Source organism: Vicia villosa, linkage group LG5 (assembly GCF_029867415.1).
Source record: "Vicia villosa cultivar HV-30 ecotype Madison, WI linkage group LG5, Vvil1.0, whole genome shotgun sequence".
Lineage (NCBI taxonomy): Eukaryota > Viridiplantae > Streptophyta > Magnoliopsida > Fabales > Fabaceae > Vicia > Vicia villosa.
In genome coordinates this window covers 143,086,331-143,146,409 of record NC_081184.1, presented here as the reverse complement: position 1 = coordinate 143,146,409, position 60,079 = coordinate 143,086,331, and the positions used below count along the sequence as shown (strand labels likewise).

Below are 60,079 nucleotides of genomic sequence, written 5' to 3'. Positions count from 1 at the left end.
TCCAGCTAGACGTGAGAACATATGAGTAACATGTCGGTTCGACTGTAACATAATAATACAATTACAAACATCAAATATTCAACGGATGCCTTATACATTAAGAACATGACAATGACAACTTTCATCTGAAATTAAATTAAAAAATGGTCTTGCCGCACCAATACAGTCAATATTTTGGGACAATCAAAATCTATAATAATCCTCCAAATATCCCATAATAATACATATAATATTCACAAAATGACAATGAAACTCTTACCTTTTTTTGCTGTGTTCTTTCTTCCTAAAGAAGCAGCACACTACCGACTTTCTTTGGTCGACATTGGAAAACATTTTTTTTTCCAAAAAGTAATAGTTGGGGAAGCTTTCTAGTTACTTCTGCCATTTTTTTTCCTTCAAGTTCTCCATATCTCATCTAACTATGATGATATCATTCCATATATACAGCTAATAAACAATTTGAGCAAGTGGTTTCACTCACGCACACACATCTAAACATTTTTTATAACAACCTGGTCTCGGTTGGTTATCAATAAAAAATGTCTAGTACTAAAACACCAACAGCATAAAACCTGAAACTGAAAGCCGCAATAAATGTTACAGTTTCAACACACCATTTGCCTATAAAAACATGGGAACATGGCTTTCCGGTTCATGCACCAAGAAGAACATTGAGAAACACTCTTCACCACCAAAAGTGATGTCTGTGCTTCCAAGAAGTGTCACTGATGACGTTAACTTTGATGGTGAAAGTTTTCACAATTTCTCTGAGTGTTGGATGGTTGAGCAAAACAAATATCTGGATGAACTTGTAGCTGCGAATTCAGCTCAACCTCAGCTCACAGATGATACAATGCATACCCTGATTGATAAGGTTGTTGAGCATCATGAGTATTTCTACAGAGAAAAAGCTAGGTGGGCGAAGGAAGATGTTTTGTCCATGTTTTCACCATCATGGTTAAGCTCTTTAGAAAGAGCTTTTCTTTGGATTGGTGGTTGGAGACCAAGCATGGCATTTCATTTACTGTATTCAAAATGCAGTATGCAATTTCAAGCTAGGTTGAATGACCTTATTCTAGGACAAAAAACATGTGACCTGGGAGATCTTTCCGCGTCTCAGCTCGCCAAGTTTGATGACTTGCAGAGGAGGACTATTAGAGAGGAGAGGGAAATCACTGATATGATGGCCGAGCATCAGGAAACGATTGCCGATGCTTCCATGGTCGAGTTGTCTCATGTGGTTTCTGAGATGATTGGAAGTGGAGAAAATGAGAAGGAGGAGTTGGAAGAGAGAATTGAATCAGTTCTTGAAGCTAAGCTGGAAGGTTTGGAGAAGATTCTTCATAGAGCTGATGATTTAAGGCTAAGAGCCTTGCAAGGGATTGTTAATATTCTAACTCCAAAGCAAGCTATTTACTTCTTGATTGCTGCTGCAGAGCTGCACCTGAGGCTACATGAGTGGGGTAAGAAGAAGGATGATGCCAAAAAGAGCAAACAAGGTATTAAGGAGGGTGAAAGCCATAATTCATGACAGTGGCCATTAATTGGATTGGATCAATCAAAGGGAGTTGGGTGAGGGAACCTTATCTTGCACTACCTTGGATTTTAGGTTTATTAAGACTAAGATGATGAAAAATAAGAACAAATATGTTCACTAAGGCAGTTATCTATAACTATATGTTAAGGGGAAACAATATTTTGGTTTGACGTTTTTCTTCAATGATATTTATAGACAAATAATATTTGATTTTTCATTTATATTTTAAGTTAAAACAAATAGTTCCTCTGATCCTACTTATAATAAAAAAATTATTTTTTTGATACATTGAATAATTAATGTATGTGAACAATATAGACTAGATACATTGATCATTCAATTAATCTAAAATAGTCACATTAAACACAACAGAAACGCAGACATGCATGTACAAGCAAATGTCTTCTATTGCAAGAATGACTGGTCAATTAATCAGTTGCGACAACAAAAGTGATGTCATCTTCGAGCATTTTAAATTAAATGAGTATATGTAAACAGAGAAACCGCAAACAGAATCAAAATCTGAAAACAGAATTGGCATTATATGCAGGCTCAGACCATTCTTGCTATAAACAACACATTTATTAAATCCTAAAACTGAATTTTATATCAGCCAAAGAATACAGAGTTGGCATAACATAACATGCATACTCTGTTTGGCCCAACTTATTTTGATATTTTCTTATTGATGAGCAAACCTTATTAGTGTATAATTTTGTAGTTCAAAAGTTAGTCTACAACTTTATTATTTTAATGAGGTTTGCTAGTTAGAGGTTGTTGAAAAAACTTGATTGTGATGCATCATAATGTGTGTCTGTGATTTTTTGAACAGGGAGATTTTTGTTTTAAAAAACTAAATATACTTGCAATGTCTTACTTTAATAGAGTGAAAGTTCATACAAAAGTATAACTATGTTAGAGGACTTCATCTTTCTCCATTAATGCCATGTTTCCCTGCAAACTGACTCTTGATCTCTGCAAAAATTATTCATATGGTGGTTTTTAAATGAGAATTACATCTTTAATAGGTATGAATGACATGTTTTTTATTCTTTGAATGATACCAACAAAACCTGCCAATTGAATTGAGGAGAGTATTTTAACATAGAACAATGAGAAGACCGAGTATTATACAGTATAAGGATATTCTTTAACACCACCCGATAAAGTACAGAGAAATTAGCACAACTGAAAGTAACACTAAAAGATTGGACATTTCGTTATCTTGCACTTTTAAAATTGCAAACATTGACAACAATAACTTGATAGCTGAGGGACTTAAAGTATCATATATTATTGCCAATCATCATGGACATAGAAGCTACAGTATTAGGAAGGCAATGATCCCTGATTCTCTCCTGTTTAAAACAAGAAATACAAATGGAACTACAAAAACTAAGTACTAGACATCTTCTGAAAATAAGAACAAGAATCTATAACAGTTGCGTTTAGAGTTTTAACCTTTCATAATAATCACCAAATTCCATTTCATAAAGCAAATTATTATCCATGACAGTTCGTCTTTGAATAAATGAAGAATAAAACAAAATTACAGCCAACTAGTATTCAACAACTATATGAAATACATAATTCCAATATCAATTACTTGGTCGGAAACTGGAATTTTTAAAAAATGTACCCAGTCAAAAAATGAAATTTTAGAACCAAATACCAATTAAACTAAAATTTATTTTCAGCTGAGATGAATACTGCCACAGTGAAATGTTACAACAATAAGACAATGTTCTCATGTAAATTTCAATATTGGCAAATTGGTAGTCCTACTAAAGTTAACAAGCAAGAATGGGCATAAACATCAATTTTCAATATTTCAAATGAAACAATATGCTTGAGCACGAGATCAGGTTCACATGCCATCTACCAACAACTGCACCCATTATAATCAAATGGTAAATCTAATTTCATGACTAGCAAAAGACAAGACCACAACACTTTGCACGGCGTGCATTTTGAAAGCTTAGGCTTAATTCATATTACTGCAGGAGAAAATCAGCTCTGACATATGCCGTTGAGATTTGAAAAAATAGGCAGCTATGATTTTTGGAGTTAGAACTTAGAAACGACACCAATGATAAGGCTATAGCTGCAGACAACTCAAGAAGTCAAGGCAATCCTTACACTCCAAATCACATAGGAGTCTGTAAAAATCAATCAATTATAAGAACTTCCAGTAAGATATATCTACTTATTTGAAACCTTTTGAAATCAGAATGAATGTTAATTTGTAATAGATATGTTCCGCCCCACTATATTTTCCAAAAGTTAATGGAAGTAGTTAGACTATGGTTAGATAGATATGTGTTGTCACACAAAAACAAAACCCTTGAAGCTCTACTCGTCATTTACATAAATAGACATTCTAGAAGCTCTATTCATCATTGACATATATAAATATCAAACCAATTTATAGATGGCAAACCAATTACTCCAAAGGTGTGTGTAGTGTACCGGAGTTTAAACGAAAAGACATCTATAACAGTTTGCCATCAATAAATAATGTTTCCCCATGAAAGACGAAACTATGAAAGAAAAGGCTGGAACACAGCATAGGTATATTATACTCAATCAACCTGTTTAAATGTGTGTATATCCAATCTTCTGAGGTAGCAATAGGTTTATTAAAACACTTGATTAACATTTTCTACACAACAACTCTTAAAGTTTAAAATTAATATCTTAAATAAATTTCATCGAAAGACAAATAATAATGTGGTATAGGGTATTAAGATGATAACATAACACTGACATATAAGCAAGTGAAAAACAATGCTGCAGCCTAAAATGCAACAGTATAAAAACATAATGCAATACTTCACAACCTGGAAATCTAGTTGGTAATTAATTATTTCTTAATCATGAAGGGATGGTGATGCTTCCACAGGTTTCCAGTCATGAGTGACTCAACTGGACTAAGTTTCACTTATTTTTAAAGTTCCTTAATATCATGATGGATTGCCAACTGTAATTCTCATCCAACACTTCCTACATAGTTCTTAAAGGTCAATTATGTAAAACTGAGAAAGATAAGATATATTTATGATGATAAAGTGATGGAAGTGTAGAACTCACGGTAACAAAACAACTGAAGCTTTCGCTGATCGCCACGTGATTCCTTTGATATAGCAGCAACTCTATATACAACCGAGAATCATAGAAACATGGTGTAGAATGATTTGGCAATGGGGAGAGAGAGGCTGAAGCAACTGCATTACATGAAAAATACAAGATGCGACAATAAACTAGGTTTGATGAAAAAGCAATAAGGTGTTAATTTAAATTCTCTGGTTCTGGTTCCAGAAATACCAGGTCAAAATACAGGGATAGATCAAAATACAGGGATATGCGGCATTTTAAATTCTTTCAACACATTATTTCCTCTCTTAAGTTACACCATCCAAGCACACGGAAGAGTAACACTAATCATGACAAAATGAAAAACAATGTTCAAACAGAGAATTCTTTTCCTAGGGTGCAAAATATAAGATCATCGACCCATCTTTCGCTTGGGCTTCTTCACAAAACTCAGCCGGATCTGTTTCAAGCGTCTTCTCTTCCTAGCCATTTTCTCAGGTAAAGTTTCCCTCTTCTTCTCACTCTTAACAGCCTTCTTCTTCTTCATAAATCTCGGATCAACAGCATACTCTTTTGGAGTCACATCCAATCCTCTACCCCGAGCTTCATTGAATAGAGCATTAGCCTTATCAACACGATCATGTGCACCCAATTTCTTCATCAACAAGTCATAAGTCTTAACCCCAGGTTCACACCCATCAGCCTTCATCATAGCAAAGATCTTCAAAGCATGATCGATCCTCTCAATGCCACACAAAATGGTAAGAAAATCAAAATAAGCTTTCTTATTAAGAAAAGCACCAAACCCAGCAGATTTCATTCCATCAATCATTCCATCACCTTCTTCCAACCTTGCAGCCTGATAAAGACTCTTAATCAAAACAAGAAAAGTAGTCTCATTGGGATTACATCTCCACCCTCGCATCAAAAAGAACAACCCCAAAGCAGCATCAGTCTTCCTAATCTTACACAAATTCGTTATCAACACATTGAATGTCTCCACATTCCGTGGAACCCCATGATGATCCATTTCAACAAGCACTTTCTCAGACTCAGAATCAAGCTTAAATGGATCCTTTTGGCGACAGATTTTGCAGACACAATCAAGCATGGCATTGTAAGCTCCTACACCAAGCTCAAATCCTCCACGATACATCTCTCCGGCAAGTCTCCGAGCTTCTTCAATCTTCCCATCAATGCAATAACCCATGACCAGTAAATCGCACATCGCTTCATCCGGGAAGAATTCCTTAGCCAAATCCTTCGTCATCTTCTCCGCGTAACTCGCATAACCCTTCAAGCAAAGCTTCTCCACAACCACCTTCAAAGAACTCCGATCCCTCCTCAAACCGTAATCCTTCTCCATTCGCTCGAAAAACTGAACTACCTGACTCGGGCGACCAGCGCGAACAAGTCGGTCAATTGCCGCTAGTAAGGTTTTGGACCCAGCCCCGCCGCTGGCAAGGACTTTGTTTGTGGCCTTGAAGTCTTTCCGGCGACCAAAGTAGTCGATGAAGTAAGATAGAGTTTCGTCGGTGTGTGTGAACTTGGGATTCGAAGCAAGCCATTGGTGGAACCCCAATACAGTTCTGCCAGCTTCAAGGGAGAGATTTAGAGTTTGGAGAACCAAACTAGGCGTTGGAGTGATATGGGAAAAACTGAGTTGGAGTCGCTGGGCGACAGAATTGGGATCCGATTCTGGTTCTTTGAGAAGCTCCGATGAGATTGCGCGGGCAATTGGAACTGATTCTTCAGGGAGTGTTTGGGTTGGGGAAACAGATTCTGAGTCTGATTGCGATAAGAAGAATTTGGTCTGCAAGAGTGAAGGTGGAGTGTAAATGGTTGAGTGTTGGAAATGTGATGAAAAATTGGAAGGGATTTGGTGGGAGGAGTGAGGAGGTGGTTGAACTGGAGATGAAGAAATGAATGATGTGGAGCGAAAACGGACGGAACGGAGTAAGAGTCTTCGAAGTTGCAGAGACGCCATTTTTAGGGTTTTAGGAGGAGGATGAAGAACGATGAAGAAGCTTAGAAGGAGGGTAACGTGGCATCTGCTACGAAGGATGAATTTGGGTTGGGCTCGGCCCATTTTAAATATTGGGTTAAGAGACTAGAAACTGCGAGAATTTTACGAGTTTCATGCTGCCACCCCCAAAATTTAACGTTGCACCTCTGTATTTTCATATTCCCATAATACACTCACTAAAAAAAGGAACGAACGGATTTTCATATTTTCATAATACTCTTATTAAAAAAAGAGAACGGAAAATTTGATAATGCAATTGAAAAAATTGATTTGAATAGAAAAATCAAGTAGTATATTCTAAAGTGTTCGGTATGTTTTGGATTTTTTGAAAACAATAGTAGTTCATTTTGAATATGGAAATTAAAATTAATTTTATGGGATGTTTTAAAAAAACTCCATAAAAATTCATAATTTTTAAAAATTTTGGTAGTGTATTTTGAAAATTTTGGTAAAAACACATAGTTTTTTGAAAATTTTGGTAGTGTATTTTAAAAAATCAAGTAAAAATTCTTAGTTTTTTGAAAAATCGGGTATTATATTTTGAAAAATTCGCTAAAAACTCAAAGATTTTTAAAAAAATCAGATAGTGTACTTTGAAAATTTCGGTAAAAACTCATAATTTTTTGAAAAATCTAATAAAAACTCATAGTTTTTCTCAAAATTCTACCAGTGTATTTTGAAAATTTATGATAAAAACTCATAGACATTTTAAAAAATATGGTAAAAGCTCGTACTTTTTTGAAAAATTCGATAAACATTCATAGGATTTTGAAAAATTTGATAGTATATTTAAAAAATCTGGTAATTCAAAATCCGATAAAAATTCATAGATCCCCAAAAATCTTATATAAACTAGTGAAATTCTTCAAAAATCTAGTAAAACCTCAAAAAATATTTAAAATTTTGAAAAACTCATAATTTTTCAAAAACCTAAAAAATTACAAATGATGTTATAATAAAAACACTGGAATTATAGGGGTGGCATAAAGAAAACTCAAATTTTATACACCCTCTCAATTAGGAAATATTCGTTCCACTCCATAGAATGTGTTCCACATTTCTAGAAACACATATGTCTTTCAAGTATTTGAAGATATATCACCAAACGCACCTTAAAACACGCCAACAAAGACAAGTATCTGAAGATATATCCTTAAACGCACCTTAAAACACGCTAGCAAAGACGTGAGATACCTCCTATTTTACCTAAAAATTTATGTAGAAATACATTTCGGATCTCCTTCGGAGGTGCACTTCCATAAGTATTAAGGATTACTACCATTGTGAAGATCCACTTTCGTAAAGTATTATTACTATACTTAAAAATTGGTGAGCCACCTTGGAAAAAGTTGTGTTTAAAAATTGGTGAGGTCCAAAATGATCTCTTGAATTTTTTTTAGCGATCTTGGTATTTTTTGTCTATTATGATTTATGGGACAACTTTCAAACATAATGGTGTATTAATTTTTTTCAATTAGATGTATTAGTTATTTTGTAGCACGTATCTTGTTTGTTTAAGTCATTGTATGTTGCACTATTGCAAATCAAAAGAAACACAATTTGGATTTCGGAAAGTTGCATAATTTTCAAAGGTAACATGATTTTTACGGAACTGTATTTTTTAATTTTGGAATCTTCGAACATTTTTTTTAGGGAATTAAGATTTTTTTTGGAAAATAAGATTGACTCACCTACGACATGCTAAAATAGTATATAGAAAGTACGTGCGGAAATGCATTTTCGAATTCTATAAATATTTTTTGTTACTTTTTGTTGTGGTGTTGAAGCAGTGTTTTAAAAATTGAACCGAATCGATCGGTCAAACCGATTGAACCGAGAACAAGAAGGTTCACTAGTATGGCTTAATTATTGAAGGGTAAGTTATTGAATCAGGGAGAAACATCCAAAATCAATAAAAACAAAAAAATCCATGGTTAGTATTTATTTGTATTTATATTTTGTTGTGTGTGATTAATATGTTTATAATTTGCATTTAAAGAGTAAACTTGTAAAAATTATGATATTTTGAAATTTTGTAGGTGAAATTATTTTTTTATAGACCGGGTCATCTGTTTTTAATAGTTAAATGATTATAGAGTTTTGTTATAGAGATCAATTTATTCAACTGAGTTATCCTATTTAGCCATGTGGTTTGACCAATGAACTAGTAATTCAGTACGATCAGCAGTTTGATGAATGATTCAATTTTTAAAACACGGTGTGGAAGCATCCTATTTGGTGGAATGAGTAACCCCCTTAATTATACTTGGTACTCTCACATTAGCAACATATTTACCGTTAACCCAGTTATAAAATATATTTTTTATTATTGATATTTGTTTAGAGTTTTTGAAACATTTAGATTTCTATGTTAAACGAAGGCAACAACAATCTAGAGGGGGAGGGGTGAAAAGATCCCTAATAAAATATTCTGATTAAAAGTATTTACTTTGGTAAGTGAAAGCGATTCCAGATTGACACTCGTCTATTCCAAACCGTTATTGCAAGAATTGAATATGCGTATTAAAACGTAACTTGAGGATATTAAAGAACCACAATGATGAGAAAATTGATTGACTAGTTTTTCTAAAATGTGTTTGAATGCTTTTACACTTTGATAATCGATTTTCAATGAAATTAAGAAAAAAATAGACTTTAATAATTTATCAAACACAAGGTGCTGTAAACACTAAGATGATTTTTCTTTTGTGTTGTTGATGTAAAAAAAAACTAATTGCAAGTTTATAGATTTGCAATTATCAAAATAAAAATAGTTTGAATTATTTTAAAACAAAAGAATTTATCTATGTGTGAAAATTGCACACTAACTAAATTCGCAAATTGTAAAGGGATAGAGAGAGACAATGATTTATTTTGACAATTTTCCAATCGACCTTGTTATGGGTATGTCTGCCCCCAATTCCAAAAGGAATTGAGATATCTAATAATTTTTTGCAAGAAATTGTTTACAAGAGAGAAATAGAAATTCAAACCATCCAATCCTAAATTTGATGTTGATTCTATCTTCTTCTCTTACCTTGATATTAAGTTAGACCAAGTCCCAAGATATTCAATTTGATCCTCTAATTACTCTTACTTCTTTGACAAAAACCTCTTTCTTCAGAGTTTTCACTCGGTTGAACTCCAATTGCAAAATTTTGTGCCAAACCCCCCCAAATCAACCTTGATCTTTGAGGGAAAACCTAATTTGATTTACAAATCTTAAATTGGACCTTATCACTCTAACTCTAGATGACACCCAACAAAAGTGATTATGTGTAATTGTTGAGTGTATTGATAGAGAATGAAGATGATGAAAATATCTTTGTAAGTTCTATGGTTTCATATATTTGAAAAGATGCACGAATGAGTGTATATATATATATATATATATATATATATATATATATATATATATATATATATATATATATACACACACACACACACACACACACACATAGAAAATCAGTGCTTAGAGGACTTTTACAAGTCTTTGAATAAACAAATAGTATGTGTCGACCTATAATCCTTATGTGTTAACCTATATGAGCAATTTTGCTTTTATGTGTCGACCTAAAATGGACAGAGAGTTATGCTTTTCAAAACATGTAGTAGAGGTCGACCTAACGAGTGTATGTGTTGTCCTTTGTTTCGTATGTGTCGGCCTATAAAGACATTTTTGTTTCTATGTGTCAATCTGAATGTGTTACGCGTTGACCTTAAATGGGCATGAAGTTATGTTTTTCAAAACATGCAGTATAGGTCGACTTGAAGAATGCATGTGTCAACCTGTGTTTCACATGTGTCGACCTATACATAGTATGAGTTGATTTGAGAGTTGTATGTGTCAACCTATACTTAACAGAAACTCTGGATATGTAAAATACTCAGCATGAGTTGACTTGTAAACATCATGTGTCGACCTATGCACTAGTTTTTTCACATGAAAACTTGATTTTAACAAGTAAAAGCTTTTCTAAAATGATTTTAACTTTCCTAATGATAAAATGCACTTCAAGACATAGTGGATACGATCCAATATACACAAGGAAAATATTTCTCCCTCACATACTTAGTTTTATCAAGGAAAATGCACTCACATACATATTTCAACAAGGAAAATGCACTCACATACTCCCCCTTTTTAACGATGGCAAAACTTGCGAAGTACTTGATGTTATGATAAAAGCGCTCCCTGAATATGTGCACCTTTAACTTTGTTCATGCATGGATTTCTCCCTCATTGACAACATCAAAAAGAGACAAAGCCGTAAACGTGAGAAGCATAATGTAACACTTGCAAAAGATCACATATAATACTATAACACTCAGAGGCGTTGCAAAGAAACATGGTAAAACAATAACGTGCACTCACATACTAGAATGACGTTAAAGTTAAAAGGCCTAAACATAAATAGGCAGCAACGCATACAAAATTATAAGTAGTTCTTTACAAATAAATTATAATATTGCCAATACATATTTGCAATAAAAAACACAAGAACATGAAAAATAATAAATAAAGTGCATGCAAAATGATTTCAAATCTTTGGTCCACAAGAAAGTTGACTAATTTTTAACGACTCCTATTTGGGTGGTTTCCTCCCCTAGGTCATGGCCTTATACTACGATACCAACCCTCATTGTCGTTACTATAGTGATGATCCAGAAAGTCACACATCACCCAGTAAAATCGCATATAATGACGATGATTGTCATTTTTAAACGCAATCATGTTGTTGATGTCGGTGGTAGTGGAACCATGATTGAATGCCATGTCACTATGAATACATGTAAATTGCTTTATGGCATGTGATGCAAAATTGTTGAAGTTGGTGTCCTGGGAAGCCATGAGTTCTTGAACTTGTTGGAAGCGTTCCACTTTAGGCGCTTCAAAGGTGCCATGCCTACGAGACTCCTCATGTAGATACTCCTATTGTTAAACACGCATGTTCTCTAGCATGGTGATTTCAATGCCATCTTCAAGAATGTCCCATAATTTATCATCAATGCTTATGATGTGAGTGTACATTTTACTTTTTAACATTCAAACTCAATATAATCTCGAGTGAAGTTTGAAGGTTTAGCAGTATAGTTTTTCTTCTCATAAGCACTACAATCATAGTTCACAACATTGTTACTAACATTAACACCAAAGCTATCACCAACAGTATAGTTGTTCCCCACTGAAGTTTGTTTGCATTTGCACGTGATCAGAAGAAGACAAAATAATCTGAGTCTGATATTGACCTATCAGAGTCTTCTTGATTATTGCATCTAACTACTTCAGAGTAGGCATGGCAACAGAATCCGTACCCACGAGTACCCACCTTAACCCGCCGTGAAGTTGACTGGTAAAACTTGCTTTGAGTGGTTTGGGTTTTCTCCGATTATAAAATATAGGGATAGGTCGGGTAATGGAGACACTAGTACCCATCCCGTTTATTTCATTATGTACATTATTATTTATTTTTTATAATTTAGAATATTTAATATGTGGTCAATATTTTGATATTTTAATTTTTATTTATTATTTAAAATATTTAAAATGTAAGTATGAACTTTTTTGAAACTGTTTTATTTTATTATTTACACTGTAATATGATTTTGGAAAAAATAAGTATTTTTATTAAAAAAATTGATTTCACTAAATGGATGACGACAGGGTGGGGATACCTGAACTGTTTGGGTCAGTTTGAGTTTTAATTCTCCATCCCTGTTTGGGTTTGGGGCGGAGAATATGGATTATTTGGGAATTCGGGCTTGGGTTAGGGCATGTAATAACCGACCCCGACCCGCCCATGTTGCCATGCTTACTTCAGAGTCTGAGAACTTCAAAGCAAATTGATCTCTTACAGAGTCTGAGTCTTGATAGTCTGAATCTTAGGTTCTTCTCCTCCAGAGTCTTTATCTTCAAGAGGTGACTTTCTTCAGAGTCTGGTATTCAAAAGTCGACCTTCTTCAGAGTTTGGTTCTCAAGTTCTGATCCTTTAAATTTCAGATCTTTTATATTCTCTTTAAATGTTCATTTTCAATACCGATACTAAGTTTATATCATAAATTTTAGTATACAGTCTTGCACGTCTGAACATATATTAGTATTCCCGCTTATTCTTTTAATACTTTGTTATCATCAAAATCTTAGAGATGTGGTACAAACTAATTTTTTCCCAACATGGACTTAGAGTTGCAATTTCAAATTTTGACCTTAGTACTTTTACTAACGAAGACATAGTCCATCCTAAAGCAACATATTTTGACTAATGCACTTTTTAGTAAAACATTTAAGGACATAGATGTAAAGTTTGACATGACCACAAGACAAAAAGCAGTTTTTGGTTGTTTGCAAGCCACACATGCTCACGACTTTCTCCTTAATATACATATTGATGGACTAGGCCAACATATATCACTGGTGTAGTATTATACTATCTTAAGATAACGCCTTATGATTCTTTTATTTCATATTGTTAAGGTTTGTCCTGTTTGTCGTAATGCGTGTTTCGATACATTTAAGGAACACACAATTCATTGTAGGGAGCTTCCAAGATTCGAATACTAAGACGACATTGTCAAGGATGTCCTATATGATATATTTCTCGGCGGATGGATTATCTGTGAAGAAATATACACCTGTGAATTTCTAAACTGACCCACATAAAGGTAGATTGACACTTAGGCCAACAAATATTCTAGTGTATGGGTGAATATGAGGTAAACATGCGTGTGTCGATTTAACCGGAGTTTTTCCACTAATGTGACTGAGGATTAGAAGGTTTACTATGAGACATGTAGCTCTCAAAGCTGCTTAATGTAAAGTGGTCAAACATGAAAAATCATGTTCTGACAACCAAGATTCTTTCATACTAATTTCCTTTAACATTTTTGTTTTTCTATCGCCAAAAGTAGTTGATATTTTACAAGAGAGTTCAGATTTCAAAGACTTATGGATAACAATGTTGTATCTACATAAATATAATTTTTAAAAAAAATTAATTTTATCTAAAAAAGAATAACAGCCCAACTTATTACCTATTCTATATCAATATGTGTAAACTTTATTATATTAAAATATTAATAATTTATTATTATTGTAAAACGATTTCTTATTTAGTATGAATTGTTGTTTTTTTATTTTCATTTATATCATCTATTTAATACAATAAATATTATTCATAAAATAATATATTTTATTTTGCATGTTTTAGTAAAATTACTATTAACTTACCGAAGTTGATTAGTGATTGACACTAAATTTAATAGAAAAAATTAAAATTTAATCCCACAAATAAAAAAACAAAAAAAAACTGAAACCATTTATGTTAGAATAACCCCAAATTAGATTAATTGGTCTACTAAACCAGATAGCTAGCGTGGTGAAAACCTCTTAAAAAAATTATTATCTTCCTCTTTAATTTATACTCCGTATATCTTTCTTAATAATATGGATGAATTCATTAACTAAATCAATTATTTGGATAAAAAGTACAATTTTATCTCTTATCCTGTTTGTTTTTTATGATAAAAAATTTAGTAATAAAAAAAAGTATAATTTTATCTCTATCCTGTTTGTCTTTTAATGATTATAAATTATAAAATTAAATTTTTAAATTGGTTAATATAAATTTAATACTCACTCATAGTAAGAAGAAAGCGACTTTTCAATAATCCATGACACAAGCAATAACGTTTTTTAATAATCTATTTTTTGTTGACTGTAAAGAAAAAGTTACCTATCTTACTCATAATGGTAGATACTACTATAAATAAAAAAGGTTTTTATTACCAATAAAAGAGAAAGAAACGATTGAGAAGATAGGAATATGTAATTAACAGTAATGTAAATCCTAAATCCTAAACGAAACAGTCAAGTCTGAGTAAGTAAGTATTCAGCATTTCTTCTTCTTCTTCTTCTTCTTCTTCTCCGTTGATCGAATTCACTGTAAGACCCAAACTCTTGTTAATTCAATCAATGTCATTATTTAATTCTTACTAACTTATCATCAATTCAATCTGCGTTTTCTTTTTTGCTCAACTCAATTTCATGATTAAATTTTTTAGGAATTTGATGTGTTTTCCTTTTGTAACGATGAAATTGATTTAAGTTCAACAATGTGTTCTATATGATGATGATGGTGATAGGATTTTGCTCTCAATTTTGTTTTGATTTTTTTATCAATTTTAATTTAATTTCAAATAACCTGTTGAGTGTGATTCCGTCGAATTTAGTTTATAGTAGGTAAATTCCGGCCTTTGGATTGGATATTACTATGAAAAAACACTATAATTTATCTTCAATTTTGTTGTTGTTATGGTCATTTAATAAAGGATTGTGTAATGTGTAGTTATCATTCATGATTCAGGTTTATCAAAGAACTAAATCTGCATTGCAGTGTTGCGAGTTCTGTGTTTCGTTGGAGAATGTATGATAGAGGTTTATGATTCCTTTTATATTTGAAGTAGAAGCATGTTTTGTGCACGGGGCTGTACTTTGGTTGAAAGCGTGCCGATTTTTGGTTTGGTAATTCTTAGTGCAGAAGATAGTATTGAGAATAGATCTTATTGAAACAGAATCTGTCAATAATCTGGAAGCTCAAATTGTTTGGTTGAGTCTGAATATAGAATTGATCAGATGGGCAAGGAAAATGAGCCGGATATGAAAAAAGAAGTTGGGGATGATGGTTCCTCGCGTGTGGAGACTGGGGATTTGGAGTCTCGTTCTCGAATTAGTATGGAGAGGGAGATGGGATTGCCATGTTGTCGCGTGTGCCAGTGTGCTGAGTCTGATAAGCGAGGTGACGCTGCGCTAGAGTTTTTGGGCATCACTCCGGTTATAGAAAGCAAGAGGGAAGTAAAGTCTGATGACCAGGGAATTCCAAAAGATACGCCTGGTAACCGAAATGTCAAAAGCAAATCTGGGACGATGGAATTTGTAGGCCCTGATGGGGAGGTTTTCATATGTAAGAATGATAGCGATTTGGAAAATGGTTTATCTCATGAAGATACGTTACTAGAACTTGGTTGTTCTTGTAAAAATGACATTGCTTTGGTACACTATGCTTGTGCACTCAAGTGGTTTATCAATCATGGATCTACCATTTGTGAAATATGTGGACATATAGCAAATAATATCAAAATATCTGACTTCAACAAGGTTGTTGGTTCTTTGAAAGAGTATGAAGCGTTGAGGGAAAGAACTGTCAACGGAGATCCTGGTCCTGCACAAGATCGTCCAAATACTACTGTGGATCCTGATGCCGTGGCTGCTATCCGTAGGCAACGGTTAAGTGAAATTGCACTATGGTTTTGTCCTCATAATAGCAGTAACTTTAACGATAATAGCAATGCGGGCTCAGTTTCACAGCTTGTTTCTCAACAGCCTTTGAATATTTTTATTGAAGAAGCTGGCCCCGAACAGAACACTGCAACTAAATGGGCCGTAGAAGGTACTGGGATCCTCCTTGCTACAGGGCTTCTTACCATCACCCTTGCATGGCTTATAGCTCCTCGTGTTGGGAAGGTACATAAAATCAAATATTAATTGGGATATTTAACCAAACTTGCTAATATGTTTATATGAAAGATTTTGCTTAGATATTTTTTCTCTGCCTAAATGTGCCCTTATATGCATGCCTAGACCTATAGCAGCTTAAATTTTTGGAACATTATAATGATAATAATACAGGCATTGAGCTAGGCGTGATGTTTTAAATGACTATCCTTCATTTTCCAACCTAATTCGGCAAACTCCTAGGCAAGGGTATCAATTAACTAACATTTTCCTCCATCTAACCACACCCTTAAGATTTAATTGAGAGCCATATTTATGTATACAACGAAAGGATTGATCATATTGAAATTGAATGGTCCGATTTTGGTTATGGTGTAGGTTCTGGAACACATTCATTTTTATGCTTGCTACAATAAGTCATTCGTTCATGTACCATCCGAATGATATCAACTAAACCAGATATTGGTTTCTGCTTTGTAACTTGCAAGAATGTGCTAGAGTGCCATGTCAACGTAACGATCACTAACTTACTCTAACTCTTGAATATTTATTTCCCTTTTGGATTTAGTGACATAGTGGATTAAATTTTGGGAGAACATTTGGGCTGGGAATATTTATCTTTATAGGCCTTTGATTTCCTCTCCATTTTTTATCCCTCTACTTTGCATAACCTGCCATTAGCTGCTTCTGTTCTATTCTATTCAGGGGTGTGCTTTTCTAAGGATATCTGAATGACAGTGAAAATTGTGAACTACATTCCTCTTTCTTCCTACTAGATTTTGTCTTTCAGTCAATTATGATAGGAGAGTTAGACTCTGGACTTCTATGTAGAGTTACTTTTTCAAGAGATACACATTTCTAGTCTTCAAAATTTCCTTTTCGACAAACCTATTTGGAAGCCCAAATCTTCTATGAAGATAAGTCTTTTGATTGGACGACAGTTCATATTAAAATTAATACAAACACTTGCAATTTTGTTGGCCCGGCATCCTTTTTCTTGTGATATGTGCAAATCTTGTTAAGAAAAATATGCCACTTGTTTCTGTAATGCAAGGCATGTTACTTTCCTTTGGAACTGTCTTTTTTAAGTTTTGCAGGGCAGCTAATGTGGGGCTCAACCCCTGAAGGCTAAAACAGTTTTCTAATAGTTAACAACTAACAATAAAAGGTTTGGGGTAATATTGAAAAGGCTAAAAATCTGAAGCGTGTCTTATTTGACTATCATTTAGTTTGTGTTGTCGAAGCATAGCGCTTGTATGTTTAAGGGTGCTTCTGACCCCAAGCTTGTTTGGTGGCTCACTGAGTCATGACTACTTCAAGAGTTACTGTTTTGGATGGGAAAAGTGATGACACACTTTTATCATTTCATAATTATTTCTTACTCTTCTTTGTATATAAGTATATGTGTGTGTTTCTTTAAGGTATTTTCTTATTGTTTGTATCAGGGAATTGTGGTTATATGTATTATTGGCTGCTTATTCCCTATTGATTGTGGTTAGAAGCACGTGCCTAATACTAATACTTCCGCCTATATTTGTTGTCCAGAAAACTGCAAGAAGTGGTCTTCATATCCTACTTGGAGGTGTTTGTGCTTTAACGGTGGTGATTTTTTTCCGCTTCGTAAGTATTTCATGTACCTTCCTTTTGAGCTCCCTTGTTATACTTTTTTTTGAAAGACATTTGGTTCAAATTGATTTTGTTTTGCTTGATTAAAACTTGACCACGCTTTTAAAAATAATTGAATATAAAAGAAGACCGTGATTAAACCAGCATAGAACTTTTAATGTTTGGCTGGATTAAAACTTTACCATGCTTTTAAAAATAGTTGAACATAATAGAAGACTGTGCTTATCTGTAACGGTTCATTGCTCAGTTTCAACCAGCACGATGAATCATTTTCAAAATTATGACAGCAGAAACTATGGAAACAAATACAGAAAATGCTTGATGTTAACAGCATATACATAATTGATCTGCGAATTTTTTCTTTCAATTCTGCTGCCAATCAAAATCTAATTGTTTTTCTCATGTAATTGGTAATTGCAGTTTGTGCTTACCAGAATCAAGTATGGACCTGCACGTTATTGGGCAATATTGTTTGTTTTCTGGTTTCTTGTCTTTGGAATATGGGCTTCTCGGACACACAGTGCCAATACAACATGAACATGATCCCTTGGTACAAAGCTTTACCATATTTGTTTAGTCCTACCTCCCTATTTTCCCTCGGCCCCTGCCATCTGTTATTTAACTCTTGTTTTATTTCCTCGGCATCTTAAAATTTTTGTGATTATTCACTATGAAACTACTAAAGAGTCTATTTGTTAGATTTTCATATTTGTGAAATGTAAAATAATAATTATACGTTCTTTAGCTAGATTTCAAGTCGTACATAAATGTATACTCTGTAAGTACGATTATGAAAAATATCCAGACTCAATTAGTGGCACACCATTGGTAAAACGAGTAGCTATGGGAGATTGTTCCTGAGCTCGACCATCTCTTGCCCTTATATCACAATGTTCATCCTGTTGATCGGCACTATCAGAATCATCATTATCATTGTCATCATCACCAAATGATATGGTGGAACGATACTCTTTCACTGGTGTTGGGTGATGTGTTGTTAATGATGTTTTAAATTTTGTTCCACACAACTATGAATATGATTAAAAATGTGCAACTAGGTGTGGAATTTGAAATATTTTTGCGGGTAGCTTGAGGATTGAGATTGTTGTGGCATGTCTCTGTGACATTGTATGTTGTTGAGATTGTGGTGTGTATTCTCAGAAAATGTCCAGTTGAGTCATGAATCCTTAAGAAACACTCGCAACTATGAAGAAATTGTGACTTTAGTTTATATAAGTGTGACAGATGTTACTTTATAAGTTGGTTTTATAAGGGTGACGTAGACTCATCTACAATTTCAAAATGATATTATATTCTGATTTAAGATCTTTTTAGTCATTTGCTATCATGTTTTAAGAGCCCCTTATCAATTATGGCTATGCACCAAATTCAATAGTGTCGGAAGTGTAGTTAAGAATTTCACATCAAATATTATATAGTTTAAACATTTTTTTTAAGTGAGAGCAATTTTGTAAGGTTGAGTTAAACTCTGTTAGAAATTGTTTCTAAATGGATTAGGGCTAAAATCATGAATGTGAGTAATTTTTAAATAGTATTTCAAGCATTCTCTATTTTTGTCTCAAAGTCTATATGCAAGAATACTCAGGATATTTTAGCCTATTTGAAATTTGCACAAGACAGATGAAAATTCGAATTTAGGAAAGAAAGAAATCTGAAATTTAAATAAGGAATATGAGATTTCAAATTGATATGTTTTTTTGAATTCAAAACAATCTACTTATAGACTAAATGGTGTTGTTTCACAAGGTTGCAACCCTTGATAAAACACATCATTTACCAAGTGTTACAACTTGTCGTGGCGCGAAAAATACCCAAGTGTAGGAACACTCGAAATACAATAGAGTCGCCATCGAACTTTATTTATTTTAAAAGGAAAGAAAAATATCGATAAAACCTTTAAAGAACGACGATATGGTCGTCGCAACCAAGAGTGAGTTCGAGAGTCAGTTATGCAAGGGGAATGTATTAACAATCTTCACACTGTTGTACTCAACGAGACCCATTTAGTTATTTTTTAAAAACAATGTTAGTGTGATGTTTTTTTGCATTCTTCTACTTATTGAGAATTATTTACAAAAAGAAAGAAAATGGAATTTTTAGGTTTTTTATTAGGGTGCTTGACGAGACTTTGGATATCGCTCCTACGTATTTCCAAGTGCGATGGAAAACTCAAGGCTACGTAGTTCTGGGCAGCAAATATTTATGGATTGGTCGATTTTCGCGAAATATACTCAGATCACATTTGAGTGGAAAACCATTGTTTCCTACCCAGCCATGGGAATAAGGAACGTTGTATGTCCATCGCATTTGAAATGGATAAAACATAATCCGGATTCTCATAGATTATGCCTCAATCACATTTAAACAGACAACGATGCTTTCTACTCGCACATGAGAGGAATAAAGCGTTAGTTCAAGTTTTACATCGAAATTGATAAAGCATCATTTGTTTATGAAATGGTTTTCGGTCGCGCTAGGGCGAACAAGCTGTTTGATTGGTTGGATTTATTTTAAGGTGGGAGAAGAGCATTCTAACCACACATTAAGTACAACTAGCAATCAAATTACTCTGGAAACTTAAAGGATTAGTACTTCTAAATCATTCTTTTTTCATCTCTATTTTTTATGAAATTTGTGAGATGAATAAAGTCATAAGTCTTTAGCGGGAAGCAAGCATGCTAACCACAAGTTAAGTACGACTAGCAATAAAAAATATTCGAGAAACAGAGAGGGTAAATATGTCCTAACCATTCCCTTTCATCCCTTAAAGACCGAACTAAATTCGATTATTTAGCGTGTTTTGAACGGATGACAAATACTTGAACCACAAGTTAGGTACGACTAGCAATCCAAATACTCAAGAAACGGAGGGAATACGTGGTGAGTTGTTTTTCCCTTCGGTTATAATTAAAACCGAGGGAATGTGTGGTTTTTATTTTTATAAACAATAAAATATGGCACGCCTTGGCATTATACTTCATTTTTTTGGCTGACGTGAAAGCTTTGTCATGAAATGTATTATTTGTAGTAGTGGGTCGACTATGTATCAAAGTGGATTGTGGTGATAACCTCTCCTACCAACGACACATGAGTTGTAATTAAAATGTTTAATAAATTTTTTTTTCAAGGTTTGGTGTCCCCAGGTTGGTAATAAGAAATGAAGGGTGATACTTTATTGCTAAGAAGTTTGAGAACCTATTGAAAAAGTACAGAGTGAAACACAGGGTTGCGACACCCTATCTAAAAAAAATGTTGGTGAAACTCAAAACATACCTTTTATCCACAATATTTTTGAAGATTTGAATATGAAAATAAAATATAAAATCAGCTAAACAAGAAGATATAATACTTTAGATATGTTATTAGCTCCACATCCAAAATCGCATCCAATATCTTTTCTAAATCTGAATAAGAAAATAAAAGACAAAAATACATGAGCTAAGAATCATCAAATCAAATTTAGATTTAGAAAATGTAAAAAGGAAATCAAGTGATTAAGGTAAAAGTAAGACATTCTGGGTTTAAAGAAAAGTAAGGTGATACTATCAATCTAAGCTAAGGCTACAAATAAAAATATTAGGGTTTTAAAAACCTAAAAAGGAGTAAACGTAAAAATTGGAATCTGTGTATGAAACTTATTATTACCTGATTGAGAAAAAAAATCTTGTGATAACATATGAAGATGCAAAGGACAAATCATACAGAATATATGCATAATTGATGTTGGTGATGGAAGAAGATTTTAACAATTGTTAGAAGATAATCTGATTAAGTGAAACAACGATTTTAAGATTTAAAGAAGCGATTTCAAATCAGATGACTGATTGTGAATATTAAGAAGATGAGTATTACTATGGTAGTTGATTGAGAAAGGAAAAACACAGGGAAGTGGAGAAAGAACTATCAAGGAAACAACTATAAGAAATATTGGAATTGCAAAGCTTTGATAGAAAATGTGTAGATTGATTAGACAAAGGTTGATTTGCAAATTTTTAATAAAAATATCGATTGGGGAAAGTGGGGGAAGAAATGTATTTATTGATTAAATTTGATAACCAGAGAGTTAATAGAAACCATATGACATATTTGGTTGGAAAAAAAAAGTAAATTTTAGACCATGAAAACCCTTAATTTATGCATGTGGAGCAAAATAAAACAGGGACGTAAGCGGTATTTCCCGAGCATCTATTTTTCTTAGACCACTAATAATGAGGGTGTTGAATAATTTTTTCAATAGTTGAATGTTTTTAATAGTGTGTTGAATATGATATGAATTAATTGGTGTTGAATATATTCAACATGTTGAATGAGAAGGGAGAGAAGACCACACATCATATACTTTGCAAAATCTTATTGGTTGTTTTGATTATTTAGTTTTTTATTTCATCATAATTATTTGGGACAATTATTTTATAATAAATTAATTATTTATTTACTTTATTTTCACTAGGGGTGGCAAACGGGCATGCCCGCCCCGTTTAGGCCCGCCCCGCAAAAGCCCGCGAAAAAAGGGGCGGGGCGGGGCGGACTTTTTTAAGAGTGCGGGTTTAAAACCTTGCCCCGCCCCGCAAAAAAGTGAGGGCGGGGAGGGGAAAGCCCGCGGGCATTCGGCTTTTTAGGCCTAAAAATAGTAAAATTATATGAAAAAACAAATGCCCGCAAAAGCCCACAAAAAAACGGGGCGGGGCGGGGCGGACACATTAAATAGAGCGGGCCTAAAACCTTGCCCCGCCCCGCGAAAAAGTGCTGTTAAAACGGGCTTTCCCCGCGGGCCGGGTCCGTTTTGCCACCCCTAATTTTCACCAAAATTCATTATTTTTTTCTATAAATAGAGACTTGGTTCATTTGATTTGGACACAAAAAAAATTGACTTTTTTCTTTATTTTACCGTATTGTATTCTTAATTTTTTGTAATTTTATTTGTTATAATAATGACTATCCCTATATCTTGTCTTTATTACTTTAGGTAAAAAAATTCATTAAATATATAAAATTAAAAAAATAAAATTCAAATAAGTTATTAAATTAAAAAAAATTAACATAAATTATTTAATTCTTAATTATTTTAATTTAATTTTAATCGATAGTTCTTATTAATATATAATCACAAAAACAAAAATATAAAAAAAGTAAAAATATAAAATAAAAGTGGTGAAACATAGTGTTAAATTTTATTAAACAAAACTGTAAAAATTAAATGAGTGTTGAATTATTAGATGGAAGAGATATGATGTGAAAGGTAAAAAATGAAAAAGAAAGATGATAATTCCATATATGGTCTTAAAATGGACTGCTTACCATTGTCGCCAATCGGCCAAATATGCTTTTGACACATGCAACATGTGAAAACACAAACACAAAGTCCCTTTTCTTTTCCAACAGTTTTGTCTTCACCTTACTCAGAATTGCACAATTCTTTCTATTGAGCCGTCCCTATCTATTTATTTCAGTTATTTTTTCGAACCACGTGTACCACACATATTCTAGCCACTCCTTCTTTCTACTGGAATCAGCAAAGTTAGGTCATCAAGGTTTACCTCATTTTCACCAACAAAGTTAAATGCAAGTCATGCAAATTCCATTTTACTAGTAATTTCTAGTTGAATACTTATAAGACAACAAATTTTATGATCCTAACCAACCACCACCTCCCAAGTTCTTACCATGAAAACCCTCTCTCTTCCGCCGTTGCTTACTCCTACTCCTAGGTACATCTTTTTTTCAATTCTCTACTTTCTCTACTTTCTATTTCTAATTCATTAACAAAACAATTTCTTCATGATGATAACAGTGCCCTACTTGGTAGCAGAGCTTTTGCAAACACTTTAACTTTAACCACAAAGTGTTTTCCCAAGCAACTTCATTTCCACTCTCGCTGTGTTGTTTTCTCTACCCACTCGTAAACACTCTATATCTTTCTCTTCTCTTTTTGATTTGCTTAACATTAATGATACTGTTTCTATTTGGTTTATATGGCATTTTTGTTTGTATTGTGAAGGACTTCTGCAACTCTATCTGTGGAATCAGAAGTAGAGAAGAAGCAAGTATTTGATGGAGACAAGGCCTCTTTGCTTGTTAGTGAGCTCAGAAAGAATTTTGATACAGGTAAGTCTAAGAGTTATGAATGGCGAATTTCCCAATTGGAATCCATAGCTAAGATGTTGGTAGAGAAAGAGGAGGAAATTATTGATGCTCTTGTTAAGGACCTTTCTAAACCTAGAATGGAAGCATATATAACCGAGGTATATTCAATCAATTTTGATATATGTTTCAACTTGTATGGTAAATTGGTAATCATCTTAGCCTTACCATCATTTTAAATGCAGATTTTCCAGGCGAAAACTTCGTGTAATGAAACACTTCAAGAACTGAAACACTGGATGAAGCCTGAAAAGGTAATACCAAAGAATGAGAATGATTGTGACTCAACTTGACTCTATTTGTAATACATTATCTTTTTTCTCCTTATTTTAGGTGAGTACTTCAATCACAACATTTCCATCATCCGCAGAGATTGTTTCAGAACCATTAGGAGTTGTATTGATCATATCAACATGGAACTTTCCTTTCTGTATGTAGAACATGTTCATCTTTCGTGCAATCCTCGTCGATCTTCATCTTAATCACTGTAATCTAGCATGTTTTGATTACTTTCCCAAATCTTGGAACACTAATTAGCTCCACTCTATCAGGATTTTGCAAAATAATTGACATTTAATTGCTGTGAATCAATCAAAATTGATTTTATTTCTAATGAGTTCTCGGTTTCTATTTTAATGATTTTTCATCTATTCTCAGTTGCTGGGAATGCTTATACTATTCTAAACTATTGATTTTCCATCTTCTCTGTATCATTTCCTTTCCATTGATAAAGATTTTATCTCCTACCTTCAGCATTATCATTGGATCCGATCATTGGAGCCATTGCAGCAGGCAACACAGTGGTTTTGAAACCATCTGAAATTTCTCCTGCAACATCATCCCTGCTTGCTAATTTGCTAGAAACTTATTTAGACAATTCTGCAGTAAGAGTTGTTGAAGGCGCTGTTCCTGAAACAACTGCCCTCTTGGAACAGAAGTGGGATAAGATACTTTATACAGGTAATTTTTCCAATACCGTAGAAATCATTGCCATTAGTGAGTTTTCACTCATTAGAAACTTTAAATTTATAATAAAAAGTCACACATGTTTTTGGTCTAATTTGCATGACAACTTCGCCATAAGGTTTTATGCATAATCGACAAAATTTACTCAGGTAGTGCCCGAGTAGGTCGCATTGTTATGGCTGCTGCTGCAAAGCATCTTACTCCAGTGATTCTGGAGCTTGGAGGAAAATGTCCAGCTGTTGTTGATTCAAATATCAACTTACAAGTAACTTAATCTCTTGAGCTTATTATTTACGAATCCAAAATAACATATTTTGCATCTATTATATAATCATTTGAAATTTCAGGTCACTGCTAGGAGGATAATAGCTGGTAAATGGGCATGCAATAGTGGACAAGCATGCATTTCTGTTGATTACATCATCACAAGAAAAGACTTTGCTCCAACACTTGTAAGATTGGCTCTATAGTACCAATATTCAGTATGCTGTTACAGTATATCACTCTTTGACATGTTATCATTAAACAGATAACTGCTTTAAAAGATGGGCTGGAAGAATTTTTTGGGAAAGATCCAATCGAATCCAAAGACATGTCTCGTATTGTGTCTCCTACTCAATTTGCACGACTTGTGAGACTCTTGGATGATGATAAGGCATCTGACAAAATTGTTTTAGGAGGTCAGAGAGATGAGAAGAAATCGTGAGTTAGCATTCCTGTCTTTGTTATTAAGATTGGAATTAATCATTTATAACAATACCATAACATCAATTCTGCCCTTTATATTGCAGAAAGATTGCTCCAACTATATTATTAGATGTTCCAGAAGAAGCTATGGTTATGCAAGAGGAGATATTTGGGCCAATATTACCAATTATTACTGTTAGTACTAAATCATAATGGAAAGTGCATGTTACGTTTTTTATGTTTCGGATAAATCTAAGTTTTTGTTATCTTTTCATCATATTTTTATAGGTAGACAATATAGAAGATAGCTTCAGTATAATAAAATCAAGGCCAAAACCTCTCGCAGCATATCTCTTCACGAACAATGAGCAGCTGAAGAAGGATTATGTCGATAAGATATCTTCCGGAGGAATGCTCATCAATGATGCTGTTGTGCATGTAATTACTCTCTTTCTGAAATTTATAATACATAAAAATTTATTGAATTCTAACATTCTCTTATTTTATAAATATGATCCTATTTTCATTAATCTATTGTTCTATGATAGTGCGTCAGTAGGCAGAAAAGGAAACGTTATATTCTCTTTATTTGGCATCTTTCATTGGCACATACATAAAATGATTCTTCTTTGCTTGAGATATTTTCTGAAGGTTGGCTGATATAATGCTGACTTGAATCAATAATAAGTAATTCCGTTGATTTTCTTATTCTTACACAAATAATCTCTTAGTTTTCATCAAAGGTAGACACTGAACTCTACACTATGAAGGATAGACACTAATCACTCACTGACCCGTTGACATTGAAAAATAGTTATTGAATGTTATGATATCAAATGTGTCAATGTCCGACATTAACATATGTTGGCCCCCAGACACATCTTCAATTTGTAGTGTCAGTGCTCCATAGTAAATTGCTCTCATTCATGTATGGTTCTCCCAGACGGGAGATATAGACATGTGTGATGACATTAGACTGACTTGTACAACAATGTTGGTGCAGGTTGCAACTCGGGGTTTGCCTTTTGGAGGAGTTGGAGAAAGTGGAATGGGCGCTTACCATGGAAAGTTCTCTTTCGATAGTTTCAGCCATAAGAAGGCAGTTTTATATAAAGGTTTTGATTCAGATCCATCCATAAGATATCCACCATACACGCCTGAGAAGGCGAAATTGTTGAGGGCCATTTTAGATGGTAGTATTTTTCACATAATTCTTGCTTTGCTTGGATGGTCTAAATGATGATATGCAAAAGGGAAATGTAAATGTTATAATGTTCTTGTTCCCCCAGTGTCTGAAATGTGTCCTGCTCCTGTATTTTTTTGGTAAGGTGGAGGGCCAGAAGCCCCATAACTGTGAATAAATTTATCAACAAACAAGTGAAAAGAATTTTACAATAGTTATATATTTTCTAAATAATAATTATCAAAAAGAAAACTATGTAAGAATCATGGCATCATCGAACCCAGGATCTCTGGTTAAGCTGGAAGAGATCCTTGCCATCTCACCCAAGTGCTCTTAATTATTGAGAAAAGGCAGGCCAAATTTTAGATGCGGTAAAAGCAATACGCTTGAAAGGCGAATATTAAGAGGAGTAATGCGAAGGCCGAATGGTACTAAACAAATTGACCATGAAATGCGCAATTAATACTCACTGAGCTTTTATTTTTAAACTCTCATAACTCACACTTAATTAACAATTTATTTTCTGTTATAAAACTAAATAAAACTATATAGAGATCAAAAAGAGAATATCGAGTGGTAAACGAGCTCGAGTGGTAAACGAGCTTCTGCTAAACAACGAAAGTTCAGAGAATATCGAGTTTGATTCCTGGTGGGAACAATACTTGGCCTAGACATAATTTTGTCTTTTCTAGATACTTCATCTAAACTCTTTCTTCAAACAATTCATAGCTTTTGAAACCTTTTCAGGAGTTCCAATAATATTTATGTCACATAGAAATTTATTATTGCAAATTATTTTTCTGATCTTTCTATAAAAATACAAGGCAAATGAAGTTATTTGTATATCCTTCTCTAAGCAAATATTCCCTGAGACGATTATACCACATTCGTCCAGATTGTTTCAGCTCATAGAGAGACTTGTTCAATCTTATGGTATATTAAATCCTTCAGGGAGTTTCATGTAAATTTCACTATCAAGTAAACCATATATATAATGTGAATTGTAATTTGAATGTCTTTGCTTCATGATCAATTTTTTAATTCAACATCCAGTGACTTTCGTAATCTTAATTTGATTGAGGTAAACTTCAACATTTTTCTTCTTTGATAAATTTTTGTCTTCATTAAAACTAAACTAATATAAATAATGGATATTTTCTTCGCAATCTCTCCTTTTTTTGACATGACAAAATATATTGATGGAGAGTTTTTGTTTGATAATAAAAGACCAACTAAGATAAACAATTAATATAGAACACAAACATTTAATATAGAACATTTAACTTAAACATTTAAATTTGTTAAAATTAACTCCTTGATCCTATCATGAAGTTTGCTTATAATATAGAACGAAGGAAATATTAATATGAATAAAAAATTAATATAAATGACTCAACTACATTCAAATCAAATGCGATTTAAAAAAATAATAATTTGGTTAGGTTTTTAAAACACAAACTGCACAGTTTGATATTCAAATCATATGCAATTTTTTACAATTTTTCATTTAATTAGATTCGATTAACAATTTTTTATTAGATCGGTTCGGTTTTTTCCGTCCTTCCCAACCCAATCAGCTCTCAGACAGCTGATCTAGAATCACTATTCAAGAATGTTAAACCATAAAATGACAAGTAGCAAAAGTCTAAGACAAAATAAATTCCATTAAACTTATTTCATTTTTTTATTTCTTGTTTTGTTGTTTCTTGCGGCAATCATTTTCAGAGGGCTCATAGAAGGAGTAGGGAAGAAGTTTCTAGGAAATAAACAATCACACAAAAGCCTCAACACTTGCCTATTAGCCATTGCTTCCATCTCCACTTTTTCTTTTCACATACTCTCTTAATTATATTTATTTATTTATTTTTGTTTTTCTACAATAGAATTCAAAGAGTGCTCATAACATATAGAATCTTTGCAAGATTCATGAGTGAACTTAAGAAAAGGATAAAAAAAATATAGCAAAGAAAGCAATCCCACTTTCTAATGTTGAGTTTATTCTCTCCTTTCCTTCATGAATAACAAAACCAATTATTTCCAACAAGAATCATTAATTTTAATATTTAAACTCAACCACACCATTCTTCAATTTTTTTCATCCATACATTATTAAAGATAAACCAAAATAAATAAATAAATAATTTTTTTTCATTACTAGAGAGATCATAGAAGAAAAATAAGATGAAAATAGGTAAGGTGAGATTGAGGTTGATATTGGTGGTTACTGTGATGATGTTAAACTTGTCTTGTTGTTCAGCTTGGTTTGGTAACAAACGCAAAAGTGGAAGAAACTCAATTTTACCAGGTGAATCCATGTCTTCAAGGACAAGTCTCAGGAACCATGCTGCTGGTTCCTCAATTGTGTTCCCTATTTATGGCAATGTTTATCCTGTTGGGTATGATAATAATTCAGTTCTTTTTATGTTTCTTATTCTGTTTCATGTTTTGTGATTTCAATTTTATCATGTTTTTCTGTTCGTTTTTGCAGATTCTATAATGTTACTCTCAACATAGGTCAACCACCAAGGCCTTACTTTCTTGATGTTGACACTGGTAGTGAACTCACATGGCTTCAATGTGATGCCCCTTGTTCTCAATGTTCTGAGGTAATAATATTACGCGGAAAAATCGCGCAACAATTGTTCTCAATGTTATGTTGATTTGAATTTTCTGATGAAAATTTTCAGACACCTCATCCACTTTACAAACCTAGCAATGACTTTGTGCCGTGCAAGGATCCGCTCTGCGCATCCTTGCAACCCAATGATGACTACACATGTGAAGATCCTAATCAATGCGACTATGAAATTAAGTATGCTGATCAATTCTCAACCCTTGGTGTGCTTCTCAATGATGTCTATCTGCTTAACTTCACCAATGGAGTCCAACTTAAAGTTCGGATGGCGCTCGGGTTTGTTTACTTTGCAAACTAGTCTGTTGCATGATCTGTTATGTATCATTGTTTAGATGTTGGTAGAATTTATCTAATGCGCGTAATTTTCGTTTATACAGATGTGGATATGATCAGATCTTTTCACCTTCTTCTTACCATCCGTTAGACGGGATACTTGGACTTGGAAGGGGAAAGGCTAGCTTGGTTTCACAGCTGAATAGTCAGGGCTTGGTCCGAAATGTGATTGGACATTGCTTAAGCTCGCGAGGAGGAGGATATATCTTCTTTGGAAATGCTTATGATTCTTCTCAAATGAGTTGGACTCCAATTTCGTCTATCCATTCGTTAGTATACCGTTCTCATTTCACACGATCCACATTTAGTATAGTGCCTCATAACTTTTTGATATCGTGTCAGGGGAAAACATTACTCGGCAGGACCAGCTGAACTTGTTTTCGGAGGAAGGAAGACTGGTGTGGGAAGTTTGGATATTATTTTCGATACCGGAAGTTCCTATACTTACTTCAACTCTCCGGCTTACCATGCATTGATTTCTTTGGTCGGTTAAAATCATTTTTCACTAATACTTAGAAATAATGTAAGCAAGTAACTAAGATGACATTTAGTTCAATTTTTTTAATACAGGTGAATAAGGAATTACATAGAAAGCCATTAAAAGTAGCACCTGATGACCAGACTTTACCAATGTGTTGGCATGGTAAAAAACCTTTCAGAAGCATAAATGAAGTGAAGAAATACTTCAAGCCACTAACACTTAGTTTCGGCAATGGTGGAAAAGTTAAATCTCAGTTTGAGATTCCTCCAGAAGCTTATTTAATAATATCAGTGAGTTATATAACTTTTCTACATTTTCTATGTTTGTTTAACTGCTATAGTATAGTAGATAATAGGAACATTTCACGTGTGAATGCTAACATTTTGTTTCTGCTAGAACAAGGGGAATGTTTGTCTAGGCATTCTAAACGGTCCGGAAGTAGGATTGGGTGAATTGAACCTAATTGGAGGTATGAATTTAGTTACATTGTTACTATATCATTCTGGATAATATTCTATGAAGCATGACACTAATAGTAATACTAACACATATATATTGATAAATGATTCATGAACTCTGAATTATGTTAAGTAAGTTTATGTATTTGTTTATGCAGACATATCCATGCTAGACAAAGTGATGGTTTTCGACAACGAGAAAGAGTTGATTGGATGGGGACCGGCAGATTGCAATGGTGTTCCAAAATCCAGAGATGTCAGTTTATGATCATAAGAACTATATAATTCAAGCATTCATATGAATTTGACAGTAGAGAAATAGATTAATGCAGTTTATAGAGTTGGTGATGGTAAAGTGTAAACTACTAATGTCTTCATGGTGTAGAGATATGTATGCTTATGATTTGTGTATAGTATATTGGGGCAGGGTATTATGTAGACTGTATAGTATTAGCTTCTGATAATTACAGAAGTTATTATATTAAGGCCATTTCACATGAAAAAACTTAAACTCGAGATAATTGAATTGAACTAGTATTTAAGAAATTTAAGATCTTGAGAAGATCACACTCGTAGTTTCAAATCTTCACTAATGGACTAACTCCTATACCAATGAATTAACACTATTTATATATTTAAGTTGTCAATATAATCCTTCTAAATAAGATACATAAGATTATAAAATGAATATATAACAAACATATTAAAAAAATTCTACTACAAGGAACAAGAATTTTCTACATGAATCCTTTCATGTTAACACTACCATATACCCCTAACATGACTAATTGGATCTAGAATTGAGATCATTGTGCTTATTGTTTTAGTTACAAATAATGACCCCATTTCTTAAACTTATCAACCATACAACAAATGAATATCAACCCAAATAGAACAGTCCCTAGTAATCACCTACCCAAGAAGAACACACATGCACCATTATCATATCCACTTGAAGTTGCAGTTAGTAGTTGTGAATGTGAATGTGATTTTTGTCTACAACCAATTTAAAATACCCATGGGACCCCTCCTTTTTAGGATCCCATCCTCTAAAACCCCACGACCATGACCTATTTTCATCACTACTCAAAATAACAAAACTAAATTACTTTGGTAGGTACGTAAACACATCTTGCCAACCCGAAAGTTGATTCATTTGATACTGAACCTGAGGGGCAAAAGGGTCATCTTCACCATCATCCATAAAATTCAACTGGAAATCAAAGGCCGACACTGGATCAGGCCCAAGAACAAATTCGTTCCATTTCGGCTCACTTTGAACCTCCTTATCGCACGTGACATCCGGCGAAACCACGTGCTCAGAACAGCTTGAATCCGTGTGAAAGCGTGGCACCGAATCTGACGTGTCAGTATATAACTGCTCGTTAACAATCCTGAAATCATCGTGACCGTTCGTTTCGATCTTAGGCTTCGTCTCATTCTCAAATTGAACTTCCTCTGAAAACATTGATGATGCTTTTGTATCGTCATTGTATTTCTCAATCTTCCCTTTCTTATTGTATATTCGACACAACACCCAATCATCAAGCTGTAATTTCAAAAAACAAAATTAATTAGATATCCATTTCATTTTTTTCATCAATGTCATGCATTTCTGCATCTGATGTCTCTGCCCAGTTATCAACTGAGCTTGATATAAATATAATTTATTATTACATACCCTTAAATTGTGGTTATTTTTTGATGCGGATCTATCAACGTTTGCAAGCCGATATTCATGCATGATCCAATTAGTTTTAACACCTTTAGGAGCTTTCCCAGCGTAGAAAACCAGTGCTTTCTTAATTCCAAGAGGCTTCGGCTTTCCAATCGGCTTATCGGCTCCCGTGGCTTTCCAGTATCCGGTTCCGGCCGCCCGGTTCGGCCGTGAACCGTTTGGATATTTCCGGTCCCTTGGAGAGAAAAAATACCACTCTTTCTCACCGAAAAGAGCCATTTCTGTTTACAAAACCAAAAAATACAAAATTAGTAACAGAATTTATTAAATTTAAATTTTAATTAATTTAAGGTTGTTAAAAACTAAATTACCTGGAAGATGCCATGGATCAAACTTATACAAATCAATTTCTTTGATAATAGGAACAGCGATTGGGAGAGAAGCACACTTTCTACATAAATAATGATTCACAAGCTCATCATCAGTAGGGTGAAATCTGAACCCAGGAGGTAACTCTAATGCACCTTGCATTCGCGAACCGTTGTTTAATAATATCTTGTTCTTCTTGTTGTTTTTGATGATGTTCTTGTTGATGTTGTTGGTGTTCGAAGTTGTAAGAAAGGAAGAAGTTATGGTTTTATAATAAGATGAAGAAGAGAAGAGTCAAAAAGGTTGATTAAAAGAATACACGTGGGAATGAAATTAGTGAAGTCGGGGGAAGGTGTATTATAGAGCAAGTAAGTCACAAAAAGAAAGTCCTCGAAGTTCGAGCCATGTTTTTTTTTTTTGTTGATAAAGGTGAACGCAGACAGCACGTGGCGAGACGTGAATGGAGGATGGGACACGTGCGAGGGACTTTTTTTTGTGTCACTGCTTGCGTCACTAGCATAGCCCGGTTTTGGTAAAATGGTTGACTGTTGTTGTGGCTATGTTTTTTTTTGGAGTCGACATGTTGCTGTACCTTGTATTTATTTCTCCTAATGCTCTGCATCTCGTTGTGGTCTGTCCAAGTGTTCCCTACACCACATGGAATATATTTTATTTTGACCGTTTATTCTAATTTTAACAACATTTCTGTTATTTTTTGAACACACTTTTAACAAGATTTCTGTTATTTAAACACAGGAGTTCACACACTTTTTTACCTTGTATCCACAAGTACTTGAAATTCTTACTAAGATACTCAACAACACATCCAACTCTGTTCACCAAATAGTAATACCCATATTTTCAAATTAAATTCCATATTTTTCATGTCATAAACAATTGGCGAGAGCTATTAAACAATTAGTGCGTGCTCTTATTTTTAATAAATCGCGTCAATTGGATTTAAATGTCCTTTATTTTATAATCTTTTAGTTATTTTTATTATTTAATTATTTTTATTAGTTAATAAATATAATAATTTTAACAAATTATTAATTAACAAAAATAACAAACAAAATTACTAATATAATATAATTAAAGTTAGATTATAAATGTGATAATGTTTTTTCTTTATATTATCGATCAACTGTGGTAAAGTCCTCGTTCGATTCTCCTTATTTTTTTAAGGTGTTGTTTACTGGTATTGTTGGTAAATAATAATGATTTTTAGTTAACTTGTAAGATTAAACTCGAAAATCCTTTTAAAGACACTTTATGATAAATATTTTGGGAAAATGTGATAGTGTTGTAAGATTTCCTAATGCAAATGACTAATTAGTAATGATTTAAATGAAAAATCAAAACGCCAGTGTTTTAATTTCAGAGGGAAAACCAAAGAGTATCATCCCAACGTCTATATAACTTCATTTCCCTTTTCCCTTATGTTCCACCACTTTACTCTTTTTGAACACTGAGAACTTTCATCTTCCGCAACCTCCATTCTTACATTTTTCTTCTACTCGAGTTCTAAAAAAAAATACATCTTCTTCCGGTATAACGAAGCAACCTCAAATCCCTTCTACTCATGATATTCAATGTCTCATCTATTTTAGCAATAGCACTTACATTCCATAACCACCAATAAAGAAGGAAAAATGATTATTTGGGCTTCCCAAGCACTAATTCCCTTCTCTATTGCTAATAGTGTTCATGCATGCTTGGGTCCTTTACCCAGACCGTTTGTAAAACCTGCTAAATTGAATATTTTCTTTCCTTGTTTACACTATTGTAAGCCTCTTGCATTTGAGGACAAAAACTTTGAACTATGGTTCATGGACCAACCTCACTGAGTATTCCGTTTTTCTCCTTCTACTAATAGTGAAAACTATTTCAATTGGTTGAGTATAATGGAAAAGAAGAAAGAAAAAAATATGGCGAGATCAAGGCATCTTTGACCTAAGTATCTGGATTGTGCCACATTCATTTCTTCTATGTCACAATTTGTCAATCGAAGTCATGGACCAAATTGGTTCATGCCCAAAAAGTCATTAATCTGAGCCCTTTCGAATTTGAAGCATCTTACCTATATACCAAAGAATTCAAAGAGTGGTGGATAGAATATCATAACGATGTTATTATAGATCACTTAATTGTGCTGCAACATTGGACCAAAGCTTTTTCCTCTACGTAAAAACAAACCAAGAAGAAAGGTCGAGGTTCGCACATCAAGAAGATTCGAGCTTTTCAAACTTACTTCTAAATTATGTATAATCCTTGCCGACTTAGTCACATTATTCATCAGACGACTTTTTCTTTAAAACAAAAATTACTTAAAATGTTAAAAATTATTTTTCCTTCTTCCGTAAAAAATAGCTTTGAATTTGATTTCGAATTTCATTTTACCCACTTGTGAACTTGGCTTTGCTTTCCAACTGCCACTTCCAAAATGATGTTTTTTTTAGTCTTTGTCAGACCTAAACAAATAATTAAAAAAGCCGATCTAGAGAGTGATTTCGACTAAGTATCACATGCATAACTATCCATGGCCTTTCAGATTCGAACTAAAACATGTTCGAGTCAGATCTACCATTCTAAAAGTTGAGTTATCGAAACTCTCAAAAACTCATTAACTCCTATTTTATGTTCATACTATTTACTTGTGTTGAAATGTTGTAGCTCGACCTTTCACTTCCCCAAAAGGGTTGGAGAAGAAGAAGCTTGAATCAGCTGAAGGATGTGAAGAATTTGTCCCAGTACTTAGCCAGTCAAAAGAGACGAAACAAGTGTTTTTCCTAACTCTTTGTTCTCCATATGTTAACTTTCCTCAATTTTTATTTACCGTACTCTTGTATTTTTGAGTCAGAAAAGGGAAAGTAGCGCAAATGCTACCCCAAGTCGAAAAAAGGAAAAGAAAGAAATATCAACTGCCCCTCTGGATAGCGAAGAGACTCGGGTTTAAACCTACTATTCGACCTTCTTCTATCTTAAATTAACTCTTTATTATACTAACAATTGTAAATATTCCAGTCGAAGATAAAGATAATGAAGTTGAAGATAATAATTGGAGTGATGATAATGAGGAGGTTTCCACTCAATCCATACCTCCCAAACATTAGAGCAACTGGCAGGGCGAAGCTGAAAAACCTAAAAAACCAAAAAAAAAAATAGAAAAATCGAGTTCACAAAGCTAGTACACAAGAGAGACAAAAAATAAAATTGGTTCTTAATATTGATGACGAAGAAGAGGAAGAAGATACTCAACTAACTAGAAATATTACAAATCAACAAAGGAAACCTACTCTTGATGAATGTTCAGAGAGAGAGGATTCATGTCCCAACCATATGATGCCCAAGGTACTTTGAGTTTCATCCATATCTTCTTTTCAATTTACATCAAACAACTTATAATATTGTTCTGCTTCTGCCTCCTTGTGGGAAATTCCTCTTCCTGCTACTCCTCCTCCAGTAAACATTGCTTTAGGCGTCCACCAGTATGTTCCACAAAAAATAAATTCACCACCTCAACAAAGAATAAATGAAAATCTAGTTATGGAAATAGTTGTTAAACAATTAAGTGAAGTAGTCGAATATCAAAATCCTTCACAACAATTGACTGGTCCAGAAGGTCAAATCAAAACCCAGAGTAATAATCGACCGGTCCATGCGGTAATGTTCAAATATTATAGGGCAAAGGGCATGTTGATCAAACACAATAGGACCAAGATTTTGATCAAACACAAGAGAACCAAGATGTTAATCAAATGCAAAAGGACTAAGATGTTGATTGAACATAAGTCGATTCAAGATCAAAGAGAATCTCAAACTGCTACTAACGAGAAAGAACAACCACAAGTTGTTTAAACTTCACAAAGTTCACCAACAACCATTGAGATTCCCTTTTTGAATACATCTACTATTATTCATCCTCAAATAGGATATTATTCATCCAAAAGTTCTAACACCATCATGCAAACCACTCAATCCTTTAAAATTCTCATTTGGCACATAATCTAGATTCAAACCATCATACAAACCACTCCCTTCATAAACCTGACTATTTTGTTTTCTTGGTCTCCATACCTCCTCTTTCCCTTTATTTTTTCCTTTCCCTTTCCCTTTACTCTTACCCTTACCCTTTCCATTTAGATTTTACCTTTTCCTTTCCCCTTTTGTTTACCTTGATCCTTCCCTCTTTCCTCTTCTAACACTTCTTCAATTGAATTCTCTTAATCAATTCCAATATCATCCTATGAATCCTCAAAGTTTACTTCTGAAGCATTATCTTCACTAGCACCACCAATATCTTGTTACAGTCAAGTCCTTCATCTTTTTCCTAGATGCAGTCAAGTCCCTCATCTACTGCTTAATTGGAGTCAAAGCCAACATCTTCCTCCTAGTTATAATCAAGTCCCCCGTATTCTTCCTAGTATACTGAAGCCCCTCATCGGGTGCGTGATTGAAGTCAAAACCAACATCTTCCTCCTGGTTATAGTCCAATCCTTCCACTTCTTCTTGATTGCAGTTAAATCCCTCATTCGGTTTATTGTTCAAGTCAATTTCAACATCTTCCTTATGATTATAGTCAAGTTCTTCATGTTCTTGCTAGTTACGTTAAATTCCATTGTCAACTTTCGGGTTCAACTCAATGATCCCTTCAACAATAGAATATTGTTTTGCAGCAGTAGTCCCTCTTTCAATGGTCCTCCACCCTCGATGGTCCCTCCCTCATTACTCTCTTAACTAAATTTAGGGGTCCCATCTAACTTGTCTTTTACTTCATTATTCAACTCTTCCAATATGTCTTTTGCTACATTACTTACTTCATCCAAATTATCTTCTTGCACATCATCCCCTTCCTTGTTATTTTCCAATATAACACATTCTTCTTCTTTTTCAATGGGTCATTCAACATTATACTCAAGTGAAAGTATTGGCTTTTCAATGATATCAGGTTGTGACAGTGGATGAAGAACGTATAAATGCACATTCCCATTAGCCACTACAATGATTTTCATCCTCTTTGCACCCATGTCATCTTTCAATGGAACAATATCATTAATCTCAATTAATTCATGATACCACAAGCTCTCCATTGCTGGGTATCCTAAATCTTTCAAACTACTCAACATTTCAAGATAACTATACTGATCACGGTCACATAATTTCGTAAACTTAATAAACTAGCCCGCATGATGCACAACACACTCAAACCTATTATCTATTCCATTTCCAAGATATATGATATATACAAAATAAGTGAAGAAGATGAAACAAACATAAAGATATGATTTTTAACATGCTATAAAAATGTTAAGCTGCATGAAACATAACGTAAACATGCTATAACAATGTTAAGGTACCTTTTAAAGAATGGGAAATGAACAATGTTTCTCTTCAAACTCCTTCTTCTTATGAGATTTCTAGGATTTACACTTCCTCTTCATCTTCACACTTTAGAACAAGGATTTTTGTCTATCTTCACACTTCTGAACAAGGGTTTGCGTCTATATTCACACTTCAGAACAAAGATTTTCTTCTTTCTGGGAAAGTTAGGGTTTCTTCGCCTCTCTCACTTTGTATTCTTTTCGACTCCTTTAATAAGGCTTACTAATAGGGTTATTTCATTTTGTAACTAAAAGTGTTCCTATTATTACCATTCTTAATAATATATTCCAAATAACCAAAAAAAAAACATGTCTGATAAATATAGCCAACTACATTGCCATATTTGTAAAAATTAATGATTTTTGATAAAATTTTATGCAAAAGATCAAATCGACTATTGAAAGTGTTTTTGAAGGACTAATATGTAACATTTTTTAAATAAATGACTGAAGTAAAACAATTAATGGAATTAAAAGACTAAAACATGTATTAAACCTATTCTTAAGGGTATGTTTGGTTCAATAGGGGGTAGGGAGGGAAGGAATTTTAATAAAGGGGAGGGAAATGAAGGGGAGGGGAGTGAATGTATTTTAATTAAATGTCTGTTTGGTTCAAAAGAGGGAGAGAGAAGGAGGGAGAATTTTTAATCAAATAATGTTTGGTTCAAAAGGGGACGTGAGGAATTTTAAAATTAAATTACCTTTTAACCCTTAAAATGTTATAACATTCATTCTAAATAAAATAAAAAACAGTGATATTCACAAAAAAAGGAAAAGAAAATTGTCCATTCATAAACAACAGAGATAATCAAATACAAAATACTTAATATTTTAAATACTCTAAAATATATTAAAGTGCAACTAAAATATTGATAAATTTCAACAATAATTATATGATCCCCGATGAACCATTTTCTCATCTTAATGATCCATATAATATTTATAAAATTAAATTCTAAATAATATATAACTCATATACTACAATTATATATTGATATGTAATACAACACAATAACTTATAAAACTATTAAGTTCTTAAAAACAAAATAATAAATGAAAATGAACAAAATAAAACACATAAAAAAATAAACATTGAGTCATATTAAAAATAATAATAGAGTTGCCGTGAAAAATAGAGGAGTTATAGTAAAATGATAAAAATTAACGTATAATATTTATTAAAGCTAATTTAGGATTTTAATAAAAAAAAAAACTAATATATAAAAAAAATAGATCTTTTCATAACTTCTTTATCCCTTTCCCTCCAAATCCTCCGTTTAAGAAAAACAAAAAAAATTCTCCAAAAGAGAATCTGCTTATCTTTAATCTTTTTCCTTTCTTTCATGAAAAATTAAACAAAACATATTTAACTTAAAATATTTTCTCCCCTTCGTTCTCCTTAAAAAAAACCCAACCAAACAAATCCTAAAACAAAAGGAAAATGGATTTACAAAATATAATAAAGTGGATTTGAAACCTGTAGTTGATATACATGTGACGTGGAGTATGACCTAGGCTTACATGGACAAAATAACTCTTGCTCAATGTGGAAGCTACCTGGATGGTACCTTGCACAAGATAAATCTAGGTCTGTTCAGAAAATGTTTCTCCAATAAAACCAAAGGTTAAGGTTAGGTATGATTTTTCAAGCCTTTTGATATTGAATTACAACCTTTTGGTTTCTCTTTGGTCAAGTTCCTGTCTCTTCTATTTTCAACTTGGCCAACTTGGATATCCATTAATTCCCCTTAGAAACACTTTTGACTTCAAATTAACTTTTCAATTATAAATAAGATTAAATAACAAAAGTAGAGATTTTAATAAAGTTTACCACTGCACTATTTTACATTTTTTTTAAAATATAAATTGTGTGTGTGAAAGTGGGACTCATGAGTTTAAACTCTTGGCACTATTGACTTGCTCCTTGTACTAACTCCATATATAAATGCTCGCCGCCATCTTTATTTCATTTCAATGTCTAATAAATGTTTGATTAAGATTTAAGAAAAACATAGTTTAATGAAGATGGTTACAAAACATCATTGTCAATAGTGAAGCCATTTGGATGTAGCAACAGAAAACAGGTCCAAGAGGAATGAATATTTGGCCATCAAGTAATTTTGCCACCTTCTCGGAAGTTTCTTTACCTTGCACACTGGCTGCCAACATTGACTTTACCTTACTGTCTCTCCCTTTACCATTGTTCAATATTTAGTAAGTTTTGGCTGATTCAAAATAAAACAAGGGGAGAAAAGTTGAGTGAAAATGACATAAATCTTGTCTTTACCATTTGTTTTCTTCAATTTTGTCTTAACGATTTTTTTATCATTTTTAAATCTAATATTTGATTCTTTTTTAAATATTTTAATTTAGTCGTGATAAAAAAGTGGCGTTGGAGTTTCTTTTAGTCTCTCTTGATTTCTTTCATGATATCTTTATTATTAAATATGACCTATAATCTATTCTGACCATTGTTGAAGGTAAGTCGTCTGTGTTATAATTAACTTTTTCCTAGTAAAAAAGTGTCTCCTTTCTTAACTATGATTGTTGGTCACCACAGAGATATGTCTTAAAATCTCTAAATTATGAAGAGAACGAAAAAATATTTTGAGATTGTAAAAAATTAATAAACTAAAAAGCAACAACAATACAGATAAAGAAACTATTACATATTCAAAATCATTCCCAAGGTAACAATTGAACTACAAAAGGTTGCAACTTTCAGAATTGGTCGTTATTCCAACCACCTGATTTGAGGAAGTGCACCCATCCCTCACCAGCATCTGAGTCAAATTCAATTTCTTGAGCTGGATTCTTCTTCTTGAATTTCTTCATCCTCGACACTGAAGTCCTTCCTACCACAAATGCTCCAGCAAATGTGTTCGCACTTTCAGTGGAAGTGATCATATCATCTTTCTTGGAGGAGTCCCTCTTAGAAGAAGTGGTCTCAATGGCCTTGTTGACTTTCTTGGAAGAGTCTCTCTTAGAACTCTTAGATGATTTGCCCATATTGTCTGTTTTGAGAAGAGCTAGTTGAAAGAAAGAGGAATGTGACCCTGCTAGTAAGAAAAATTCGCTTTCATATAGGGTTTGGGATAAAGCAAAATCAGCTCTGGTTGATATACACCAATAGACAAAGGAGAGAGATATATTCTTGGTCAAGCGCTTTTCCCCAGCCTTGACTGCTTTGATTTTCTCAAATGCTCAATGATCAAAACAAGATTGGACCTTCTAGAGATTTGGAGAGTTGTTCCCTACCATTTTTCTAATTGTTTTGATAAAAATTATTTTCCAAAAGATTTATATTTTTTATTGATGGCAAATGAGGTACAATGGATATGATATTTACTCATTTTTTTATCCAGATTTGATAAAATTCCAAACATTTAAATATGTGGATCTGTTTCTTATCTCCTTTATATTTTTGTTTGTGACAAAATGGGGAGTAAGATAATAAATATTTAAGCTCTGAATATGACAATTAAATTTCTGCTTAAATTCGGATGAGTTATATATATTATGCTTTAAATTTTAATTTAATTAATCTGGATAGAACTTAGGGAAAACTTACAAACTTCACCCTTGGGATTATCAGACTCAGGGGGAGCTTACAAACTCCGAAGAAGGTCAACTTGTGAAGACTCAAACTCCGAAGAAGGTCAACCTCTAAAGAATCAAAATTTGAAGACTCAGAAGTCAGTCAAAGTGCTAGGATCAAGAAACTATCATAGGTCACTATCAGACTCATGGATCAAATTGTCTCCATCTGATCACGTGAAAATTCAAGTTCAAAGACAACTAGGATGAAACGGATAATTCATTTTGAAGCTAAGGATTTTCAAAAGTATTTTTGCTAGGCATTAACCATTTGAAGAAACGTCTCAACGTCTCTTATGAAAGTTTCGCATAGACTCACTTGGGCAAGAAGTCTTCTCCAATCTCTTATGTTTCTCTATTGAAGGAACTGAAGACTTGAAGAAAAGCTACATATCCAAAGAACTATTGACAAACAAAGACTTGTTACTTTATCAAATAAAAAGCACAAGTTCATACTTAAAATTTATTAACACTTGTACATTCTTAGAAATGCCTAAGTCTTAAGAGTCTTTTGTATTGTATCTTGTTTACACCTCTGATTGTATATCAAGTGTAACTCTTAAACAATCTCATATGTAAGTTAGATTGTAAGAAATCTCTAGTTTGTGTGCTTGAGCATTTGGAAGTCTCTTGCTTGTTTGTTTGAGCATTAGAAGTATCTTGAGTTTGAGTATTATAAGTCTCTTGCTTGTGTGCTTGAGCATTGGAAGTCTCTTGCTTGTCTCTTGCTTGTGTGTTTCATAATTTGTAATCAGATTGGGTTATAGTAAAAATCTTTTGAAAATGCAGGGGAAATGAACTACTCTTGATTTGTAGGAGGAACCCGAACATATCATTTGTGTCCCGCTTTCTCTTACTCCCTAACTCTGATCATAACTTATCCGCTGCAAAGTATCACTTCCGTATCAGATTCTAGACCTTTGGTTCAAAATATGATAAGAGAGTTTTATGAAAGAAAGAAAAAATTAACACAATTCAACCTTCTTCTTGTGCTTTTCTCACCTTCAAAGCAGTCTTTGAGATTCTGATATCTAAAAAGTGATGTTGAGTATATAAATGTAATTTTTCCTAAAGGGCCCCCGAATCCTCCGCATGTAATTTCGGTTACATTCAACATAACTCTGACCCACTAGAGAGTATAGTGAATGACTCATCCCTACAAATATAAGGAAATATGGTTACATAACTCTATGATACTTAAGACTGCAAACGATTATGACAAGGATGTTCTTTTTGGATTGACGAGCATGTTTGATGACTAATTTTAAAAATAGGGAGATGTGGCAAGCTCGCCTCTTTATGTAACACATGTTTGACTTTGCATGCCTTTTTTATTCCTCTTTGTGTGTCTTACAAGGTGGGAGGAGAATGAGCCGAGGCTATTAATACTTAGTGGGCTTGAGTTACTATTGAGTTATAATATAGTAGTCCGCAGTACCTCGAGCATGAGTCTTAGAAAGAGGAATTGGTTAATGAATTTAAATAATATAATAATGCACGGTCTCTCAAACATTAGACTATAAAGGCGAAGTATTTAAAAAAAAGGACATAACAAAGGCCTATAACGGAAAAATGATGAAAAAATATTATCAAAGAACATAAAGGTTCACAGTTAAAGAAAGACATAAAAGTCCACAATCTCTTAAGTACGGGATCATTAGAGACAAAAGAGTGATGGATTTGCGAAAATACTGATCCTAAGGGGTTAAGGATAGTTTTTGTCTAAGTTGTTGATTATGAACAACAGTAAATAAATGAGAGAATTTCTTTATAGACCCCCTACCTTCTTAGTCACCCGCGGCGAAAACTCAAAAATACCCCTACTTCGGAAATGCATTTCTAAAGTAATTTTTTTTCCAGATTTTTCCAAAATTCGGAAATGCATTTCCGAAAACGTCAAATGAGAGTGTTTTCGGAGATGCATTTCCGAAATAACCCATTTTTGAGTGTTTCTGAAATGCATTTCCAAAAACTGAAAATAATCGGCTAAACTTCTGAACTTTGGGTCAAATCTGTTTGGAATATATTCCAAATTGCAACCCACCAACTCTTCAACCCAATATATCAGCAACTTCACAAACACTGTTGGAGATACCATGGTCACTCTCTTTCCGCTTTGCAATTTCATGAAATGCAAAGGAAATTGTAAACATGCAGAAAACAGCCAAATTGATTGGCATTTCATGAAACAATTCCCAAATCACACTTACATTTGTTATTTCCGCTTTGCAATTTCATGAAATGCAAAGGAAATTGTAAACATGCAGAAAACAGCCAAATTGATTGGCATTTCATGAAACAATTCCCAAATCACACTTACATTTGTTATTTCCGCTTTGCAATTTCATGAAATGCAAAGGAAATTGTAAACATGCAGAAAACAGCCAAATTGATTGGCATTTCATGAAACAATTCCCAAATCACACTTACATTTGTTATTTAACACCAGCAACAATCAAAATTGTGGATTGAAAATCAGAAACTTATAATCAGTATCTAGAGGTATATTGTAGTTTTGCATGACAAACTACTCTTGAAAGGCACAATGAATAAAATAGACACAAAGCATGTATTTTTTTCGGAAGTGCACTTCCGAAACTTTAAAAATGGGTTTTTTCGAAAATGCACTTTCAAAAACACCCCCTATTTGATAACTTTAAAAATGGGTATTTTCGAAAATGCACTTTCAAAAATACCCCCTATTTGATGTTTTTCGGAGATGCATTTCCGAATTCTGGAAAAATCTGGAAAAAAAATTACTTCGGAAATGCATGTCTGAAGTAGAGACATTTTTAGATTTTCGCTGGAGGGGTGGAGGTTCTCCCCTGTAGAGGGTCTACAAAGAAATTCTCAAAAGGTTCCATCTAGTGCTATTAAAGGAGAATTCCTTGTGATTTGTTGATTGAAAAGCTCCTTGATTTTTCAGACATGAGGGTCTTGAGATCATTATGTTACATTTGAGTTTTAACTTTTAAGAACCATCTTCATAGTTGCATCATTCATTGTCTTGGTTTCCAACATGCATCTATACCACCCAATGTAGTTGTTACTTGGGATGATAATAATGTCATTGATCTCACTGCCTCACCTGTATCCGGGGTTCCCACAACAGAGACAACAAACCTTACTCGTATAGACAACATGGTGATCTATATGAATTTAACATTTTCTTTTTTGATTACCATTACTTTTTTGAAATAGAAATGCAAATATTCTTTGGTGTTTGTTAACTTAAGGAAATTCTTTAATTCGCTCATGTAAATCCAAGGCCTCCAAATAATAGCATGAGTTTCTAACTTCATTATTGTTTGTACTCTACTTGAATTTAACATTTTCAACCTAAACCTGGCTTTCAGAACCGCCTAAAACAAAACTTTCCAACTTGGAAAAAAAGACACATATCATGCACAACATGACACATGTGTACCAATGATCCAACACACGTGTAGAAGAAAGCAAGTGTCACACATGCTACTCTACACGTTTTTTTTTCCACTTGTAGTGTTGATACACAATCTGTCTTTTTCTCACTTCTTATTACTCAAAATACTTCAACATATCCAATCTTTGCTTATAACTATCGTTGAATTCAAGATCTTTTCAACTTGTCATTTTCATCACACCTTTTAAGTTCAGTTCAGCTATGTCTGGTGTGTCAATGGCTGTGACTGGTGATACAAATGAAACAGATAAAAGACAACAACATGGAAGCATGACAATGATGGGTTCATTACGTGTAATAGAGTTACAACTTGTAGCTTTTGTATTGGTTTTCTCAGCAAGTGGTCTTGTCTCACTTTTTGATCTACTCTTTCCTGTCTTTGTCTCTATCTATCTATTAGCACTTTCACGTTTTGTTTTTCCATCATACACTCATGGAGTGTCCCAAACTATTTTCCATGGAAGCAAGGCTTTTCGAGTCTCTGTTATTGTTGGAACAATATTGGGTTTGTTCTTGCCTCTGGCTTATGTTTTGGGTGGATTTGGTAGAGGAGATAAACATGCTGTGAGATCTGCAAGTCCACACTTGTTTTTGATATCTTTTCAAATACTCACTGAAAATATAATAAGTGGGTTGTCAATGTTTTCACCTCCTGTGAGAGCATTGGGGCCTTTGATGTATACAGTGAGGAGGATCTTTGTGGATATTAATTGGATACATGATGTCTGGCTCAACATCATTTTGCCACCAAATGCACACATAAAGGTTACTTCCATTTATGAATGTGACATGTTTTTTATAACTTTGATGTATATTGGAAATGAAATGTAATTTTTGTGCATGTGCAGGACAAGGCATGGTACTGGTTTGGGAGGGTTCTGGCTGTAGCTAATCTGGTTTATTTCTCCATCAATCTCTTTGGATTCTTGATTCCAAGGTTCCTTCCAAGGGCTTTCAAGAGGTATTTTCAAGAAAGGGAAGAGATTTATGCTAAGGCTGCTGAGGACAAACCACATGTGCCAAAGAGGAAGACAATAAATTTATGTCTTTAATTTGCTCAACATATCTTGCTGTGTTCCCTTGAAAACTAAGATGTGTTTATGGTAGCATAAAAGACAAATAGATAGCACTTTTATGTTAGTAGTGAAGCTTTAAGAGAGATGCATATGTTAATATTGTTAGTTGTGATATTAATGACAATTTTATTTTGTTTTGGATGCAATTGCTAAACAATGGATATTAAACTTAAGCAACAATTGATATACAAAATTGATAGTGTATATTCTATCTCTAATTTATAGGACATTCTATCTCTACTTTTCAAACAACAATTACTAACTAAACCATGGCAATGGCTCTACAGCCAAAAATAACTAGATTTCATTTTCACTATCATTTTCACTATCACTTTCATCAAGCATTCCTTCAATAAATGCAGCTTCTTCTACCTACAGGGAAGATAACACAAACAATGGAAATGTTAGTGTCAAACTCAGAAAAATATTATATCAGTTACCACTAATGCATTAAAGAATGATATCACATACCACTAATGCATTGAACTCAAACTCCTCATCTATAGCATCAATTACAGCATAATCTTCCACTAAGTCCTATTTACAAAAGTTGTCAAAGATTAAATCACAAGCCCAAAGACATCAGAAATTAACAGTAGTATAAAGATGCTATATAGTGCTTGCCAAGATCAGAAAATATTAAGACAGACAAATCTGAAGAATCCTTTTGTAAGAGGCATTCTCGCTATAAAAAATATTGAAGAGGATAAAGTGGGAAGAGGTTCATGCAACATACGATATACAAAGATTTGAAATAAGAAAGAAAATTATGAACAAATGTTGTAGTGACTGGCTAGTTGAATACTTACATCATCAGCCATTTGAAACATTCCATTTTCACCCTGCACAAAAAAAGCCAAATTAATTATCTTAATATATATTTTAAGTTGGTGACCCTTTCCTTTTCCTTTCTTCCAAACTCCAAAAGGAAACTAAATTAATTTTAACATTACATTCACAATGGTATTCACAAAATGAGGTGTTCAAGATTATATAGAATACTAGCACTGCTTCAATTCAAAGTTTGTACAAGTAGAAGCTTACCTTCACAACAACAAATTGAAGTGGCTTAGATGATGTATAAATTAGGTAGGTACTACCTTCCTAAAAAAGGAAACAAGAAAAACTAAAATTAGCGCTAGCACACGGTAAAACTTTATGTCCATAGTTCTACTGAAATTTGTATCAGGCCAGAGGTTCCATTTTTATGCTTCTAACTTCTAAGTTTAAATAATGTACGAGGACAAATAACCAAAAATGCATTATTATACCAGCAAAGAATACTTCTTTATAATATATACATTATGGTTGTAAGAAACTACAATCAGCACTACATAAAAATAAAAATAAAAAAGACCAACTAGAATAATGTAAAGATGATATCTGGAATTTTCCAGAAGACTTGATCAAAACAGATGGGAAAACAAAATCAACACTCTTATGATGGTAATAACACTCTTACAGTGGACTGCAAAAACACACTTCCAAAAATAAACTCATTTCAAATAATTGGTCATTACGATTTGCATACTAGTGAAGTTAAAAATAAAACACAGGCAATCAAACAAGTTAAGCAGAAATTAATTGAATGAAATTCTTCTATTAAGAACAAATCCTATAAAAGAAGACACAAATTCATAAACATGTAAATGTCTAGTTAAAGATGATAAAATTACCAACTCAAAATATGTAATTCCTACACCATCACTTGGCAAGCCTTCAATGTCTTCACCATCATCTGCAAAAGGGTAATAACAACTTTGTTATATTTTGAGCATAAAATCAATTAGTGGTGAGGTACATAATCACTCGAGAAATAACCCACAGTTATAATGTGTTTATAATAGCTACCTAAAGATTAGCCCTTCAACTTTAGGAGTATTGAACTTGTTAAAAGAAATCACAAACAGACACAGCACAGGAATTCTATTCCGATAAAAGAAACGTCCTATGTATTGACAACAACTCGCTCTTGCTTTCTTACCACAAGCATCATTCAAACTTGTTTGCTTTCCCTTTTTCAAAGTTTCCTCTGGTTTTCTATAGTAAATTACATCCTTTTGTATTCTTCTTGGCAGCTGGTATACTCCCCTCTTCAACTGAACTTTTTCCACTTCGAATCCTAGATATGTTTAGCAGCCGTGATGCCTCATTATCATTTTCATGCACTACACTCGACATCGATTTCTTTGCATCCAATTTCTTAAATTCATGCTCCTGCAAAATCAACTTAACGTCTTCGGGTGCTCGAGTGCAAGGCTTCACACTTCCTTTTATTTCTAATTGATGTTGTTTATCCCAGGAAATTCCTCCGGTAGACGTGTCTTTCAAATGGTTAAATTTTCATCCTATATCACCGGTTAGTTTGTGTAGCTTAGCAGAAGAAGCAACTGAGCATTGGATGATAATGGTTGAGTAGATTTAGTAAGAGGAGGAGTTGTCATGGCTGTTGGAAGAAAAAAACATAACAGAACCATAAAATAAGAAACAGAGCAGAGGAGAAAGCAGAGGAAAGAAGCAGAGAAACATATCAAAATACCATAAGCAGAGCAGAGAAACAGATCAAAATACCATAAGCAGAGCAGAGAAACAGATCAAAATACTATAAGCAGATCAGAGGAACAGAGATGATGATGATGATGAGCGATGGAGGAACAAAGCAGAGGAACATAGATGATGATGAGCGATGGAGGAACAAAGCAGAGGAACATAGATGATGACGATAAGCAATGGAGGAATAGAGATGATGATGATGATGATAAGCGAAGGAGGAATAGAGAAGCTTTGCGATGGAGGAATGGAGAAGAACAAGGAAGCTTTTACGATACAAAATCAGCCACGATTGAACTTAGTAAAGGAAAAGAATTAGGGTTACTTCAAACCGTTTAAAATTATGGGTAAAACCGTCTGACCCGACCCACTTTGCCAAACCAAATAAACCGGCCGCTCTGGACCGCATTTGACCTGCGATCGCGGCCGCGCCACCCGCTTTCTCATTTTCACGCCAAACCAGTACAACAGGAAGCGGCCACGCCAATTTTTCCGCGCCGTACCGGCCGCTATTAACAACATAGGTTTGAACAAGAAAATATTCTAAAGTGAACAAATCATTTGTTTCTTTTGTATTCTAACTAACAACTCAACATTAGTACTAAAAAGAATGGGAATGTAAAGAAAAGCTCACCTGTGTGAAATCCAATTTTATCTTGTTCTGTGTAGCAAAAACCGCCACGTGCAGTGTAGAAGTATCTGATATGGAGAAACATATATTTCGTAAAGATCAAACACAAACTTAATGTCATGCGTGAGTTTATAGATAACAAGAAATCTGAAGCATACCCGCTATAAACAAGATGCATGTGTATCTTGGCCAGCGCAAAAGCTGCAACAGCTAGAATAGATTCAACTTCTTCCTCGTCACTGATCTAAAACATAGAAGGCAAGAATTTAGGTAAGAAGACTTGCCAAATGTAAAAAAAAAAAAAACAAAGATAATAATCTTAGTATGTATGTGGAAACACATTTTTACGTTAATCCCAAATTCCCCATCGAAAAGAGTTCAATCTTATCTGTCAATATTATATAAACTAAATCAATAGAGACTGATATGTAAATCATCTAAACAGTTGACAAACGAAACAAGTTAAACATCAGATGGTAATTCAAGAGAACATTGAGAAATACTAGATTCAAAACAAGATTAATACAGCAATACCATCAAATAGGAACATCAAACGAACATACATAGAAATGGAAGCTTAGAATTACGGGCAGAAACTTACCGGTGACATTCCATCAGGAGTGTTCTTTAATATATACATAGGCCTACGGTAAAAAAAAAATTCCATATCCACAGTCAAAAGATAATAAAAATGAAAGGGCAGGGACACTACTCAAGAAAGTAACAGTTTTTGCATTCCGATTAGTCCTTAACTTTGCAGGACGGTGTCCAATTAAGCCCCTATATTTGAACCATTTCCTATCAATTTGGTCCTTAACTCTTAAAAGGACTAACATGAATATAAATTGACAGACATTTTTGAGATACTCATAATATAGCCTACAAAGCAAGAGAGGAATTTGAAGTACTTACGTGTCGACCGGGCAGACCAACATACATTCCTCCCTCTCAGAGCTTTTGAATACTCTCCGAATCAAACACTCCAATGGAAGGTTGTTCTCAGGATCAATCTGTTAACAATAACAACTTAGTCAAAAAAATAATAATAAATAATGAAAAAACAGAGGAAACCAAAACAAGGCTTACAATAGTGACGATTCTATTGTTGGAAGTGATGGAAACAACGCCGTCATCGTCCACAGAGAAACCAGCGGGAGGCCTTGGCAACAACATATCTTCATCATCATATTTCAATGGGGAATCCAAAATGGTACTAAAATTTTGCACATCAGCCTCCGCAGCCTCCACTGGAAATTCCCTTAAAACTTCATAATCCTTGTTGCTATTATCTGAACCATCAAATTCAACCACTGAATTTTTCTTTTTCTTCTTCTTCTTCGAAGAAGAACTTTTCTGATTGTTGACAGATTTGGCTGCATGGCAGTTAATTCTAATACTGGGATAAAATTTAGGGTTTGTAAAGGAAATTGAGACTGAAGAAAAAGATTGTTTGACAGCGACATTGGAGTTGAACATGAATGGCGGTGCTGAAGCTGAAGAAGAACAACGTAATGCCATCTTCTTCTTCTTCTTCTATGCAGTCTATCTATCCACTCTTTATGTTTTCAACACAACGATGTTTTTTTATCTTTTCTATTTTACTTATCTTTATTGTCGCTTTTTGTTTTCAATTTATAATCCCCTTTATTATTTAGATTAATTGAATATATCTTTAATTATCTTTTTTATGCAAATAATATAAAAATTTATGTAAATAATATTAATAAATTAATATAATTAATATAGTTAATATTATAATTTAATTAATATTATTTATGTAAAATATATATTATTTACTTAAAACATAATTATATATTTATATATAAAATAAATTTAAAATAAAAAATATTATAAATTTAAAACAAATGAAGAATAGTAAAGTAAAAAAACAAAAAACATGGATAAATAGATTATAACTCGGAGTAACAGTTACAAGGGGCCTTAAAATCACTACACGCAGTTATGGAATCCGTTACAAAATCCCTATTAAATAATCGGTTCCAAATGATTAAGGGACAATTATAAATGTTAAGAAGTTGTTTTTATGGTCATTAGATCAATGTGATTACACTATAAATAGGAACTCACACCTGAGAGATAGGCAAAAAGTTTATTTTATTTTATTTTTTTTTTTATAAAAGGGAGGGCCATAGGCCCGAAACAGAAAAAATTACACCGAATCAATAAAAATACTACTAATTCCTAAAGAATCCGCCGCCATAAGAGGCCATAAGAATTCAGGCGGTTCCTTATGAACGGTAAAGGTCTTATCGAGATAGCTATGCTTTGCTAAAGCATCCGCACACACATTTGTGTATCTATATGCATGAGAAACAATCACAATCTCATGCAAGGCAATGATTTCCTTAATCCTATTTAAGATAGCCACACAATCAAGATTTCCTGTCTTCCCTTCGTCAATTGCGATAATCACTTCCTTTGAATCAACATTCAGTTCAACCTTCCTCATACCCAAGGCATGTGTGAGTTTTAGGCCTTCATAAACTCCCCAAAATTCTGCAAGTAAAGGACTACATCTCCCCAAAGATTTGTGAAAGCTGCATTTCCAATCTCCATTATGATCCCTAATGATTTGTGAAAGTTTATTTTTTAGTTTACACATACCACTATTGTGCAATTTGAATCTCTTAAACAATCATATACACAATCAAGTCTTGCACAATACAATTGTAGACTCGCCGGATTAACTTCTAAAAAATTATTCAAATGTGTTTTGCCGAAACTCTCAACATTAATTGTTTTGACACAAATGCCATATTAATAGCTTAGGAGTACAATATTCAATTATAGAAATAATACCTATTTCTTTTTACAAAATAACCATTTTTTATTATTTTTTTAAAATATTCACGTTTCAAATTAAAAAAAAATTGTAATGCTGAGGCGAAGCCAATTTATCTAGCTTGTGCTCTATGTTGTAAAAAAAATTATTTGAATATAGTGTTTTGAAAATTAATGAAGAAATATATTATTTAAAAAAATTTATTGCAAAATATGGTTATTTTGAAAAAATTCTACCTTAACATCAAAAGAGTTTCCTAACACCCTTCTCTAAGATTCAATAATGATCATGCAATTAAATATAAATTATTTAATATTTAAATTATTTGTAATAAGAATCAATTTTATATAAATAAAGTACTAAAAGTTAGTTTTTTCTATAAACAAAGTCGTAATACTTATTTTAAATTCACACATATAATTATGAGTCTCAGAGTTCAAATCTTAGTGATCACGTTAAATTTATTAATATTGACTTTTTATCAGTTAAACTAATAGAATTGTAGAAGCAAAGACAATTAAATATAATGAACTTATTATCTTTATTCTTAGATTTATCCTTTATAGTAACATCTAAAATACCTTTTTCTAAAAATTTGTAAGTGTGATGGGTTTTTTCAAGTATATAAAAGGTTAAGATTTATCATTCTTCTAACAGACTTTGATTTGATTATTGGAATCTGATACAGCAGAGAAGTATGAGATGGAATAACATGATGTTTTATCATTTGAATTATTTCAAATGGGATGGATTGAAATATAATGTAGTGGTATGAATTTCATTCTCTTCCATCACTTATCAATATATTTTTTCCTTCTTCGATTTGGACGGAATGAAGAATTTATCTTCTTCCGTCATAAAATTTCTAAATGATGGGATCACTTCATTTCACTCATCTCTTTTCTACTTTACTCGGCTCATCTATCTACTTAATCTAAATGCAAGGTTGTCATGATGACAACTTTTGCAACAACCCTAGACCTAAGAATGATGTGTCATTCTAATATAACACAAATGCTGAGGTGTCAATCTCTTAAAAGAAATAAATAGGATTCTAATATATATTTTTGGATTCAAAATACATTATCTTTGATTTTATGAAAATTTGACTTTATAAATAATTTAACTCAAATTTGTACTTATAAATATAAATGTTTAATTTCTAAAATCTTGATTTCATAATTATAATACGTTTGTTTATCATAATGTATATCGTAATTAAATATTATTTCCATGCTATCATTTAATTATAATTAAATATTAAATATTATTTTCATGTTATATCATAAAAATAATAATTTAGTATATTTCAATTAGTTTTATAACAGTAATTATTTTTATTGCAGTTTTATAATATTAATAATTACTACCCAACCAAAATTTAAAGAAATCAAGTAAGAATAAAACTATTTAAAACTTTATTCATATTTTTATATAAATTTTTAATTAGTGACTACATCATATATATAAATTGTTAATTAGTGACTACATCATATATTTAATTTTATATAACTCAAAATTAAATGATGAAAGATAATTTTAAAAAAATTCATTTATATAAATTAGAACAATAATTTTTAAAATTTAAATTAACAAATTTATTTTTAATTTTAAAACTGTTTTTGAAAAATAATTTATCAAATGACCTTTTTTTAATATTTCTCTAATTTTAATAGTAATAATATATTTTGGTGTAAATTATTATAAAAATTAAATTTGTCTCAATTTTATTCTGGGGCTAAATCATATATTTAATTTTATATAATTCAAATTTTAATCATGGTATTCAATAAAATATATTTTTATTTATATAAGTTAGTACGATAATTTTTAAAGTTCAAATTACTAATTATTTAAAACTTTTAAACTGTTTTTGAAAATTAGTTAATCAAATAATTTTTTTATGGTGAATTCTTATCTACCCAACTCAAAAAGTTGGGTAAAGTTACCTTCAATATAAAATGTCTTGGAAACATCAAATAATTGTATTATTTTAAAATTAATCAAATATGTTAAAATTAAATGGAATCTTCTGATTGGTTGAAGGTACACTACCCAACTTTTTGAGATGGGTAGAGAAGTTGTCCACTTTTTTTATATATCATAAGAAGTATTAAAAAATATTAATAAATATCTTTTAATATTATTACTATTATCTTTTAATATATATTCTAATAATAAATAGATATTCTGTCAATAGTATCAAGCATCATTTGAACACTATTAAATGAAAGCATTATTAAATGAATATTGTAGGTGGATTATTGGTATTGTGCACATTTTCATTTTTGGAATGATAATTGTTTGTATGATTTTTTTTTATGAGGTTTTGCAAATTCTTTCCAAGGTCCACCTTTTTGCTTTGGTGGATATATTTTACATAATAATCTACTTGGTATATCTTCCAAATTAATTGTGTTAGACATCTCAATTTCTTGAATGAGTTTTTTAAAGTAGAGATGGTAAGGAGGTGGGTCGGTGACCGTTTTTACCCCTACCTAAACATGAATTCATGAATAATCATCGTTTCGAGCCCCGATATCCGACGAAGATAAAGAATTAAAGTTCAAATTCGTCCCAAAAAGGTTTGGATATTTTTGCTCGGCCACCATCTATGCAACAAAATTAACTTTTTAATAGAAATATTCATTTTTCCTAACATCTAATTACATTACAAATAATAAAATACAATCTCAAAAAGTTCCATACATACATTTCAAATAATAAAGTACAAATAAAAAAGCATTGGTTATACATTTAATATTCTAAATTATCAATACTAAATAATAAAGTACATAATAAAATAAACGAGATGGGTATCAGTGTCCTAGTTACCTAACCTGTCAAACTCATTACGAGTTCAGATGAGTCTACACAGGTGTGGGTTATGTTTTCTTGCCTATTTTGAAGTGGTATTATCAATTTATGCTATATGGAGAAATGTTATCAATGGTGTACTTACTTTTAAGGCTTCCTGCGAGTTTTTTTTATACCCGTTAAAATTTTTATTAATTGGGGGTAAACTCATTTGGAAAAAAGTCTTCCCTCTTCAAAGTCTTCCTTAGCTTATAAACTTTTGCATAACAAGATACCTACTTATGATAATTTGAGGTTTCTTAGTTGTGTGGTTGTCTCTCGATGTATTTTGTGTGGATTAGCCAAAGAGACATCTTGCTCATTTATTTTTACATTGCACTTTTGTCGTATTCATATTTATAAAGGCATAACACATGGTGGAAGAATCGTATTCATATTTGCTCTCTTGTTTATAAAGAAGATTATTTGTGCTGATAAACTTGCATGTTCTAGTTTGGTTAACCTAGGTGATTATTGGGGAGATGATTTCCTTTCTTTTATTGTTCAGGATTTTCATAAGAGTCATATCATATGACTCTGACATCTTATAAATTTATCTAAGTTTTTTTTATTTTTAATTTTGACTTAGTCTACCCAACTTGTACCATATTCGCGAAGGCAATTAGTCATACACCATTTTTTTAGAATCTTGGTATCCGCAGGTCTTGCGACCGACTAATCTAAGAGAATTAATCACGACCTTATGACCGACTAATTCAAGAGGATTAATCCCAACCTTACGACTAACTAATTCAAAAGGATTAATTCCACCATCCATCAGTGGGAGTCATGTTTAAAGTCGTCAGATCAAAGTTCTGTATGGACTAAACCAACACAAGAATTGTTAGCACCTAACAGAATTAAAATTAAGATACTTGAGAGAAATACACTCTCAAAATTCAAGTCTCCACCGCTAAACCAACCTTTAGGAAGGGTAGTACTACACCATTTAACTACACCATTTAATTAAACATTTTCAAGCAATAAACTACCAATTAGCCAAAATGATGACATTACCATATCTTTTGGAACACTTTCACCTTTGATATGCACGATTTGAACAAGTAGATAATTTCTTACTCCAACAATCATGATTTCAATCTTACTACTATACACAAAATAACCACTTAAAAAACGATACGCAAATGCCACCGTATAATATTATACTAGTAGTTGTACTAACAAGTGCACTTTTTCATGGAGGCTGGTATTATAATTGGGCTACGAATTAATAATAATTAATTACATGTCATATAAAGTAGTGGGGGAAAATATCTTATCCTGCTCGTATTCACCATATAATTTTACCAAAAGTAATCAAGAATCAATATCCACTAACCTCATACTTTTAGATTTTTTTTACATAATTATTAGAAATTTAAAAGTATTGTAAAAGTATTATAAACTAAATGAAACTATATAGAGATCAAAAGATAGGAAGAGAAGAGAACAAGCAACATAGTATCATATTCTTCTCAAGGGGTGAACTTTACATTGTAATATGAGTCTTATTTATAGGACCTAAGGGGAGGTAGATAATTATGTACATTAAAGTGGAATAGGAAGATGAAGAATAAGAAGAGGGATGGACATCCACTAGTATAAATGTTTATAACACTCCCCCTTGGATGTCCATTGAGGATATGCCTCGTTAAAACCTTACTAGAAAAAACCCAGTGGGAAAAAAAAATCTAGTGAAGGAAAAAGAGTACAATATCCTTTCATTTCTCCCCCTCAATTGAACGGTCATTTCTTCGATGAAGACCAATCTTGTGTACTAGTTGATTAAAAATTCTGCTTGGGAGTGACTTTGTGAAAAGGTCTGCAAGGTTATCACATGAACTGATTTGTTGGATGCTTATATCACCATTCTTTTGGAGATCATGAGTAAAGAAGAACTTTGGGGAAATGTGTTTTGTCCGGTCTCCTTTAATGTAACCATCTTTCAATTGAGCGATGCATGCAGTATTATCTTCATATATGATCGTTGTATTTAATTTTTCAAAAGATAAACCACAAGTATTTTGGATGTGCTGAATTAAGGATCTCAACCAAACCCATTCTCGACTTGCCTCATGTAATGCTAAAAGTTCTGCATGATTAGATGATGTTGCTGCTATGGTTTGTTTCACCGATCTCCATGAAATAGCTGTACCTCCACATGTAAACAAATAACCAGTTTGCGATCTACCATTATGAGGATCTGACAAGTAACCTGCATCTGCATAACCTGTTAATTCGAAATGGGGTACTTTTGTATAAAACAAACCCATGTCTATTGTACCTCTAAGGTAACGAAGTATATGTTTGACTCCGTTCCAATGTCTTCGTGTAGGTGAAGAACTGTATCTTGCTAATAGATTTACAGCAAATGATATATCAGGACGTGTATAATTAGCAAGGTACATTAGTGCTCCAATTGCACTGAGATATGGTACTTCAGGACCAAGCAATTCTTCATCCTTTTCTCGAGGTCTGAAAGGATCTTTCTCCACATCTAATGATCTAACAACCATTGGAGTAGACAACGGATGACTTTTGTCCATATAGAAGCGTTTTAACACTTTTTCTATATAGCCTTCTTGATGTACAAAAATTCCTTTGTCCAAATGTTCAATTTGCAAACCTAGACATAATTTTGTCTTTCCTAGGTCCTTCATCTCAAACTCTTTCTTTAAACAACTCATAGCTTTTGGGAGCTCTTCAGGAGTTCCAATAATATTTATGTCATCCACATAGACAGCTATTATTGCGAATTCCTTTCCTGATCTTTTTATAAAAATACAAGGACAAATGGAGTTATTTGTATATCCTTCTCTAAGCAAATATTCACTGAGGCGATTATACCACATTCGTCCAGACTGTTTCAGCCCATAGAGAGACTTGTTCAATCTTATGGAGTAGTGTTCTCGAGATTCAGAGTTGTGTGCACCTGGTACATTGAACCCTTCAGGGAGTTTCATGTAAATTTCACTATCAAGTGAACCATACAGATAAGCTGTTACAACATCCATCATGTGCAAATTAAGCCCTTCATGTGCTACTAGGCTTATTAGATATCGAAAAGTGCTTGCATCCATTACAGGTGAATATGTCTCATCAAAATCAATTCCAGGTCTTTGGGAAAATCCTTGAGCGACAAGTCGAGCTTTGTATCTCACAATTTCACCTTTTTCATTTCGTTTTCTTACGAAAACCCATCTGCATCCAACTGGCTTCACACCTTCAGGTGTTCGGACTACAGGTCCAAAAACTTGTCTTTTGTAGAGTGAGTTTAATTCTGCTTCAATTGCATCCTTCCATTTTCTCCAGTCCTCACTTTGTCTACAAATTTTGATAGACGTTGGTTCCTCATCCTCTTTGCCATTTATCTCATTTAGCGCTATATTGTATGCAAAAACATCATCAATGTCGACTTCATTTCGGTTCCATTGTATTCCATTTTGGACATAATTTATCGAGATCTCTTTATTTTCATGAGCTTCAGGTACCTGATCAATCTCTTCTAGAGATGAAATATCTATTATGTCTGACGATTCTTTTAGATTTTCTATATCCTCACTCGGGCCATCTTTATTCTTAGCTCCCTTTCTTGTTCGAGGATTTTTATCTTTGGAACCGATTGGTCTACCACGCTTCAGGCGTGGTTGAGACTCATTAGATTGTCCAACAGGGATATCAATTTTTATTGGAGCATTTGCAGCTGGTATATATGATTTAGTCACACCTTTTGGATTAGTGAACGCATTTGGCAATTGATTTGCTAAGTTTTGCAGGTGAATTGTCTTTTGAACTTCTAGTTCACATTGTTTTGTTCGAGGATCAAGATGAGATAATGATAATTCATTCCAACTGATATCTTTTTCCAGCTTCTTATTCTCTCCCCCTAATGCTGGAAAATTTGATTCATCAAAATGACAATCAGCAAAACGAGCAGTGAATAAATCTCCAGTTGTTGGTTCAAGGTACTTTATAATAGACGGAGATTCATATCCAACATATATTCCCATCCTCCTTTGAGGACCCATCTTATTGCGATGTGGTAGAGAAATTGGAACATACACCGCACATCCAAAAATTCTTAGATGGGAAATATTAGGTTCTTTACCAAAAACTAATTGTAAAGGGGAAGAGGTGTGGTAACTCGTTGGCCTGATGCGAATTAATGTTGCAGCATGCAAAATTGCATGTCCCCAAGCAGAAACTGGGAGCTTGCATCTCATAAGCAGTGGTCTTGCAATTAATTTTATTCGTTTAATAAATGATTCTGCAAGTCCATTTTGTGTATGAACATGTGCTACTGGGTGTTCAATGTCAATCCCAATAGACATACAATACTCATTAAATGCTTGAGATGAAAATTCTGCAGCATTATCAAGACGAATTTTCTTGACAGGATAATCAGGGAAATGAGCTCTTATTCGAATTAGTTGAGCTAGCAATCTCGCAAATGCCTGGTTACGAGTTGACAACAAACAAACATGTGACCATCTAGTTGATGCATCAATTAAAACCATAAAATATCTAAATGGTCCACATGATGGGTGTATTGGCCCACAAATATCACCATGTATACGCTCTAAAAAACTGATAGATTCATTTCCAATTTTTGTTGGTGATGGCCGGATTATCAACTTCCCCCTGTGAGCAAGAGCTGCATGAGAACTTATTCGATTGAATAATTTCCCTACTCATTAATTGATGACCGCATGAATTTTCAATTATTTTTCGCATCATTATATAACCGGGATGGCCCAACCGGTCATGCCAAATTAGAAATTTGTTATTTGTAAACTTCTGGTTTATAGTTGCATGTGCTTCAGTTGTACTAATATAAGTGTAGTACAGGCCAGAGGATAAAGCCGATAGCTTTTCCATTACACATTTTGTGTCTGAATTGTGTTTTGTAATACACAGATGTTCAATCCCTCCATCATCTCCTGTTTCAATATGGTATCCATTTAGGCGGATATCTTTGAAACTTAATAAATTTCT

The 60,079-nt window shown here is 33.1% G+C and overlaps 8 protein-coding genes across 9 annotated transcripts; 5 read left to right on the top strand and 3 right to left on the bottom strand.

The window, feature by feature from the left end:
- Positions 1-346: 346 nt before the first annotated feature.
- On the top strand, positions 347-1,706 carry LOC131607627 (protein DOG1-like 4). Its single transcript, XM_058879605.1, has one exon. It carries the CDS (start codon positions 632-634, stop codon positions 1,529-1,531), a length of 900 nt encoding a protein of 299 aa, XP_058735588.1. The 5' UTR covers positions 347-631; the 3' UTR covers positions 1,532-1,706.
- A 3,096-nt stretch (positions 1,707-4,802) lies between these two features.
- LOC131602888 (small ribosomal subunit protein mL104 (rPPR9)-like) lies at positions 4,803-6,677 on the bottom strand. Its single transcript, XM_058875108.1, has one exon. The coding sequence runs from the start codon at positions 6,615-6,617 to the stop codon at positions 5,043-5,045; it is 1,575 nt and encodes a 524-aa protein (XP_058731091.1). The 5' UTR covers positions 6,618-6,677; the 3' UTR covers positions 4,803-5,042.
- Positions 6,678-14,414: 7,737 nt separating this feature from the next.
- On the top strand, positions 14,415-18,666 carry LOC131602887 (uncharacterized). Of its 2 annotated transcripts, none has more exons than XM_058875107.1 (4): positions 14,415-14,540; positions 15,023-16,179; positions 17,716-17,790; positions 18,217-18,666. In XM_058875107.1, the coding sequence occupies exons 2-4, from the start codon at positions 15,292-15,294 to the stop codon at positions 18,331-18,333; spliced, it is 1,080 nt and encodes a 359-aa protein (XP_058731090.1). In that variant the 5' UTR covers positions 14,415-14,540; positions 15,023-15,291; the 3' UTR covers positions 18,334-18,666. The 2 variants fall into 2 exon arrangements, with proteins under 2 accessions (XP_058731090.1, XP_058731089.1); XM_058875106.1 differs by having other exon boundaries at positions 14,469-14,601.
- A 4,626-nt stretch (positions 18,667-23,292) lies between these two features.
- On the top strand, positions 23,293-27,315 carry LOC131607626 (aldehyde dehydrogenase family 3 member H1-like). Its single transcript, XM_058879603.1, has 12 exons — positions 23,293-23,525; positions 23,609-23,716; positions 23,816-24,059; positions 24,144-24,212; positions 24,292-24,388; positions 24,712-24,918; positions 25,074-25,189; positions 25,272-25,376; positions 25,454-25,626; positions 25,716-25,806; positions 25,900-26,049; positions 26,615-27,315. Exons 1-12 carry the CDS (start codon positions 23,482-23,484, stop codon positions 26,849-26,851), a joined length of 1,641 nt encoding a protein of 546 aa, XP_058735586.1. The 5' UTR covers positions 23,293-23,481; the 3' UTR covers positions 26,852-27,315.
- Positions 27,316-28,548: 1,233 nt separating this feature from the next.
- LOC131602885 (aspartic proteinase Asp1-like) lies at positions 28,549-30,995 on the top strand. The gene is made up of 8 exons (XM_058875104.1): positions 28,549-29,190; positions 29,283-29,400; positions 29,482-29,705; positions 29,807-30,031; positions 30,105-30,246; positions 30,333-30,533; positions 30,640-30,712; positions 30,860-30,995. Exons 1-8 carry the CDS (start codon positions 28,976-28,978, stop codon positions 30,967-30,969), a joined length of 1,308 nt encoding a protein of 435 aa, XP_058731087.1. The 5' UTR covers positions 28,549-28,975; the 3' UTR covers positions 30,970-30,995.
- On the bottom strand, positions 30,332-33,106 carry LOC131602886 (NAC domain-containing protein 2-like). Its single transcript, XM_058875105.1, has 3 exons — positions 32,751-33,106; positions 32,383-32,660; positions 30,332-32,250 (listed from the first exon to the last, which is right to left on the bottom strand). Exons 1-3 carry the CDS (start codon positions 32,908-32,910, stop codon positions 31,807-31,809), a joined length of 882 nt encoding a protein of 293 aa, XP_058731088.1. The 5' UTR covers positions 32,911-33,106; the 3' UTR covers positions 30,332-31,806.
- A 12,201-nt stretch (positions 33,107-45,307) lies between these two features.
- On the top strand, positions 45,308-46,390 carry LOC131602884 (uncharacterized). Its single transcript, XM_058875102.1, has 2 exons — positions 45,308-45,933; positions 46,017-46,390. Exons 1-2 carry the CDS (start codon positions 45,370-45,372, stop codon positions 46,218-46,220), a joined length of 768 nt encoding a protein of 255 aa, XP_058731085.1. The 5' UTR covers positions 45,308-45,369; the 3' UTR covers positions 46,221-46,390.
- On the bottom strand, positions 46,351-51,013 carry LOC131602883 (uncharacterized). The gene is made up of 10 exons (XM_058875101.1): positions 50,512-51,013; positions 50,338-50,435; positions 50,027-50,069; positions 49,584-49,669; positions 49,429-49,493; positions 47,921-47,982; positions 47,289-47,348; positions 47,054-47,086; positions 46,716-46,781; positions 46,351-46,616 (listed from the first exon to the last, which is right to left on the bottom strand). Exons 1-10 carry the CDS (start codon positions 50,941-50,943, stop codon positions 46,542-46,544), a joined length of 1,020 nt encoding a protein of 339 aa, XP_058731084.1. The 5' UTR covers positions 50,944-51,013; the 3' UTR covers positions 46,351-46,541.
- Between the last annotated feature and the right edge of the window lie 9,066 nt (positions 51,014-60,079).

Excerpts from the sequence above, each read along its gene's own strand:
- LOC131602888 (XM_058875108.1), bottom strand. The coding sequence starts at position 6,617 with ATGGCGTCTCTGCAACTTCGAAGACTCTTACTCCGTTCCGTCCGTTTT.
- LOC131607627 (XM_058879605.1), top strand. The coding sequence starts at position 632 with ATGGGAACATGGCTTTCCGGTTCATGCACCAAGAAGAACATTGAGAAA.
- LOC131607626 (XM_058879603.1), top strand. The coding sequence starts at position 23,482 with ATGAAAACCCTCTCTCTTCCGCCGTTGCTTACTCCTACTCCTAG. Across the intron at positions 24,060-24,143 it reads TGGAAGCATATATAACCGAG|ATTTTCCAGGCGAAAACTTC; the intron begins GTATATTCAATC and ends TTTTAAATGCAG. Across the intron at positions 26,050-26,614 it reads TCAATGATGCTGTTGTGCAT|GTTGCAACTCGGGGTTTGCC; the intron begins GTAATTACTCTC and ends ATGTTGGTGCAG.
- LOC131602885 (XM_058875104.1), top strand. The coding sequence starts at position 28,976 with ATGAAAATAGGTAAGGTGAGATTGAGGTTGATATTGGTGGTTACTGTG. Across the intron at positions 30,247-30,332 it reads ACCATGCATTGATTTCTTTG|GTGAATAAGGAATTACATAG; the intron begins GTCGGTTAAAAT and ends TTTTTAATACAG. Across the intron at positions 30,713-30,859 it reads TGAATTGAACCTAATTGGAG|ACATATCCATGCTAGACAAA; the intron begins GTATGAATTTAG and ends TTGTTTATGCAG.
- LOC131602884 (XM_058875102.1), top strand. The coding sequence starts at position 45,370 with ATGTCTGGTGTGTCAATGGCTGTGACTGGTGATACAAATGAAACAGAT. Across the intron at positions 45,934-46,016 it reads CACCAAATGCACACATAAAG|GACAAGGCATGGTACTGGTT; the intron begins GTTACTTCCATT and ends GTGCATGTGCAG.
- LOC131602886 (XM_058875105.1), bottom strand. The coding sequence starts at position 32,910 with ATGCAAGGTGCATTAGAGTTACCTCCTGGGTTCAGATTTCACCCTACT. Across the intron at positions 32,661-32,750 it reads TGATCCATGGCATCTTCCAG|AAATGGCTCTTTTCGGTGAG; the intron begins GTAATTTAGTTT and ends TTTTGTAAACAG. Across the intron at positions 32,251-32,382 it reads AAAATAACCACAATTTAAGG|CTTGATGATTGGGTGTTGTG; the intron begins GTATGTAATAAT and ends TTGAAATTACAG.
- LOC131602887 (XM_058875107.1), top strand. The coding sequence starts at position 15,292 with ATGGGCAAGGAAAATGAGCCGGATATGAAAAAAGAAGTTGGGGATGAT. Across the intron at positions 16,180-17,715 it reads TAGCTCCTCGTGTTGGGAAG|AAAACTGCAAGAAGTGGTCT; the intron begins GTACATAAAATC and ends TTTGTTGTCCAG. Across the intron at positions 17,791-18,216 it reads TGGTGATTTTTTTCCGCTTC|TTTGTGCTTACCAGAATCAA; the intron begins GTAAGTATTTCA and ends TGGTAATTGCAG.
- LOC131602883 (XM_058875101.1), bottom strand. The coding sequence starts at position 50,943 with ATGGCATTACGTTGTTCTTCTTCAGCTTCAGCACCGCCATTCATGTTC. Across the intron at positions 50,436-50,511 it reads ACAATAGAATCGTCACTATT|ATTGATCCTGAGAACAACCT; the intron begins GTAAGCCTTGTT and ends TATTGTTAACAG. Across the intron at positions 46,617-46,715 it reads TTGAGTTCAATGCATTAGTG|GTAGAAGAAGCTGCATTTAT; the intron begins GTATGTGATATC and ends TCTTCCCTGTAG.